This window comes from Symsagittifera roscoffensis, chromosome 3 (assembly GCF_963678635.1).
Source record: "Symsagittifera roscoffensis chromosome 3, txSymRosc1.1, whole genome shotgun sequence".
In the NCBI taxonomy this organism is placed as follows: domain Eukaryota; kingdom Metazoa; phylum Xenacoelomorpha; order Acoela; family Convolutidae; genus Symsagittifera; species Symsagittifera roscoffensis.
Genome location: NC_087064.1, coordinates 29,826,563 through 29,887,510, shown reverse-complemented (window position 1 = coordinate 29,887,510; position 60,948 = coordinate 29,826,563). Strand labels below are relative to the sequence as shown.

Here is a 60,948-nt window from a genome sequence, read left to right as displayed (position 1 = left end):
TCGAACAAAGTTCTTAGATGCATGGTTTCTCTGCCTGAATCCAATGATTGTTCATGGACAATGGTTTTATTTTGATCCTCATTTGTAGGGGTATGATCAGTCATTTGCTGATAACCATTGTTGATTACTGGCCAAAACTGGTATTGTAAATTTTCAACCGTCCTAATTTAAATTGATTTCGGAACATGTGGGCCTTATTAGTGATGCGGCGGCAATGTGTATAGGTGTTACTATAAATCAACTTAAAATCATTTCCCTTTTCAGTATTTCGGCGGAAATTTGATTTTTTAGAAATCTATCTATGGTCTCATTGTTTGACTTATGCTCGGTATGAGTATGATTTTCGAGACCAGCGCAAAATTCAGAGGTACATCTTTTGTTTTGGTCACGGTAGAGGCCTAATTTAAGGCTAAGACGAACTTGAGGTTTTATGCCAAAGACAATCTCATATGGAGTGTAACCTGTACTTGAATTAATTGCGGTGTTAGGTGCAAAAGCAAACTTATTTGTTAATTCAGACCAGTTTGAGCCTGAGGTACTCAAGAAATGTCGAAAGTACTGGGTTAAATGTTTATTCTGGACTTCAACTTTTTCGTTAGTCCAAGGCGAGTATGTAGTTCTTGGTCTTAGGGTTATTCCCAACTCAGAGGACCAATGAGCAAAGTCATTACTCATGAATGCGCTTCCATTATCATGAATAATTTGTTGTGGAATACCAAAGGTTGTGATGTATTTCTCTAGGAGCTTAATGGTCTCCTTAGAGTCTGCATGGGTACATGGATATACTTGAAGATATCTAGATAAGGCATCTATCACAACTAAGCAAAAGTTTTTGCCGTGACTTGATGGTCTGAGTGGACCTTTATGATCAATGTGGATCGTTTTCATTGGGATTGTTTCTAATTGTCCCCATTGTTGTAATGGAGCTTCATTCAGGTCTTTTCGTTTAGGCTTATTTTTCTGGCTTTCTAGACAATCATGAAGAAGCATGTTGACCCATTTATAGAGTCCGGGCCAATAGAAATATCTTTTGATTATTTCCAAAGTTTTTGTTTCGCCGTGATGACCGCTAAGAGGATGCTTATGAGCTAACTCAAAGCAGTTTAGCACTAGGGAGATGGGTAAGCAAATTTTTGGACTCTTAGTATAGTCATCATTATATTCATTAATACATAGAAGATCATGTTGGTCTTCAATGAATAATAATTCAAACTGCCTGATATAGGCTTTTAATCCTTTTTCTTCGCGATAAGGATTTTTTTGTTTCTTTCTGGCTTTTCGTTTTGCTTTATGCAATTTTTGATATCTATGATTACAGTATCGTTACACTGCTCTTGCATAATTGTTTCAACATCTAAATTTGCTTCTTTAGCAAAGTCCGTCATTTTTGCTATTAGTTCAAGCGAATCAGATTTATTCTCTTCAGACTGGAGACTTAGAGGTTCAATTAATTTCAAAGATCTTGTTTTGGTTGCAAAATCATTTTTTGCTTTAACCAGGTCGTTGAGAAGGTTGTTCTCAACATTGCCTTCATATAAGTCAAGCCATTCTGAATTTTCCAAAGGATCATCAAGTGCAGATACTTCATCTGGAATTTCTTCATAAATGTTTTCATTGTTTATATCTGGTATAGATAGTCGTTTGATTTGATTGATTTGTTTGCCAAATCGGAAGAAATCTGTTATATTCTGAATCGCACTACAAGATTCTTCAAAATACTCTGGAGCATCTTCAATGCTGAAGTCTCCTCTGTCACTTATGTTGATTAATTTCTATTTTCCGCCCTGCACTTGAGCAAAGACTGGATAGCAATCGTTTTGAAATATGTTATCATCTTTGTGGAGCACTGAATAACAAATTTGTTCTCCATTGTCCAGGATGAATTTTATATCATTCGGAATGGTTTTGTGTTCGAGTTGATATCTTTTGATATCAGCGATGGGCACATTTCGGTTCAATAAGTCAGGAAAGGCTAGGTTTGAACCTGGGGTATAGATTATTTTCAAATTGTCGACTTGATATTTGAAAAATCTATGAGAAAGCTGTCCTTTTCTGGACCATAAGAAGAGAATAGGTCTGTGGTCGCAATAAAGATATAGAGGAAAGGGTGAACCTATAATGTAAAGCAGATATTATTCCACATAGTTCACGATGTTGAGTAGACATTTTCTGCTCAGCTTTATCAAAGACTCTAGAATTGGCAGAAACAATTCTTTTCCCTTCAGGAAAGTCTTAGATAAGTATACACCTGGTTCCTACATTTGAGGAGTCGGCGTGAATGTGGAATGGGTAGTTTATATTAGGTATGGCATTCGAAATATCATGACAGAAATTGTCTTTCAGTTTTTGAAAAACTTCTTCATGGCATGGTAGCCATCGAAACTTATCCTTACTGTTTGCCAGTTCATATAGACATTTTGCGTCCACATGAAAATTGATGATGTATGTGCTGTAGAATCCCATGACACTCAATACACCTAGAACTTCTGTTTTTGATTCAGGTGATTTCAATTTTTTTATATCATCAATTCTTGAAGCGATTGGGGAAAGACCATCTTTAGAGACAACATGGCCTAGAAATTTAACTTTTCTCAGGAAGAAAAAAGTTTTATCAGGGGCAGCTTTTAAGCTAGCTTTCCGTAGAAGAGAATGATATTCTCGAATTGTGTCAAACATTTCATCTTTATTTTGACTCTGTAACAGAGTGTCGTCTATGTAAGTAATTGCTTTTTTTTCTTTAATGAGGGGTCCGAAGGCATATCTCATTAATTTACTGAAGAAATTTGGAAGTGGTTTCAAGCCATAGAAGCCAACTTGGTAGGTATATTGTCTACCACCTACAATAAAGCTTGTTAATTTCTGGGCCTCATCTGTTAGAGGTACTTGATGGTAGGCGCAAGAGAGATCACTACTTGTGAAGTATGATCCGTTTATTCTGGTCATGAGAACTTGTAGTGGTTCTAATGGCCAACTGCAACTGCTAGTATCTGTGATTGAGTTTAGATACCTAGCATCCAAAACCAGCTCAACGTAGTCTTTTTTTGGAAGAATGATGACTGGGTTTACGAACCATGAGTTCATATCATCTTTTTCATTTAGTTCTCTTGACTATGCCTGCTTGGATTAATTCATCCATCAATTTGTCCAATTTATCTCTTAGATGGACTGGGATTTTACTAGGCCGTTGCTTTTTGAACGTTGCGTCCTTTTTGAGTGGTATATGGAATTTATGCTTCGTTTTTCCAATATCATATTTGTGATGAGAATAAACATCTTGATCCTCTATCAGCATTTGAATTAGATCTGCAAATTCATCATCCGATATATCACTTTGTGTGAAATCGAAGGCAGATAAGAATTTAATAGTAGTTTCAATTTTTTCCAAAGTACTACTATTGTCCTTATCAATGGAGGAGTACTGGGTAAACGTTTCGTTGACTAGAAAGGCAATTAGCCGATCATAATGTTCTTTGTTTCGGTACTTTTTAAATTGTTCTTTCAAGGGAGGCCTGCAAAGGTTCTTTGCATCATTCGAAAAGTCGGTTGCTATTTCGTTTTCATTTTTGCATACTTTGACTATATCTGAACCAAAATGTTCAAATATCTCTGATACATTTTCTGTATCAAATAATTCAAGGGCAGGCATGTCCTTGATTTCTTGTCCTGAAACATAGACAAATATAGTAATTCCAGAATGTTGGAATACATCGACAATGATTTTGGAAACTTCTTCCCAATTCATTTTATCTAAGCCACAAGCAATTTTGGGCATAGCGATAGATCGAATGTTATTTGCTATAGCATGATCTTTCATTTCGGACAAGGTATTGAATATAGCGTCGTAAGTGGGTTTCTGAAAGTACCTCTGTTTGGTAATCAGGTTATATATGATTTGTCCAGATTTTGGATCAGTGAAGATGAGAATATCGTTAATGTTAGCATGTATTGAGTTACAAAAGTGTCGTAGCTCAGGATACCTTTTGCTAATTGATTCAGCAAACCCTTTTTTCATTGCTCTATCTGCAGAGATTGTATGGGCAATGGGCATATTCGATTCGAATATGGACCTTTTTTTGAAGTCTACATATTGTAGACAGGGACCGGATAATTGGGTATTGCTTTCCTGTGTTGTATTGACAACAGTGTTCAGCATGAAACAGCTATCGAATTCCGAACTTTCGTTCAAAATTCTCGTTGTGAACTCATCACAATCGTAGATAGCAAATATTTTATCCTCGTATCCCTGAATATCAGTTACTGCACAACCTAGTACACACTTGTTTAGTGTGACAGGATGATCTTTCTGATTCTCAATTAGAATAGGTAGGCTTTGCTCAGTTTGAGTACAAATTGTATTAATGAAAACCAATTCGGTTTTGGTTGTATTTTTATGAGGCAGGAATGTAGTCCCTTTTTCGAAGTATGAATTCGGTTCAGCCGAGTGTTTGTATAAGTATGTAGATCGTGCTGGAATGAACAGGGGTTCTTTCAAGTTAATTGAGACAATTTTTGAAACATTAGGATATTCTTTATCATTGTTCATCAACCCGTAGGATATTACACCTTCTTTTGATTTTAGCTCAACTGCGGGGATATCAAAGTAGAGAGCTTTTAAGAATAGATGACAAAAGTCTACTCCCAATAGATTAGCAGTCTTTTCTTCAGTTATCCACACTTTGTGGTTAGATGGATACTTTCCATCAGTGTCGAAACAAGATTCAATAGATGTATGGCCAAACATGCGTATACCAGATCCATTATAAGTCTTTGCTTTAATTTTGGATCGGTAAATTGTCATTTTTTGACCTAATTTTTCCAATTCCCGATAATTTGGGTAGTTTATGATACTACAAGTTGATCCTGGGTCAATCATGAATTCAATTTCGAGTCCACTATTATTATTTTTGTCTCCGGTGGCAAAATGATATAAGCTAAGATATATCCTTGATTTAGGATTACTATCATCGCTCGGTTTCGGAGACTTTAATAGTTTAAAGGAAATAAATCAGTGATCGCATCACAGTAATTGACTTCTTGCTCAACCCAGTGGGTAGTTTCAGACTCTATTTGATTCGATCTAAAATTTAGTGATTGAGATCGCGTCGAGTCTCGACTGTTATTGTTATTATAGCTTCCAGTGCTATATGGTCGACCTCTAGGGTTACTATTGAATTGCCTATTTTCTTGGTCGTAGAACTGTTAGCAACTTGTTCATTTTCTCTGAATTTGTTTTCTCTGGGATACCTATCATCATAGGTTTGGGGTCTTTTGGTATTGAAAGACGATTGTGCATTAGCCTTTTGGAAATTGTTTCCGTTGTAGTTATAATTATGGCGAATGCCATAGCTATTTTGGCTAGGGTTTGAATTGTTAGTAGATCTGTTTTGGTTATCTCAAAACCGGTTGCTTGGGTTAGGGTTACTCTGGTTAGGGAAGTTATTCGGTCTTCGATTTCGTTTATAATCAGTTTCAAATGAAACTCTTGGTTCATTTTTTGTTGTGAGCTCTTTTCGCAACTTATTTACTTCGTACTCAAATTGCTTTTTTGTACATCTAGATATAGAATGTCCATTCATTCTGCAATATTCGCAGAATTGTGTACTATTAGGTCTTCCCTTGATGTCAGGGTGACGTCGTTGAAATGAATTCTGATCAGTGATTGCACTAACTTCTTGATTCTTGATCAATTTAGTTAGTTCTTCAATTTGAGTTTCTAATGAAGTCATTTTATCCGTTGTTGACTTATTACCAGGATCAGTAGCAACAATGAATGTTAGATCCTTTGTGATTACATGATTTGTGAATTGATCCCAATTGGCATTTGGATGTTCTATCATGTATTCATGAGCTTTTTGTTTAAGGGCTAGAGGTCTTAGTCCCTTAATTGAGAAATCAATATACTTTTGACTCCTTTGTCTGGTTTGTATAGTTCTCTCAGCATTTTGAGCATCTTCATCAACATGAACTGTTACATCAATACTTTCGGGCCATCCTCTATCTACAGAAGATTTGATTCTGTGGAAGTAATTTTTTATTAATTCGCCATCTTGGCGAGATGCATTTTCAGCATCAATTCTATGTTTGAATTGATCTCGTCCGTCAGTGAATCTGTTTAGGAAGAGATCTTTGAGTTGTGCCGATGTGGTAGCATTGGTTACATTATCATTGAACCATTCAAGAGATGTATCAGTTAACAATGATCCGAATAGGGATCGTTGTCTGCTATCATAGCTGCGTCGTGCGTCGCCATCATTAGGTCTTTGATCTAATGAGAAAAGAATTTTGTTTTCAACTGAATTCCAAAATGCTGTAGCATTTTGGTTCGGATCGTTTCCCGAAAATGTCATTAAAGACAAGTTGGGATGGGATATTGGGGTATCAGCCATTTTATGTTTAGTTTAAAAATTTACAGAAAGATAGAAAAGTTTATAAATTTGCTTAGAAAACTTAAATTTCCGATTTGGAAATTTATTACTTCTCTTTATTTATAAGAGAAATCTCAACAATTCTCTAGTTTGAGAATTGGAATGTTTGCTTTTTATCTCTTTTTGAGACTTTAGCAATTTTAGCGAATTTTTAGAAGGTGTGCCTCACTGGTCGCACCAATTTATTCTGAGCTAGCAACACTATGTGCGCCGGACAAAACGCTTGCTAGGAATAGAGGGTCCTTTCTACTTTCTATCTTAGAAAGTAAATCTAAAATTCGCTGAGAAATATTTTATTAGAAAAGAAGTTAGTATGAATTTACAGCAAGTTGCCTTTTGACTCAACATATATTTTTTTACGCTGAGATAAGAGATCTTTTTTCTGAGATTGGATATTATTTTAGAGAATGGTTGGGGCGGTTGAAGAGAGTGGTGTTGGTGTTAGAAGAGATATTGTTGGGATATTAGAGAGGGAGGTTGTGGTGTTAGAAGAGAAATTGTTGGGAATGAATTCCCGTAGTTTTGAGCTTCTATTTATACTCAGATGGGAAATCGTACCACTTTTCGTATCAAATGAGAAGTTACTTCTTAACTTCGTATTTTCTATTGGTACATTCGTAGTTTACGAGAAGAAAGTTTCGTATGCTCGTACTTTACGAGAGGAATCGTTACTATTCGCATTGAATGAGATTAGTCGTTTCAATTCTCAATGCTTAAAACGTTATACGAATTATTCCAATAGCATTTCCCTTCCTTTTGCAAGGTAATAAAAACATATTTCTTGTGCTGGCGGCGGCGTCACATTTTGTGAACGCAATAAAATAATTCATGTTTCTGTTTCTATTTGAAATCAGAACAATAGGATACATTGGCAGCTTAAACACTCCCTGAAGCCGCAATGCAACCGATGGACTTTACCACCAAACAAGAGCAATAACTTACATGACCAAGGAAAAAGCATTTTCCTCAAAACTAGTTGTGGCAGATATTTCCCTAGAAGATCAAAATGTTCTGTACAAAATCAAGAAAAAAAAAACAAATAGAAAACATCGTTAAATTTGGCTCAAACAAAAAAAGAATTCATTTCGAAGGAATTACTGATTTTCCGTATCCTCAACCAGATTTTCAAGTTAGTATCCTTATGACCAAATTCGAAAATATGCACATCAGGGACCAGAAAAGTGAAAGCCCTAAAAGAGTTTAAAAATTTGAATTCTTTTAATATCAATTAGAGAGGAAACTGGAATGAAAAAAAAACTTGCATGATCGAAACAAAAGTAAGCATTGATAAGTTGCATGTTTTATGTTCGGAAAATTAACGATAAAAAACGGTGCAAATTTAAAAAAAATTACCCTGATCAAATTAATATTTGATTTTAATCTATAAAAACAATTAAAATTGAAGTCAATGACTTCCGAAGAAAGGATTGATGTAGAACAAAGCTGTTTGATGAAAAGATCAGCTGCACAGGTTTGAGTCAGCCTGATTTTTTTTGTTCGTCTCATTTTTTCAGTTGACAAACGGTTAAAATCAAGAGCTCAATTTTCAGTAAATTCTATATTCTTCGTTATTTTTCTTCTCCATAGACTTCAAAGTCCAAAAAATATGACATCTTGAGACAAATACAAAAAATTGCGATCCTAAAAAAAATCAAAAACCACAGAACAAAAAAGACTACCCTCCCAGGACACTCACAGAACGCAAGCAGAAACGGAAGCAGAATGATCAAAGTAGAGGTAACTCACGGGAACTCGAGACTTCTATTAGCTGAATTTCACTCGAGAATCGAGCTAGCGACTACAACTCGTGATTTCTCTACAACAGTCAGATGAAAAACAGTGAAGAGGCCTAAGATTAAAACAAGCAGCCATTAATAACACAGAGACAAAGCTTCGCCTCGCAAACACTAGTGAGAACACGACAAAAGCATCTCTATAAAGTGCAATAAGCAAAATTAGAATTAAGCTTTGAATTAGTATAACTTCTACTACGTCTGAGATTCGAACCTGTGACCTAGAGATTGAGAGTCTCACACACTAACCACTCAGCCACGGAAGCTCAATAGGTGCCAAACACTAGCCATAAATAAAGCAAGGAACATATTCCAAATAAGTGAACGCTTTTAATAAACCCTTCAATTTGAAGTAAGGTCAGAAAAAAAGTATGTCCGTAATGATACACTAAGCTGATCGCTAGCGTAAAAAGGATTAAGTTGTTCCATCTTTTTATATTAACAAAATTTATTTAACCACTGAGCAACCTCATTAATTTATACACTTTTCTAACTATTTTTTTTAAACTATAACTCTTGTCAAGAAACCCGAAGACCTCAGCTGAGACTTTTAGCTTTAGGCTAGACTACTAAGCAATCACCCAACATTGTACGCTTAGTAAAACAAAGTTAAATGAATTTGAGAAAACTGGAGCAATAGGTAAATCTTTAATTCAGCTGGGAGACTGAACATTAAAATCCGATTTCGAAACAAGAGGTCGATCACAATTTTCGTGACCTTTACACATTTGCTGTACGATTGAGGCATTTCACTTCCTTTTAACGAAGGAAATGAACTGAACTTAATAAGAAGAAAAAATTCAAACAGCAAAAACTCAAACAAAAAACACAAAAAAAAAACAAAAAAGACCTATATAAGAGTCTTCACTACGTTCATTACTTTTAAACAAGAAATCGAACAAGATAAGGCGCTATATGCTTAAGATACCAGCATTGAAATCAAAAACGTACCAAATTGAACACAATAAAGTAGCATTGAAATCAACAAACAATCTTTTTGACGAATATTTTGAGTTTTTTGTATGACTCAAAGTATGAGAAAATAATTAGAACTATTTCATCTCGTTTTTGATTAATTTGACAAAAGTAGTTCACACTAGTCAGCTGTTCCCATTTGCCCTGACACTGTTTTATTTACTGAACTACATCTTTCATACTGACAAAAGCAGCTTCTGGCATTCCTAGTGACGTCATCTCCTGCAAACAGGTGGCTGATTGGATTAACAATGTCTGTAACTGTGGATCTGCCGCCATGTTATGAGACTGAAGTATAGCCCCATTGAGCAAATTGCAAGCACGTTCTCTGTAACTAGGCTCTAGTACATGTTTTAAGGGACTTTCACCGGGTTTTTCATATGCTAAGAGGCCAAAAACTTCTAACAAATGCTGTTCTATGTTTTCCGAATTGCAATCACCGGATGCTATTGCTTTGTCTGCCAATTGCCTCAATTTCCTACCCTGTAAAATAGCTTCCATTATACGAGAATCTTCATTGCTCATTGCGTTAGCATTGGTATTAGTAGCATTACTTGAACTTGATGCAGCTTGAGAATCGAGATAACTATTCTGATTAGCTTCTGCGTTGTTTGCGTGGCAACTATTGCAATCCAGGTCCATTTCAGTCGGTCCTTCTGAAAGACGCGATTCTGGTCTCTGTGAAAGTTCTGCCTCCGGTAATACTACATCATTCGACATTACGGCGATTCCATTGCTTTCAGACCCATTCGAAACAGACGGAGGGATGCCAGTAGCACTTATCTGCAACCTCTCGCCATTTACATCAATCTGGTTTCGACTTTCGCTCTCAGGGGCTACGCTATTCTCCGAAGATCCATTTATGTCACCATTAGATTGGATTCTATTAGATTCCTGGCAATTATTGTTCGATCCGCTTGCAACAAGTTCGACAAACTGGCGGCATTTCAGAAGAAATTCAAGTTTGATGTTGTCACTGAGAAGACTCGGATAGCGCTTTTCTGTTTCAGTCAGAGCTTCGCTTATGTTTCCCTCAGTTATCAGCTTCTCAAGGAACCGTCTATTCTCAATCGATTGCATTCCTTCAGATACTGCCATTCCAGTCTCTAAAACAACTAAATTCGATAAACCAATAAAAAGCAGAAACCTCAAATAAAGACTGACAGAATGTTGCGTAGGTAGCACACTCAACAAAACATAAAATTAGAGTTCCATTTTTCATTACTTTTTTCTTAGAAACCTATGCTTTAATTCAAATCCTAGAACGCTTCTATAAAATAGCACACTCTCTCACCTTTTTGCAGTGCTTCAAATTGTATGAAAGTATTTGATGTACTTTAAAGTATCTAGGCCATAGTTCCTTCCCACTCCTTGAGTGGTCAGAACAAAAACTCAAACAGAATTGTACATCTTACGTTTTGCGAGTGCGTAGGCTGATTTGTTGTATCCTCTATGAATAAGATAAGACGAAACAAGCGAATGCAGATGATTGTGCTATCGCGCGGCTTGAAACGGTTTTGTTGATGAAATACTTCGCCTCAAATTTGAAATCGGAAAGGTCAAAGACAAACGGCTTCTGTCCAAAGTTGGCCTAGAATACACGCAGCTTTTAAAATAATATATTTCGCCCTTCGCAAAAAAAAATAAACCAACAAAATCTCAGATTGCCAACCTCGACTGTTTCTCCTGGCGTTTGTAGCCCCACAGTTGGATAGAAGGATCGTAGTGGTAGATCTGTTACTACTGGCCCTAGATTGATTCCATTTTTCGTGAAGAAGCAGGTCCGCTCCACGAAGTTAATACCACAGCCAACAGTATCCCCTAAAACGATAAACAGACAAATTTATCTGATTATTGTTCCGAGGACTACATGAAGTCAAGGTAAGGAACAAAGGCGTAGGGTGCTTCTTTCTCCCCTGATTTGAATAAACCTCAAGGAAAGCTTAAAAAGTTAGTTCAAGTGTGGTATTGTATTACAACCCTTTCAGCCGTAATATTTTTCTTAAGAAATTGTGTCGAGAAAATTGGTCTAAAATTTACCAATTTTTCGACCAGTTTCACGAAAATCGGCTAGAAAAGATGTTTTGAATTGTTTATTATTTTATACTTTTTTACTTCAATTTTGAATTTATTTACTTGAAAGATCGTAGTCGGAACATTCTGTGCTACTTGCATGACATCTAATATCCTTTGATAATTCTAATTTTTCTTATATGGACTGAAATTAATGCCTCCTAACGAAATAACCTGTGGTAAAAGTAGGACCATACGGTTGTCCACTTCCTTTGGAGCAAAAAGAGTTCCCATCGTCTCCGTGGTACCCATATGAGTCTTTGTCCCAGCCTGGCAGCCGGTTGAGATTACTCTGGCTGTGAGGAGAGATGCCAATGCCCATGTAGCCGTCTCTTCCTTTACTGTGGACAAATATCTCGAAGTAGTAAATGCCAACACCGGTCGGAATTGGATGTGCAGTTCGCACAGATCCAGCGTCCTTGTGATTTTTATCCACGCCTTGTCCTAGAACAAACACAATAAAAATTTGGGAAGCTGGATCAGTAGGTCATTTATTCCGCTATTAGATTTTTAAATTAAAATTTAATTTTTGAAACTAAAGCTTCATTCTTTGCGTAAATTGCTCTTTGTTATTCGAGAGCGTCAATAACCTTCCATTTGGCAGCTTCCAAAGTGCAGTAAGCTTAAAGAAATCAAAAGCCAAACTACCAAAACGTAAAATTAGGCTTCAACAGTTTTTACATATACGCAAAACAGCGTTACATATTTATTGACGATGATACCCATGCAAAAAATGACACTTCGGACACAGAGGCGAAGCAGAGCTTCGTAACAATTGCAACACATCACAGACAGCATGGCAAGCTCGCAAACATGAAAATCCACAGAACCCACCAAACAGGAAAAACTACTCGAACAAAAAATGGAAAAAACCCACTCAAACGTTTCTCGACAAATGAATTTCAATTTGAAGAAAACGACTTGAAACACACTTGCCAGTGTTAAATAAGCATTCAGGCAAAGTGTATCCACTTTTAATTAGGCCAAAAATACTAAGATGGGCGCCACAATATTTCACAGAACGTATATTGGAAGCTTCCAATTAAAAATTTAACTAATTGCAACTAGTGGTTCATCAATTAATTTGTCAAAAGCTCCTTACTAAGGGTGCAGAACAAAATATTGCAAAAATGTACCAAGTAAAGGAAGACATACGATTGAACACTTGACATACTCAAACGGCAATCACTCCCAGCATAATTAATCATATAACAGCTCCTTGTAAAAAGTTTTGCAGGGAAAAAAACCTCAAAGGTCATAAAGCAAAATTGATGTTCATTTTCCAGAGGTTTCTGCAAATTTTGAATACGAGAAGTAAGAATAAAACAAAAGTTTTAGAAGCAAAACCAGAGTTTTAAAATGAGGTTTGAAACATAAAGGCGATGCGGTGCTTCGCACCACTTACGATACCAAATTAACATATCATTGTAAGCCAGAGAAACTCTATCTATACTCCGATTTAGTAACAATTGCCTCTCGCGAGAATAATCACTTTAAGCTTTTGGATATATTCCACAATCGCTTTTCTTTGTATGTTTACGCCAGAAAAATCAAACACAGAGGCGAAGTTGAGCTTCGTACCACAAGTGAACAAAAAATTATAGGATTAAAACAGCATGACGCTCAAGGACTAGCAAATGAGACTTTGAATACTGTTACGGCAGAAAAAAAATTAAAAACAAAAAAAAAACACAAATTGAACACAGGCGAAGCAGAGAAAATGGAAGTGAAAAAATTGAGAAAACTTCTGTTTTGCGAATATTTTTCATCATCAAATAAAAAAATTAGCCAAGAGACAGTTGGAAAAAAGCCCATGAACGCAAGTAAACGGAAACAAATACTGAAATATTTCTTCCAAATATCTCAACTTTCGAATTTCAAAGAAAAGAAATAGAGGGCCTTGCATGATCGAAACAAAAGTAAGCATTGATAAGTTGCATGTTTTATGTTCGGAAAATTAACGATAAAAAACGGTGCAAATTTAAAAAAAATTACCCTGATCAAATTAATATTTGATTTTAATCTATAAAAACAATTAAAATTGAAGTCAATGACTTCCGAAGAAAGGATTGATGTAGAACAAAGCTGTTTGATGAAAAGATCAGCTGCACAGGTTTGAGTCAGCCTGATTTTTTTTGTTCGTCTCATTTTTTCAGTTGACAAACGGTTAAAATCAAGAGCTCAATTTTCAGTAAATTCTATATTCTTCGTTATTTTTCTTCTCCATAGACTTCAAAGTCCAAAAAATATGACATCTTGAGGCAAATACAAAAAATTGCGATCCTAAAAAAAATCAAAAACCACAGAACAAAAAAGACTACCCTCCCAGGACACTCACAGAACGCAAGCAGAAACGGAAGCAGAATGATCAAAGTAGAGGTAACTGACGGGAACTCGAGACTTCTATTAGCTGAATTTCACTCGAGAATCGAGCTAGCGACTACAACTCGTGATTTCTCTACAACAGTCAGATGAAAAACAGTGAAGAGGCCTAAGATTAAAACAAGCAGCCATTAATAACACAGAGACAAAGCTTCGCCTCGCAAACACTAGTGAGAACACGACAAAAGCATCTCTATAAAGTGCAATAAGCAAAATTAGAATTAAGCTTTGAATTAGTATAACTTCTACTACGTCTGAGATTCGAACCTGTGACCTAGAGATTGAGAGTCTCACACACTAACCACTCAGCCACGGAAGCTCAATAGGTGCCAAACACTAGCCATAAATAAAGCAAGGAACATATTCCAAATAAGTGAACGCTTTTAATAAACCCTTCAATTTGAAGTAAGGTCAGAAAAAAAGTATGTCCGTAATGATACACTAAGCTGATCGCTAGCGTAAAAAGGATTAAGTTGTTCCATCTTTTTATATTAACAAAATTTATTTAACCACTGAGCAACCTCATTAATTTATACACTTTTCTAACTATTTTTTTTAAACTATAACTCTTGTCAAGAAACCCGAAGACCTCAGCTGAGACTTTTAGCTTTAGGCTAGACTACTAAGCAATCACCCAACATTGTACGCTTAGTAAAACAAAGTTAAATGAATTTGAGAAAACTGGAGCAATAGGTAAATCTTTAATTCAGCTGGGAGACTGAACATTAAAATCCGATTTCGAAACAAGAGGTCGATCACAATTTTCGTGACCTTTACACATTTGCTGTACGATTGAGGCATTTCACTTCCTTTTAACGAAGGAAAGGAACTGAACTTAATAAGAAGAAAAAATTCAAACAGCAAAAACTCAAACAAAAAACACAAAAAAAAAAGAAAAGACCTATATAAGAGTCTTCACTACGTTCATTACTTTTAAACAAGAAATCGAACAAGATAAGGCGCTATATGCTTAAGATACCAGCATTGAAATCAAAAACGTACCAAATTGAACACAATAAAGTAGCATTGAAATCAACAAACAATCTTTTTGACGAATATTTTGAGTTTTTTGTATGACTCAAAGTATGAGAAAATAATTAGAACTATTTCATCTCGTTTTTGATTAATTTGACAAAAGTAGTTCACACTAGTCAGCTGTTCCCATTTGCCCTGACACTGTTTTATTTACTGAACTACATCTTTCATACTGACAAAAGCAGCTTCTGGCATTCCTAGTGACGTCATCTCCTGCAAACAGGTGGCTGATTGGATTAACAATGTCTGTAACTGTGGATCTGCCGCCATGTTATGAGACTGAAGTATAGCCCCATTGAGCAAATTGCAAGCACTTTCTCTGTAACTAGGCTCTAGTACATGTTTTAAGGGACTTTCACCGGGTTTTTCATATGCTAAGAGGCCAAAAACTTCTAACAAATGCTGTTCTATGTTTTCCGAATTGCAATCACCGGATGCTATTGCTTTGTCTGCCAATTGCCTCAATTTCCTACCCTGTAAAATAGCTTCCATTATACGAGAATCTTCATTGCTCATTGCGTTAGCATTGGTATTAGTAGCATTACTTGAACTTGATGCAGCTTGAGAATCGAGATAACTATTCTGATTAGCTTCTGCGTTGTTTGCGTGGCAACTATTGCAATCCAGGTCCATTTCAGTCGGTCCTTCTGAAAGACGCGATTCTGGTCTCTGTGAAAGTTCTGCCTCCGGTAATACTACATCATTCGACATTACGGCGATTCCATTGCTTTCAGACCCATTCGAAACAGACGGAGGGATGCCAGTAGCACTTATCTGCAACCTCTCGCCATTTACATCAATCTGGATTCGACTTTCGCTCTCAGGGGCTACGCTATTCTCCGAAGATCCATTTATGTCACCATTAGATTGGATTCTATTAGATTCCTGGCAATTATTGTTCGATCCGCTTGCAACAAGTTCGACAAACTGGCGGCATTTCAGAAGAAATTCAAGTTTGATGTTGTCACTGAGAAGACTCGGATAGCGCTTTTCTGTTTCAGTCAGAGCTTCGCTTATGTTTCCCTCAGTTATCAGCTTCTCAAGGAACCGTCTATTCTCAATCGATTGCATTCCTTCAGATACTGCCATTCCAGTCTCTAAAACAACTAAATTCGATAAACCAATAAAAAGCAGAAACCTCAAATAAAGACTGACAGAATGTTGCGTAGGTAGCACACTCAACAAAATATAAATTTAGAGTTCCATTTTTCATTACTTTTTTCTTAGAAACCTATGCTTTAATTCAAATCCTAGAGCGCTTCTATAAAATAGCACACTCTCTCACCTTTTTGCAGTGCTTCAAATTGTATGAAAGTATTTGATGTACTTTAGAGTATCTAGGCCATAGTTCCTTCCCACTCCTTGAGTGGTCGGAACAAAAACTCAAACAGAATTGTACATCTTACGTTTTGCGAGTGCGTAGGCTGATTTGTTGTATCCTCTATGAATAAGATAAGACGAAACAAGCGAATGCAGATGATTGCGCTCTATCGCGCGGCTTGAAACGGTTTTGTTGATGAAATACTTCGCCTCAAATTTGAAATCGGAAAGGTCAAAGACAAACGGCTTCTGTCCAAAGTTGGCCTAGAATACACGCAGCTTTTAAAATAATATATTTCGCCCTTCGCAAAAAAAAATAAACCAACAAAATCTCAGATTGCCAACCTCGACTGTTTCTCCTGGCGTTTGTAGCCCCACAGTTGGATAGAAGGATCGTAGTGGTAGATCTGTTACTACTGGCCCTAGATTGATTCCATTTTTCGTGAAGAAGCAGGTCCGCTCCACGAAGTTAATACCACAGCCAACAGTATCCCCTAAAACGATAAACAGACAAATTTATCTGATTATTGTTCCGAGGACTACATGAAGTCAAGGTAAGGAACAAAGGCGTAGGGTGCTTCTTTCTCCCCTGATTTGAATAAACCTCAAGGAAAGCTTAAAAAGTTAGTTCAAGTGTGGTATTGTATTACAACCCTTTCAGCCGTAATATTTTCCTTAAAAAATTGTGTCGAGAAAATTGGTCTAAAATTTACCGACTTTTCGACCAGTTTCACGAAAATCGGCTAGAAAAGATGTTTTGAATTGTTTATTATTTTATACTTTTTTACTTCATTTTTGAATTTATTTACTTGAAAGATCGTAGTCGGAACATTCTGTGCTACTTGCATGACATCTAATATCCTTTGATAATTCTAATTTTTCTTATATGGACTGAAATTAATGCCTCCTAACGAAATAACCTGTGGTAAAAGTAGGACCATACGGTTGTCCACTTCCTTTGGAGCAAAAAGAGTTCCCATCGTCTCCGTGGTACCCATATGAGTCTTTGTCCCAGCCTGGCAGCCGGTTGAGATTACTCTGGCTGTGAGGAGAGATGCCAATGCCCATGTAGCCGTCTCTTCCTTTACTGTGGACAAATATCTCGAAGTAGTAAATGCCAACACCGGTCGGAATTGGATGTGCAGTTCGCACAGATCCAGCGTCCTTGTGATTTTTATCCACACCTTGTCCTAGAACAAACACAATAAAAATTTGGGAAGCTGGATCAGTAGGTCATTTATTCCGCTATTAGATTTTTAAATTAAAATTTAATTTTTGAAACTAAAGCTTCATTCTTTGCGTAAATTGCTCTTTGTTATTCGAGAGCGTCAATAACCTTCCATTTGGCAGCTTCCAAAGTGCAGTAAGCTTAAAGAAATCAAAAGCCAAACTACCAAAACGTAAAATTAGGCTTCAACAGTTTTTACATATACGCAAAACAGCGTTACATATTTATTGACGATGATACCCATGCAAAAAATGACACTTCGGACACAGAGGCGAAGCAGAGCTTCGTAACAATTGCAACACATCACAGACAGCATGGCAAGCTCGCAAACATGAAAATCCACAGAACCCACCAAACAGGAAAAACTACTCGAACAAAAAATGGAAAAACCCACTCAAACGTTTCTCGACAAATGAATTTCAATTTGAAGAAAACGACTTGAAACACACTTGCCAGTGTTAAATAAGCATTCAGGCAAAGTGTATCCACTTTTAATTAGGCCAAAAATACTAAGATGGGCGCCACAATATTTCACAGAACGTATATTGGAAGCTTCCAATTAAAAATTTAACTAATTGCAACTAGTGGTTCATCAATTAATTTGTCAAAAGCTCCTTACTAAGGGTGCAGAACAAAATATTGCAAAAATGTACCAAGTAAAGGAAGACATACGATTGAACACTTGACATACTCAAACGGCAATCACTCCCAGCATAATTAATCATATAACAGCTCCTTGTAAAAAGTTTTGCAGGGAAAAAAACCTCAAAGGTCATAAAGCAAAATTGATGTTCATTTTCCAGAGGTTTCTGCAAATTTTGAATACGAGAAGTAAGAATAAAACAAAAGTTTTAGAAGCAAAACCAGAGTTTTAAAATGAGGTTTGAAACATAAAGGCGATGCGGTGCTTCGCACCACTTACGATACCAAATTAACATATCATTGTAAGCCAGAGAAACTCTATCTATACTCCGATTTAGTAACAATTGCCTCTCGCGAGAATAATCACTTTAAGCTTTTGGATATATTCCACAATCGCTTTTCTTTGTATGTTTACGCCAGAAAAATCAAACACAGAGGCGAAGTTGAGCTTCGTACCACAAGTGAACAAAAAATTATAGGATTAAAACAGCATGACGCTCAAGGACTAGCAAATGAGACTTTGAATACTGTTACGGCAGAAAAAAAATTAAAAACAAAAAAAAACACAAATTGAACACAGGCGAAGCAGAAAATGGAAGTGAAAAAATTGAGAAAACTTCTGTTTTGCGAATATTTTTCATCATCAAATAAAAAAATTAGCCAAGAGACAGTTGGAAAAAAGCCCATGAACGCAAGTAAACGGAAACAAATACTGAAATATTTCTTCCAAATATCTCAACTTTCGAATTTCAAAGAAAAGAAATAGAGGGCCTCGAAGAGGTGTAAATTTGAATTTTTAGACAAATGATTGACACTTCTATGATAAACAAAACATCCGACTTGAAAAAAAAAATGGTTCACTAAATAATTTTTTTATTCTGTTGCGAAATCTGAATATTTAATTCCACTTTCGAAACTATACGTCGATCACGTGTTTTGTGACCTTTGCATTATTGCTGTAAATTACCTTTCTTTTAACAAAGGAAATGAACTGAATTTCAACTTAACTCAAACCGCGAAAAAGCAAATTTGAGATTGAACATTTCAAGACTGTTCTTGAAATCATCACGACCTATATAAGTCATCGCCGACAACGATCGAAGACTCCAAAAAATCTACAACCATCAGTTTTAGCCTGGTGCATTAACTAACTTAGCTGCACTGCATCTAATTGCTCGTAAGACAAGCGATGAAACCATTTGTAGATCGCATAACAATGAAAAATCTTAAGCCAAGAAAACCTAAAAAAAATTAAAAAAGCTTCAAATATTTTGACAGCCAACAATTGAGTATACAAAAATTAACCTTTAAAAAACAAAAACCAAACAGTAAATTGAAAATAGCGAACTTTCCCAAAAACAAACTTCCCAAAAAGTCTAAATCAAGAATCAAAATCAAGAAAAAGTTTGAAAAAATAATAGATCAAAAAATGACGCTGCTATACTGCTTCAAAACATTTCAGCTATGCAAAATCATAGAAACAAAGTGAGTAACTTGGGAAAAACAGCACAAAACAAATCAGAATGACATTTCAAAACAAACTTTTGTCCAGAAACGTTATACAAAATATTTTAAAAAACTTTCTTTTTATGTTTTTGGGTTTAAAAGCACTTTATATAAATCTCAGACACATCCAACAAAACAGCTACCTTTACAGGCATTTAAGCTAGAAAGCAATTTTTAAAAAAATTTGAAAAATCAGTTGTTGAAGAAAAGCTGAAAAGTTAATACAAGCAAAACTTCAAAGGTTTCGACCTGAGTTTAGCAACACAATTTTTTTTAGGTTTAAAATTTAAATGAGGGTCTGTGAGGTTTGCTTACAATTTTTAAATTTCTTGTAAAGGTTCAATCATTAACATAACTTCAACGAAATTTAAAAAGACTTAGAAAACATAAGCGGAATATGTCGGAAATTAACCGAAACTTTTTTGCACCAAAAATTTACTTAACAACAACTCTCAATTTGCTCTCAAACAATATATGTTACCTACAACTACTCTGACCTATTAGCTCATCAGTCGAATATAAAAATTGAACCGTTGATACTGATGACCTACAACTACTCTGCCTATGAGCTCATCAGAGGAATATAAAAATTGAACCGTTGATACTGATGAATGACTCAGCGAACAAAGATACTTAAGCGAAAAAAAATCATATTGCAATACCTTAACCAATCGCAAGAGTAGAAATCGATTTTTTGTTTAAATTTGTTCAAGAGGCCAAAGTGGAGCTGAGCATGAGCGTTCGAAAATTTAGGGTTGGAGTTTAATCGATCACATAGCTAACAATAGATTTTTGTAGGAAACAAAATATTAGGTAACGATGCCGACAGAATTAAAGCCGACAGACAATATGCTAGAAACCAACCAATTTTTCGACAAAATATCATCAAAAATTTAGAATTAATGCCCACACAGAATCCATATTTGTGTGCCAGTCGGTCATATTTGGAAGTTTGACCTTGAGAAAAACAAGAACGCTTAATTTTGGAGTGAAATTTGATTTTTCAAAAATTCGAGTGGAGCCTGTCATGCACGATTTTCTCGCGATAACTGAAAACCGAAAAAGAGAAATCAGAACGATCGAGTTACAATCGCGTGAAAAGTTGCCAGATAAAGCAGTAGGAAATTGCCATTCGCAATTTCCGTCACAATAAAACTAGAGTAGAGCTGTCCTATCTGAAACAGAAGGAAGCGTATTCCCGAGAATTGGACTATTATTACTCGACTGGATTATCATTCAAACTGGACTAGAGTGAACCTTCGATGGAAAGGTGGACAGCTTGAGTGTCCCAATGGTTCACGAGAAACCATACTCTAGAGTTCAAACTTGGTCCTGTTATTGAAACTGATAAACATTAAACTCATTTAGTTACATTATTTAATTCTCGAGTTGATTACCGACTTAATTACTCCCAGTTCTTGAGCGTGCTACGATGTGAGTAATCAATTTAAATTTCTAGAGTGTGTTTTATGATTGTTATGTTGAGGTAAGGCGAGTTTTAGGTTGATCCATCTGAAATGGATCAAAGTTCCACTGTCTAATAAAAAGTAACTTAACGGATTGTTCCGACCCGGTTTTTAACGGCGTTCATGCATTTTGGGTATCTAGAGACCTAAGTATGGGGGACGTTCTTATTTCTAGAGTGGGGGGGATATTTTGGTAGTAGCCTTCAAGCTGTAACGGGTTGTAGTCTCATGTCACAAGCGAACCGAATTGGCTCCGACTGATTTGAGGTAGAAAAACACGAGAGATAGTGTCCCTGACTCTTGAGCCAATGGTTATAGGGCCTATTTTTCTTAAGCCTCATGTGTGACTACAGTAGACGAATGTTACATAGTGTTTTTATGGCGCTCCTGGGTGTTTACGACATCAAGACTACGGAGTCGAACCCACTTGAGACAGCTTCGGACTGCATGCCCATTCTAGAGTACCGGTGGTACGGTTCGGCAGGAACGTGCGAACCTTCCGGTTGTACCGTGATAGCTTTTTAAGAAAACTCGAGAAAACTTCCTGGCACGCTCTCCGAACGAGGCTTAGCTAACCGAGTAAAGGGGGGCAACTAGGGGGACAAAAACACGAGCAAAAAGACAAAAAGCGAAACAAAAACCAAAAAAAGAATAGAAAAAGGAACAAAAACCATAAAAAGAAAAAAGACAGTGACTTTGACACCAGATTAGTTGGATCAAACCTTTATATTAATTAAATAGTATACCCATACTGTTTTACAAGTTCGATCGTTTCGATCAACCTAGCAATTTAACCCAGTAACCTCAATAAGTGCCCGAGTGTGGGGCGTTGTCAAGGGTTTTCAGATAGCTTGGAACTTAGCTGGACAACAAGGAGACTTGACTGGAAGAGGTGATCAGCCGAGTGGGAAAGTGGTTCAGGGGCACTTGAACTGAACCAATAGGAGACTTGACTGGAAGAGGTGACCAGCCGAGTGGGAAAGTGGTTCAGGAGCACTTGAGCTGAACCAATAGGAGACTGGACTGGAAGAGGTGACCAGTCGAGTGGGAAAGTAGCCAAGAAGGATATGGTAGCCAAGAAGGTTAACTTGTTCTCGAGTTCTCAAGTTGGGCAGAACGGGTATCGTTAAAATCCACATTACATTGTAGGAGATAAGTGTAAAATTGGATAAGCGAAATCCCCCGGTTTTGAGGAACGTTTTTACTTGAGCAGGCCTGGAGACAGGTCTACGGTTTTCTCTTGAGAGGTTTAGCACCCGGCGCTTAAGGTAATTTTAGGCTTAAGAAGGGGGGCTAAAAAGGGGGGCTGGTTAAGTTAGAGGTTGGCGGTTATAATTTGTAAAAAGGGGGGACACATTAGAGTAACTAATTGCTCGGCATCGTCGACTTAGTTACATTAGATATTTACCCGCGTTGGTCATAAGAAGCGGATATCCAAAATTAGAATCAGGTTAAGGTAGGTACCCTGGTCGGATCGGTAGGGGGGAACGGACATAGACAGTTTTTGTGATACCCCATAAGATCGCTAGCAGGGGGGAGGAGAACGCGTGGCAATTAGGTACCAGACATTTTTTCGATAGAAGGTAGACATTTGTCACCTTTGAGTTTTAGGTGGGTTCATCTCTTTGTTTTTAATGTTTTATCTTGCTTAGATTTTTGTTGCATTTTGGTAAGGATTTGTGTTTGGTTTTTATACGAACAGGTGATCACAAGATACCTGCGCACAGGTTTTGGTTTCAAGTTGCTTGGAACATTGAAAAAGAGGTAACTAAAAAAGGGGGGTCAGCATTTGGCCACTAAGAGAGGGTTTTTGGGAAAATTTTTACTAGAGCTTGAGTGGTGGTGCAAGGTACAAAGAATCAAGAAGTCCCTAAAACGAAGAAGAAAGAGGTTTCACCGCTCAAACACTTGTTAATAGTCTTGGGACAGTGCCAAAGAAGTCTTGGGACAGTGCAGTCTGGGGACAGTCTTGGGACAGTGCAGTCCTGGGATAGTCTTGGACCAGAGCAGTCTTGGTACAGTCTTGGGACAGTACAGCCTTGAGACAATACAGTCTTGGGACAGTGGTCTTGGGATAGTGGTCTTGGGACAGTGGTCTTGGGAGACTAGTCTTGGGAGACTAGTCTTGGGACAGTGGTCTTGGGACAGTGGTCTTGGGATAGTGGTCTTAGGACAGTGGTCTTGGGACACTAGTCTTGGGACAGTGGTCTTGGGACAGTGGTCTTGAGACAGTGGTCTTGGGACAGTGGTCTTGGGATAGTGGTCTTGGGATAGTGGTCTTGGGACAGTGGTCTTGGGATAGTGGTCTTGGGACAGTGGTCTTGGGACAGTGATCTTGGGACAGTGGTCTTGGGACAGTGGTCTTGGGATAGTGGTCTTGGGACAGTGGTCTTGGGACACTAGCCTTGGGACACTAGTAGTGTGTCCAACTGTAACTGAATTGAAAACTGTAACTGAAACTGTTACTGCACAACTGAAATGGTTTTGATCAACTGAAACTGTAACTGAAACTGAAACAGCCGGATGTTTTGAACTGTAACTGAAACTGTAACTGAAACCAACTCCGGTCCTTGTTTCAGTTAGAGTTTCAGTTACAGTTACAGTTGCAGTTTCAGTTGCAGATAGCTTAGCATAAATACTTGACGCAATTCATACGTTTCCAGATCGAGATGGCAGCAACAACAACTGGTCGCAAGCGTAGCAACCCGGTGCATCAATACGTTGTTATAGATGAGAGCAAGACAGCGTACAGATGTACGGACGACGACTGCGAGTTCACAAGTCTGGTGAAGCATGGTCCTACCAACCTCAAACTGCACCTCAAAAAGAAGCACCCTGAATGGCAAAAGCAACTCGAAGTCAAAGAAACAGCAGAAAAGAAGGCGAAAACAGACTCTCAATCACGGAAAGTCACAACCATGGAGAGCTTCGTCAACATTGCAGGGAGCAGCTCAAGATCAGCAACTACTCCGCTCCCAGCAAGCGACTACCGCCAGCGACGTCTGAATGAATTGGACCAGAGCAGTCTTGGTACAGTCTTGGGACAGTACAGCCTTGAGACAATACAGTCTTGGGACAGTGGTCTTGGGATAGTGGTCTTGGGACAGTGGTCTTGGGAGACTAGTCTTGGGACAGTGGTCTTGGGACAGTGGTCTTGGGATAGTGGTCTTGGGACAGTGGTCTTGGGACAGTGGTCTTGGGATAGTGGTCTTGGGATAGTAGCCTTGGGACACTAGCCTTGGGACAGTAGTCTTGGGACAGTGGCCTTGGGACACTAGCCTTGGGACACTAGTCTTGGGACAGTAGTCTTGGGACACTAGCCTTGGGACACTAGTCTTGGGACAGTAGCCCTGGAACAGTAGTCTTGGGACACTTGGCTTGGGAAAGGGGTCTTGGGACACTGACAAAAAGGACTGGGACAGTACCGAACAGTCTTGGGACAGTAGAAAGAAAGCCTGGGACGGTACAAAGAAGAGTAGGGACAGTAACTGGAAGTCTTGGGACGGTATAAAAATTGGAGTAAAATCACAATAAGTGTTTTAAGACAGAATTAAAACAGAACAAGACTAGTCGGAACTCGGTACGGTTGTAACCACAAATAAAGAAAGTTTCTCGAAAAGTTTTGAAAGAGAACTGGGAACATCGTTTTTATCACGTTGTATATTTCCTTTTAAGAATTTTTCCACAAAAGATTTTATTCTTAGAATAGAATTGTGTATATAATAATATTGTAAATAAGAGCAATTGTAAATAGAAATAATGAGACGGAGTAGGGTACCGGTGCTCGAAAAAAGGTCAACTGGATCAAACACGAAATATAACTCGTCGCTGCGCGGAACGACATCAATGGGCCCAAAGAAGACAAAAGATAACTTTTCAGTTAGTATGGTCAGCACGAGGAGTGGTACTGAGAACAAGACGAGAGAAGGTGCTAAAGACAAACAGGTGGAGCCCACAATTGAGATCGATCTAGAGACAGCAGACCAGAGCGTAGATGAAGTGGAGAAGAAGACAACGGAATCCACACCGATGCCCCATATGGAAGATCAAAATCCAAAAACCGTGGAGTTTTCGCCGATAGACGCGTTGGAAGACACAACAGGCAATACCCGAGAAACTGTGAAAGAGGACTCTCAAGTAAAGAAGACATCTTTTACAGAAAAGTTGGCGATGATGGTCGGAATGAAATCGAGAGACAACACGGCCGAAGAATCAAAAACTGAAAGAGCACGAACATTTGGGACAGTGAGCACGAAGGCGACAGAAGCCGACCTAAAGGAAGAACAAGCCAGAACAGGAGCGACAGCCGAAAACAAGACAACTGCTGATCATGAAACAGCTACTCTTGAGCTTGGCGACCTGATGACAAAACTAAATCAGATCGACAAAAAACTAAAGTACAGTGAGGAAGATATAGGCTTAATAAGGAAAGAGTTGAAATACAACAAACACGAGTATCTGGATAGTTATTTTAACCTGGCTAAGGCGACAGACGAGAGACTCCAGCAGATGTCGGACAAGGTGGATGCCACCAATGAAGAACGAGATAAGAACATCAAAAAAGATATGCAACAGTTGAAAAACCGATATGATGATGTCAACAGCCAATTAGGTAGCCTGGAAAAGAGAATGGACACAATGAACAGGAATCAGGCCGAAAGTTCGTGTGCAATACAGGCGAAATTGGATGCAATCTTGAGAAATTCTACCTCACAAGAAAGACCGGCAGCGGATCGTACGCAAGGCACCAGAGTTGACTTTGTGGAACCACAAAGGAACAAACGGCAATCGACACCGTTGCCTTTAAACCGGGATGCGGTAAGCATAGCACCAACGGCTGCTAAAACAATCATGAAAAATGGAACATCAAACACAACGAGTGGTCCGGGGGACTCAACAGCTAGCAGCAACGCAGGTCCGGATGCCATGACGTGGGCAAGCACTTGGGAGATGATGAACAGGACTCAAGAGGCCTTCGCCACGAGGAACACTGACTCGAGCGATAGGAGAGACGGAAAATCAAGAAAAACTTTCAAGAAGCCAAAAGAATTCAAAGACGACTCCGATGGATGCATTGAAACCTGGGTGGAAGTGATGAGATTACACCTAGAGCAAGATAACTTAAATGATGAAAGGCAAGCATGCACAGCCATACTCAGCAACCTGGAAGGCACGGCATTAAAATGCGTGGTTGCAAAGAAAGAAGAAGCACGCGATACCGCGGACAAAATCTTCGAAATATTGCTGAATCGATTCGGGTCAGGCATGAAGGGTCACCAAGCGATGATGCGATTTGAAAAGAGAAGGCAGAGGGACGATGAGTCAATTGATCGGTTCCTAGATGACCTTGAGAGCTTGAGAAGAAGGAGTGACCCAGAGGAGTCGACAAACAGAAGAAACTTTAGCATTGCCTCGAAGTTCATTGATGGGGTAAAAAGTGATGACTTAAGAACAATGTTAGCAACATACTACACATTGTCGAAAGACAGCGCACCGACCCCAGAAGAAATGAGACAGAAATCGAGGGAATACATGCTGATGAAGCCCAAGAAATACTCATATTCAGAAAACAGGAACACGCAAGGAGGAAGTCAACCTCAGAGGTCGTCATGGTACAAGCCTAGAGATGACATGGACAAGCGCAGATCATGCGCGAACTGCCGGTCGGCGGATCACCACGTGGCTGACTGCACAACATACAAACAAGGCATGAAGAGTCTAGGATACGCACCGGATGAGGAGGACATGAGCCAGATGGAGGAACACGAGTACTATAGCGGCTTAATCATCAAGATAGGCGCGAGATGCTTCTTCTGTAACCAAGAAGGGCACTTCAGAATGGATTGCCCCCTGTTCTGGGAAGCGGTCAAGGACCAGAGTCACCCCAAACATAAGTTGGCATTAGCGGCGGTGCAGAATCAGCGGAACAGACAAAACGAGTTTGAACCTAGGAACTTAGGAGCACCGAGCACGGAATTGCCGACGAAAACAGTGAAAGCTGCAACACATGTTAAGGGTGCGATAGAATCCGCAGCCAGGAACTCTCTAGAGATAAATTATGAGAAAGCGGCGACGGAAGCAATTAACAAAGTGAAACAGGATCTGGCTGCGAAAGAAATAGAGCAACGACTAAAGCTGGAGATCGAAAGACAGAATTTCAACGAAGCATTAACTGGATCAAAGCCAACACCAGAGGCTATACCGGGCTCGACAAAGACCGGGAATTGTAACACTGTAAAAATGGTGACGGGAAAGCCATTCGGCATATCGAAAATCGGGGCTAGAATAATGTCGATAATCACAGTGGGCGGCCACGAGGTAACCAGAAACTTGAGCGAACCGAGCGACCAGACAATAATGCACATTGACGTGTACGCAGATTACTTGAGTTGTATAAGCCCACAAACGACTTCTAGAGCGTTGAGAGCACTACTCACGAGAGGGGGCAGCAAGTCGGTACGTGTTGATAACAGGTATACTGAAGCTTATGGTCCACACGAGGTGATGCTAAATATAGATGGAATCAACATCTATACCAAGACAATGATAACATGTGACGAAGACCTAATTGGGCAAATCTACGTAGGGAAAGAAGAGTTGAAAGTGAGATCGATTGGACACTGCGCCATGCTTGAAGAAGATGCGATGCACATCGGGACGGAGGCAGATGTGACAGGGCACGTGCTAGACATAAGTGGCAAAAAGACTCAGTTGCGTGGGTTACTTGATACGGGAGCAGTCTTGAGCGTCATACCAATCGAAACTTGGGAACGGATGGGCTTTGACAAAGGTGATTTGATAGACTCGAGAATACCGCTGTCAGCTGCAAACAAAGGGGCACTTCGGGTGCTGGGCAGGACGCCGATAATAGCCCTCAATTTGGGGGAACGTAACCTGTGGATGAGCTTTCTCGTGGTAGAAAACCTAGATGAATCTGACCAATTCATTTTGGGCAGAGACTTCATCAGGAATTTCGACGTAACGATTGATCTAAATAACGCAATGTTCAGGATACGGAACCCGGATAGGAGGTACGCAATCAAACCGGTAAATTTAATAATGGCAAATGAAACCAAAGCACCGGTATTCTTGAGTAGGAGGGTGAGGCTAAAGGCGAATGAAGCGGCAATCGTAGGCTTGAGGATGAAAAATTACAATGAACTAAGTGACAACAAGCAAGTGTGTATAGTTCCGAATCCTAATAGTCAAAGTGCTGCTGTTTTAGGAAGATCCTTCTCGACAACGAAGAGCGGCCTCTGCGTCAGTGTCTTGTTGAATACTCTTGATATACCGATCACGATACAGAGAGGGAGGAAACTGGGATATGCTTTACCGGTTAAAACCCGATATGAAACAACGGAGAACTCAAAACAAAATGAAGTTGTTGATTGTCCCAATCATAGGGACAAAATTTGTATCTTGAGACGATTGCAGAAAATAAAAGATTCTTCAGGTCTTGTTAAATCACTTAAGTCAGAGACAGACGATGGGCTGTCGAGCTGTTCGAACTTTCCAGAGCGGCCCACACTAGATGAAATGCAAACTGATAAACCGGTTCTGCCGGAGATTGAACATTTGAGGGGCAAACTGAAAGATGAACAGCTCGAAGCCATCAAGGACGTACTAGAGCGGAACGAAGAAGTTTTTTCGAGGCATAAAGCGGATATCGGGTGTTGTAATTTCGTTGAGCATGAAATTGAGCTAGAGGAGAACGCGGTGCCGCACAGGGAGGGGGCGAGGCGCATGACCCCACGCAAATCGGAGGCGTGTAGAAAAGAAATCGAGACGTTACTAGAGTATGACATGATAGAACCATCCAAGTCACCGTGGGCGTGTGGAGTAGTGATGGCCAAAAAGAAAGGCGACCAGTTGAGGTTTTGTTGTGACTTTCGATACCTGAACTCCGTCACGGTGAAGGATGCCTATCCCATACCTAGGATTGATGAGAGCCTCTCGAAGTTAGGTGATGCAAAATTTTTTACGACTCTTGATTTAGGCTCGGCCTTTTGGCAGGTACCACTAAGGAAGCAGGACAGGGACAAGACAGGGTTCGCCTGCGAGTTGGGTCTGTTCCAATGGAAACGGATGCCGTTTGGACTTTGCAACGCCACAGCCACGTTTCAGCGGTTGATGGCACACGCGCTGATAGGCGTGACGAAGAATCATGGCAATCTGGTAATGTGCTACGTGGATGACGTGGTAATAGCGACGCCCACATTGGAAGACCACATTGAGAGACTTGACGAAGTGTTCGCATGCATGAAAAGGTCGGGGCTAAAGTGTAAACCATCAAAGTGCGAGATACTCAAGGACTCGATAAAATACTTGGGCAGGATGGTAGACAAGCACGGCATTAGACCTGATTCGGACGCCGTGGAAGCAGTCCTAACCTGAAAATCACCAAAGACAGAACACCAGTTGATGAGCTTCCTGGGTTTCGCTAACTATTATAGAGAGTTCATCAAAGGCTATGCGGACAAGGTATACCCGATGCAACAATTAATGAGACACAAGGGCAAGAAGTTCACGTGGAACAACGCAGCAGAAGAGTCATTCCAGAGAATAAAGAAAGAGCTATGTGAGGCACCAGTACTGGGTATGCCGACTGAGAAAGGGATGTACGTGCTGGACACGGATGCGTCGGTAGTCGCGATTTCTGGAATTCTCCATCAAGAACAAGAATGGAATGGGAAGACAGTCTTGAGACCAATAGCGTACGGGAGCAAAGTCCTGAGTGACACGGAAATGAAGTACGGAGCACCGAAAGCAGAGATGTTCGCGGTGGTTACCTTTGTCGAGAAATACAGGGCATACCTGGGCAGTGAGCCATTCAAGTTGCGAGTCGACAATCGAGCACTGAGCTGGCTGAAAACGTACTCAATGGACCAAAGTTACATTGGGAGGTGGATAGTTCGCCTGGACGGATACAACATGATAATTGAGCATAGAACACGAGATAAACATCAGAATGCCGACAGCTTGAGTAAGAAGACGGAGTTCTATGAGAGACAAGAGCAAAGAGAGGCAGACAGACCTGAAATCAAAGATGGCTTCTCCTTCATGGACAAGGAAACGTACGACAGTCTTCCACTCACGAGATGGCTGGACAAATCAGGCAAACCGATTGAAGATCATCCTGAATTACCTAAAGAACCTCCAGAAAAGACCATCTTGAAGAAGAGCAGAAGGATTCCGATAGAAATAATACTAAAGTCGAAGATCGTGAGGGAGACGCTCAAGGCAAAAGGCTATGATCTTAACCAGGTAGAAGCAGGAACTGCACAGATAGATGATGACTTAATGAGGTTGCTCGAGAAACTATCAGATGAGAAGCCCGTGATCCGAGAGAAGGGTCAAGAGGAACTGGAAGTCACTATACTTCGGAGAAAAGAAACAGTGAACAATACTGACTCCTCAAGAGGAAGCGTCACTGACAACAAAGATGTCGTGCGGTCACTAGTTGACAAAATCCCCGAAAACATTCTGGAGCAGACCAAGGTTAGGAAAAAGAAAGTGACGTTCAAAGAAGATACTGAACACCTGGGACTAGGTCAAGAGTCCGGGGAGTGTTCCATGTTCACTGAAGAAGAAACCGGAGAAGGAAAATTGTCCGGGGAGCGTGAAGAATGGGATGAAGACTCGGATGAGAGCAGCGAAAACCAAGACAGTCTGTGCATGATATTGGTGGAAGAGAAGACAAGGCACCACGACAGGGAGTTACAGACGGATCCATCTTCAGGAAAGTACAATCTGGACGTACAGGAGATACGAGGTGGTGAAGAACTTGAGAAAATTGCGGTTTCAAGGAAGCCATTCAGGGAATTATCATGCAACTCAAACGTCAGAACGAATCTGGTGCCAGAAGATGATATGAAAATCGTGAAAAAGATGATATGCGTGAAGCTGAGTGATGACATCCACAACCCTGGTGAGATGAATGGACAGATCATGGCGCTAAAGGAGCATGTCAAGGCAAGATATAGGCTGTCAGACCTAATAAGAGCCCAAAAGAATGACAAAATGACAAGTAACCTCTCCAAATGGATCCAGTCGGGGGTCAAGGAGAAGGGGGAACTCGAGGAAGACAGCTACAAGATCTTGAGCCAGTTCTACAAAGAGAAGAAAGACTTACTCTACCACACAGCTGATAGGGTGGTAGCATGCAAGAGGAAAGATGAGGAGAAGGTATTACACAAACACAACCTCATCATACTGCCACAATTGTATCAAACGGAGGTGCTTTTCAGATCGCACGACCAGATGGGGCACCAGGGGATATATAAAGTACAGCAAAGGATACTTCACAGGTTTGATTGGCCAGGAATGAGAAAAGCTTGCGAGAGATGGGTGAATGCCTGCTTGGCATGCCTCCAGGTAAAAGACCCAAGGAAGATGAAGTTTCCCCTCAAGTCCGTCGAGAGCTCAGAGTTCAATGAAGTGGTGCAGATAGACCATCAAAAAATCTGCATGACGGAGTCGGGATATAACCAGATACTGGTTATAATAGATCACTTCACAAAGTTGGCGGAAGCGGTTCCGTGCCAGACAGCCTCGGCCGAGGAGACATGTGATCATCTGATAACGCATTGGATATCGCGGTATGGTTGTCCAATGACTTTCCAGTCGGACAACGGCAAAGCTTTTGTGGGGGACTTGACAAAAGAATTGATGAGGAGATCGCACATTGCTCAAGCACACTCGACAACCTACCATCCACAGACCAACGGGTTGGTAGAGAGACAGAACAGGACACTGGTCAACATGTTAAGGGTGTACTGCTCAAGATACATGACGGACTGGGATAAATACCTGCCACAGGTAGTAGGGGCCTACAACAGTACACAGCACTCAACGACGGGCATCAGTCCCTTCATGATGTTGACGGGCAGGGAGAGAGCAATGCCTCTGAAATTCTTTTACCCGGAATACGAGGGGAAAAGGACGTCGCCTCAGGCATACGTGAAAGAAGCGATCAAAAGACAACAAGAGCTAAACGAGCTATGCAGGAGGAACACGGCGCAAGCGCAAATGAGGCAACGCAGAAAATCTGACGAAAAAATATTACAAGCAAGGCCATATGAGGTGGGCCAATACGTGTGGGTCTTTCAAAATGTCATACCGCCCAAGGGAATGAAGAAACTACTCAAGAAGTGGAGGGGACCATTCATGATAACGGAAGTTCATCAACAAGGACGGTTCTACCGCTTGAGCACTGGGCGAGCAGCACATAATGAAAATCTGAAGCCTCACGTTCCGTCCCCGGAGGACTGGTGCATATCGAAAGACATGGAGGGTCTCGAGTACCTGGTGGTAGAGCCAGCGTGTGAAGTGAATGAAAAAGGCACCAGAGAGAAAAATGATGGTAATGAGAACTTGAGTTTGGACGACAATGAAAAGATAGAGGTGGGGTCTGAAGCAGGATCGTTTGTAGAAGAAGACTGGAACGACCCGGAGCAAGATGAGGTGCCGAAGTGGATGGAGCCAGATCGACCAATACCACCGGGGACCAGGACTGGCAATCGTAAACGGACCAGCATGAGGTACAACAGATACGGGGATGACTTCTTGATCGATAAGATACAGCCAGACAAATTGGGCGAGGAACTACTGAGTGCAGGCGAACTGGAAGCCGAAGAGGAATGGCAGGTCATTGACGATGGTGGACACTATCCGCAGGAAGACTACTCGACACCAGAATTGGAGACGGATCTCGAACAGAGTGAGATAGAGAGGAGGGAGAACACGAACTTGAGGATACTGGAGTGGATGCGCGATATCAAAGACGAGAGCCACGAAGGACAAAGCATTCAACAAGTCGACGTGTCATCGGCAAATTATACGAAGACAGAGGACCCTCTTTTCGCATGGACGGCAACAGACAGGCCACTGGACATCCCTCCGGACAATTCAGACCCGACAACATCGACGGGGACGTCGATAAATATTTTTGTCCGGGGAGTGGGGGTAGGACTTACCCACACCGAAAATTTGATGATAAAGAAGCTCAAGGAAGTGAGAGAAACAAGCGAATTGGAACTGGAAGAAGAGCCAGAGCCTACCATAGGTCGGAATTTCAAAACGAAGTTTGAAATACCCAATGAGTACTCGGAAAACATCATGATAACGGATAGCGACTTCATCCTGTCAAACAGGACTAGCGCGATCTGCGTCACGGCGGACATGAGTTTCAAATCAAGATTGGAAGCTGACTTCAAAAGGGAGTACCAGAATGTGGAGTTTCTGTTCAGACAGAGACCAGGACTGGGAGGGATGGCAGCGCTTCCACCATCAGTAGCACAAGTCCCGGGCAAATATCTGTGCTTCCTAGTGACGAGGGTCAATGACAGGAACACAATTGATCCCGAACACGTGATGTTGGCAATAACAAGACTACGAGACTTCATGATTGAAAGAGGAATAACGGAGGTCTCAATGCCGGTGTATGACCCAAACAGGGGCAAACTGAGCTCAAGGGAATTGTACGCTATCCTACACGTAGTCTTCGCGGAAACTGAGATAATGGTGTATCTTCACAAGAAATACTACTTGAGCATCGCCTGAGTTGGGCACACGGGGGTCTCGAGTTGGGCGTGAGGGAGGAGTCTTGAGTTAGGTACTGGGGTGCGGCACAGGTAAAGGGATCTTAAGACGCGATTGGCATGACAATTGATTTTAGAAGGATTAACGGTGCTCGAACATAAAATGAATCTGCATGCTTTTAAGGAAATTCCAATTGAATTGTTTTTAGTGGAATGAAAATGATAAGATTTTAACCATAATGGTAAAAGGGGGGTTTCTAGGTTAGGAACATGACATATTAAGTCTTAACATGGTTTCTGTTTTCAGATCAAGTTTGATAAACAAAGTTGAAAATCCAACTATACTCAAGCGAGAGACAGAAAGGGAAATCTTGATTGAACTTGCGATAATCGACACCTGCAGCAAGTATTTGCAAGGAGACATTTCTAGAGAATTCTTAAGTTGGTCAATTCTTGAGTCGGTAAGGTAATTCTTGAGTCGGTAAGGTAATTCTTGAGTCGGTAAGGTAATTCTTGAGCTGGTTAATACTCGAACACATCCCGAAGTCACAGAAAATGGCAGACAGGTTCTGGAAATCCATGCCCGCGGCCCTGAAGAAGCCCACTCTGTACAGACGCCGATGAGCTGTACAGACGCCTGAGGGACCGGGAGTATACCCAGATAGACGAGAGAATGGCGGTAATGCTGAATGACATCCTCCTGTTGGAAGAACAGGGTGAGTGCAGGGAGTCTGCGACGGAGGCTGTCTTGATGGTCGGCTACACCACCGAGGGAATATCAAATCGGGAACAGACCCGATGGTTGTCTTGGAATGTGGATGGAGGAGTAAGGGGCTTTGACTTGGCAAGGAATCCTGGCCTGAGTAACAATACCGAATATGGCGCAGGAGAATTCCCACTACCAACTAGGCCATCAGCAAGATCGACGGGCCAGAGCTCGAGTAAGGTGCCATCGATGACGCGAGCGCAACAGACGACTGAGGCATATCCGGATCTTGGTGTTCTAAAGAAAGAGCTCGAGAAGACCCAGAGGGAAAGGAACAAGGCGAACCTCGCTCTGGATCAGGCAAAGCTGGATCGGGAAAAGGCTCAGCTGGAAAGGGACCAGGCGGTCATCGAACGAGATCAGACTCTGAGGTTGCTTGAGATGCTGCGGGCTGAACAACAGCAGGAACTAAGGGTGCGGGAGAATGCCGCGAATTGTGAGCAACTGAAGTCGGAGATGGAGAGGATAGAACAACGACAACGTGAACTTGATGCACAGAAGGGAGCCAGGCCAAAGGAGCGAGTGGTTCCCAGCTCGAGGCCAGAGTCACGCATGGAAGTGGATGAAGCCCCCAGGGCAAGAGGACGGTTCAACCTTGACCGCGAGAACACATGAGTGAAGGGTTGGAAGTCTGGATACCGAATGAAGCAACGTCCTCCTTGCGTAGCTTGGAAACGCAACCCATACGCCCGCTGATGGATGTGGTACTGCCGGGATATACCCCAACCTCGAGCGGCAGTCAGGTGAGCGGCAGCTCATCGCGTCTGAAGGAGCTGAGCGAGAGATTCCGGCAGAGAAGTCGTGAAAGTTCGGCAAGGGCGGAGCTTCCTCCAACATGGAGGGAACAGCCGGTCAGGAGCGTCATGATCTCGAGTTATAAGAAGAACACCGAAAAGAGGTACCACAGGCACAATCGGCTGGATTGGAATGCGGAACAGAAGGCCAGGAGGGATTGCTTTCATGATGCAGCCTGGGTGGAATATCTTGCGCCACCCCGTGTGTCAGAAGGCGCGGTCCACCTGATTATAGGGGACAGCCTAGTGCGGGTATTGACCCGGATCCAATCGCACTGGCAGACAGGAATCTTGAGTTTCGCTGGAGCTGCCACGCCACAGATATTGGCAACGCTTGAGATGCTAGGAATGACAAAAGTATACACGGTGACCCTGATGATCGGAACGAATGATGTATCAAGGGGAGAAGCGAGGAAAGTAAAGAGGCTGCACGACAAGATGAGCTGTCTTCTTGAGGAACTGAGGATCCAGATGGATCCCATCCTGTTGACAGTATGTACTGTCCCTTATAACATGAAGTTCGATCAGCACGCATTGGAAATGAACGAGAAGGTGCGGAACCTAAACGGGGTGATCCGAGAAGTCCACAGGAAGAGTGTGCTCCCCATCAGATTGTTGGACGTGTCGGAGCGCATGGAGCAAGCGGGATTCCCTGAAGACACCTCCAGTGATGGAATCCACTTCGACAGACCGAGGGGAGCAGAGTGGCTGAATGACGTCTTTCAAGGACACATAAATGCGCTAGAGGCGGATCTGCTAGAGACGGCCCAATTCACATTGGGGCCACCTCCGAACCCACCATTCCTTGCCTCGAGGGCCTTGTCTAGTCGTTTGGGACCGAGGGTCGACACTAGAGACGGAGAGAGGCCAGATTGTCGAGTGCCACGCCAATGGAGTCTGAGGAGGTGACGTCATCAACGCCTCCAGGTTCGGCAATATCCTCAGTGGTAGTGGCAGAGAGCAAGCGGGTGGAGAGGCCTATGGAGACCGCTCGCTTGAGATATCTAGAGAAGGTGAAAGGGCTGGACCTAGAAGGTTTGGAATGTAGGCGAGAATTGGCGGAGACTCTGGGTATTGAACGAGTGTCGCACGAAGACTTGAGCAGACACCATTGCGTGGACTGGTTGAAGGCTCATGAGACGCACTCCTCGAGAGTAAAACTGATGGAGACCGCGGACCTGACCGGAATTCCCACGAAAGCGATCATGGGACCCATCAACTATTGACCTCTCAAGCTGCTGGGGAGTCCTGGACTCATAGCAGAACCCCCCAAACACCGAACGAGCATCGCCAGGATCAGATTGGCGACCCCGGCACAATTGAGGGTGGTGGACAAGCTGCTGAATCCGGGGGAAATGGAATTGCCAGATGCCGCGTACGAAGGCTCGAAATTGGCGGAAGATCCCAGGTACGGGAAGCCCTGTGGGAGCACCCAGCTGGCCAAGACTTTGGCAGTTTACGATAGAGCAGATCCAGCTGCTGCAAGGGTAGTCATTGTGGCGGGATCAGACTTCGAAGGAACGTCTCCTAAGCTGTTTTGGCCGGAGACTCTGATATACTCTTTGCCAGGAGCCGAACTAAACCAGATGTTAACTCTAGTGGTGGCAATAAAGTCGGAGATGCCCTGTGAGCATGAGCTGCTATTGTTTGCAGGAATGAATGATCATCTGCACGCGGTGGGACTTCTTGAGCAGCTGAAGGGCAATGAACCAACACCGAGGAAGACATGGGAAGCCATTCAGACGTTGTTTGCGGCGATGAATGAGGTGCAAGAGAATGTTGTCTCGAGATTCGGCTCCAAGACGAAGGTGGTGTTCACTACATCCCCTGGATACGCGAACATGCCACCCGCCCTATAATTCGTGTACGCGGTCTCGATCCTGATAGCAGAGGGAAACGAATGGCGAATTCTAATGGCAGCCCCCAATCGGGAATTGGAGCCATCGAACCTGAGGCTCCGCAAGTCAGAGTTGGCAGCGGCATGGGCGGACATATCTCATGCACTGAGGGGCTTTTATGGATTAGCCGACATCCTGATCGTATTGGACGAGGTGCTCTTGCTAGAGATATCGAACTTTGCCAGGCAACTTAAGTTCAGCCCAGTCATCGGGGACGATCACCCGGCGATAAACCAATTGACGGCCAGCTTGTGGTTTCGGAGCATGGAGGTGACGATCACAGGTTCCACCGGCAAGTCTAGAGGCCCGAGCAACGAGAGAAAAAATGTGGCCGGAACGGAGAAACAATTAGAGTCGATGGCATATCGTTTGACGCAAGAGAATGGCTGGTGGCCATTTTTGACACCAAGGCTGGAGAACGCCACGAATAGGACGAGGGAGGAAGCACCACCCCTCGTGAAACAAGTCTGGAGTTTTCTGGAGAAACAACTGGAGCTGGCCGAAGGAAGAGAGATGACGGTGGCTAGATTTGTCTCGGCAGCCAATGAAGTGACGATTGGAGGGTTCTGGAGAGAGCACGCAGAGGGTGAGCTGAGGACTAGAAGGGATCATGAGATTCTTAAGTTCTTGAGTCCTTGCTGGGGGAAAGAATTCATGGCGGAAATGTTCGGCACCAAAGCGACTATCTTTGGAGCCTTCGTGCAGGAGATACTGGGCATGCCCATCAGCCTGCTCTTGGCTTTATATCTGGTCTACCCCAGATACTTGTTCAACATGGGCCCAGCGTACATGTTTAGTCGAGGAAGTGAGACACTTCGCGTTGATGGGTATCTGGCACTAGTGCTCTTAACCCATGGGGAACTGGTGTCATTTCATCGATTGATGAAATATGGGGAGCCCCTGTCAATGGGGAAGGTACACTCGAGTATCAACACCTATTCCTACAAGTGTGCCGCGGGGTTGAAGACGCTGTTAGTGCAATACCTCATGATGCAGAATCGGCACATGACGGGTGAAGAAAAGAACCCAAAATCGAGAGAAGAGTGGAAGAAGATGAATGGAGGTATGCCTCTGTTGACGGACCTGTGCCTGGCAATGAGGTCGGACCCGATGGGGATAATCCGGGGTCTAGAGGAGGTGGTAACCTGCATTTACGGTCCAGCAGTGACGTACGCATTTCCAGATCCCCTGGTGACAACGTATCGTTACTCTGTAACGCACTTGAGTCTTATCAGCGTACTGGATGGGACGGCGCTCAATTGGTGTCGGCAGGAGGTGCTCAGGGCACAAATGAGCAATACGGTATTCTTTGGAAAAGTGAAAGATGCCGAGTTGATAGTGTACAACTTCAGGGGACAGCTGCAATGTAGAATGGGAGGCAAACGCGAGGGCCCCATCGAGACATATCGCAAGTTCTGGAACTTGAACCCACTGGCAGCAGACGGACGGGAGATCTTGAGGATTCCGGCTTGGAAGGACAGCTTTGCACTGGTTAAGAGGGAGCTGGAGGCCATAATGGAGAAAGAGATCCTGCCAGCCACCATGCCTGAGTTCCCGATAGTCAGGAGGATGACCTTAGGGATGAACAGTCCCTTAGTAGTTCCATCCATAATTGCGAGGATGACAACGGAGGAAATGCAGAAAGACTTCACTGATGGCTGGGACCCCCTGTTCGTCGGCTATACGGCGGCGGTTTATTTCCACACTAGCGAGGCGAAGATAAATTCGTGGACGACGCAAGCAAAAAAGATGAGAGGCTCGCAGCCCCCGGATATGAGGTACGAAAGGTCTTGAGAGCTCTTAAGCAGGAGGGACTTGAGAACATGCTACCAATATGGGATGATGGCAGGATGATCATGATGGAGGGGCATGTTGCATTGGTGGACGACATGAAATTCGCGACACGAAAGTATAGGGCACCCTATGGCTTAGAACAGGTGGAAATGAGACAGGAGGGAAAATAACTGGATGCAGCAGGTCAACTGTATGTGGCCCTGACGGAGTAAAAGAGATTGGACCCGGCGACACCATCACCACTGTCAGTAGATACACCTGGAGACAAGAGGAGTGGACCCGTGGAAGACCGGTTCAAAAGAATTCTCGAGAGAAGAAGAGCTGAGTCAGAAGAAGAGAGTATGGATGAAACTCTCAGCGAAGCCGGCGAGGACATGGAAGTGGGGAATACGCCTGAACCAAGACCATCAGGTGAGGAGCTCACCACTCAAGAGCTGTTGAAAGACTTGAGTGAGGAGAATTGGGCAGATACTGCCACTCCACCTCTGACCCCGTCTCCCCGGAAGAATCTGGAATTGCCATTGGCGAGCGAGACCTCCAATATGGGGATGACACTCTTGAGTTCGGAGGAAAGGGAGAAGAATACATTCGAAGGAAATAAGGACATGTTCCTGGGGACTCTGGAGGACGACGCTTGGCAAAAGTTCTTGATGGAATTCAATCAAGAAGTGGGCAGCGAGACGACGCTGGACAAATTCAAGGATGAACTGTGGGACACAGTCGTGAAGTTTGGAGAACCGCTTCTGATGGGGACGGGCCTGGATGAGAAGGCGAGAAAGGAGCTGCTGAACAAGCTGATAGAGCTGAGGAATTCACGATCAAAGACTAGAGAAGAAAAATGTGAAGACAGCTCTACTCTGAAACAAAAAACTGTAGATAAAATAGTTGATGATATAAAAGGGGATAAGGTTGGGACTAGTAATATGATTAAAAGTACTAATATCCTTAAGGCTCGAGAAGGGGGAGGCAAGAGTTGGAAGGGTTGGAGGAAGACAGTGAGGTCGAATCAGTGATGATAACCACGACACCCTCAAGCAGAGATGTGAAGACTCGCAAGAGGAAGAGAGAAGTAGAGGGATTGAGTAGTCCTTCAGTGGATGCTGTCTCGGTAGGAAACTTGAGAGAGACGGCGCCCATGGTTTTGGCGCGATGCAAGACAGCGGCATACAAGAGCAACACGGAGCTCAGAAGACCACTCGAAGTAGAGAGGGAAATAGAGGCTTCCATCAGTTCGACATCGGAGGAAGACTTCAAGCCCCAGAAGATAAACGTGAAAAGAGGTTCAACGGACGGACAGACAGGGGAAGTGGATGTCGGCAAGGAATGGGTCTCGAAGGGACACCAGGCCACGGGGAAGCAAGTGACGAGTGATCCACTGGAGAGGAGCAAGACGAGGAACACCTCCCGGCCATGGTGGGTGGCCCTCGAGACATTGAAGGAAATGGAAGACTGCTTGAAGAAGTTGGACAGTGGAGTAGCTCGCAAACGACGCAATTGGGCCACCCAGCAAAAGGCCGAGGTTAACAAGATAGAATTGGCAAACCAGCTGAAGAGGTCCTGGCAGAACTTATTGAAGGATCATTTTGAAGAGGCAATGAGGACCCCCTCATCAGCACCGCCATTGATGGCGAATCCCTTCGTTAGAACCGCAGGACAATTGATGTTCACCTGGAGTCTGGTGGGAATAGAGTTGGAGACACTGACCTCGTATGACAGGTTGAAATTAGGAAGCAAGAAGCTAGACGTGTATCAAGCACTGATGCAGCACGTGGCCAGGGATAATTCAGGCTTGAGCCTGGCTAGGAGGAAGGACGCCACATGTTTCTTGAGATGGATAATGTCAATGATGTCTGATAGCACCATCTTGGCGTGCTACCAAAGAGCAAGCGGAAGTAGAACCGTGGAGAAGAGAGTCTCAACGATCATCTTAAACGTATATCAGAGTACTGGAATAGAAAAGGAAGATGGTTCCAGACTATCCCTAGAGAACCACAGAAAGCTGGACGAGGTACGGAGGTTTTACAATAAGAAATTCGAAGAACATGATGTTCACCGTAACCTGGCCTCGCCAGAGCAGTACTCGAGACTCAGTGAGAAGGGGGAATACCAATACGTGTCAGGAGTGATGGGGATAGCCTACAACCCCTTCTTAGACTCAGAAACTGGAGGCGCTCACAAGAACCACGAGGTAGCGGAGCTGCTGAAGTTTTGGACAGAAAAAATAGTGGAAATAGACGCGGTGGAGAAAGAGAGGCCGAGCCTGGGCCTGATTCTTGAGAAAACACCGGAGGAGGTGAGCATACCGCGCTCGAACAAGAGAGTTGAAGTGAACATGGGTGATGGCAATGGCTTGTTGATCACGAACTTGGGAGTGGTATGGAAGTTACTAAGACCCTCCTGGTGCCCACATCCCCACGCGAGTCTGATCGAGGAGACCACCGAGCGGGTGAGGTTAGCACCAACGGAAGATGAAGATTTGGCAAAGTTGAGTGTGGTGCACAAACTGATCTTACCTCAGATGAAGGAGTCAGGCGAAAAGACGAACAATCTCGAGTCTGCAAAGAAGATGGAGCCGGGTAGCTGTCTGGATTCTACGTGTGGGAGTGGAGAGCACACCTGCGACGGACGATCATGTGTCAGGATACTGTCCTTTCAAAAAGAAGATCTGGAGACAGCTCAAGGAGCAACCAGGCCAGATTGTCGAGTGCCACGCCAATGGAGTCTGAGGAGGTGACGTCATCAACGCCTCCAGGATCGGCAATATCCTCAGTGGTAGTGGCAGAGAGCAAGCGGGTGGAGAGGCCTATGGAGACCGCTCGCTTGAGATATCTAGAGAAGGTGAAAGGGCTGGACCTAGAAGGTTTGGAATGTAGGCGAGAATTGGCGGAGACTCTGGGTATTGAACGAGTGTCGCACGAAGACTTGAGCAGACACCATTGCGTGGACTGGTTGAAGGCTCATGAGACGCACTCCTCGAGAGTAAAACTGATGGAGACCGCGGACCTGACCGGAATTCCCACGAAAGCGATCATGGGACCCATCAACTATAGACCTCTCAAGCTGCTGGGGAGTCCTGGACTCATAGCAGAACCCCCCAAACACCGAACGAGCATCGCCAGGATCAGATTGGCGACCCCGGCACAATTGAGGGTGGTGGACAAGCTGCTGAATCCGGGGGAAATCGAATTGCCAGATGCCGCGTACGAAGGCTCGAAATTGGCGGAAGATCCCAGGTACGGGAAGCCCTGTGGGAGCACCCAGCTGGCCAAGACTTTGGCAGTTTACGATAGAGCAGATCCAGCTGCTGCAAGGGTAGTCATTGTGGCGGGATCAGACTTCGAAGGAACGTCTCCTAAGCTGTTTTGGCCGGAGACTCTGATATACTCTTTGCCAGGAGCCGAACTAAACCAGATGTTAACTCTAGTGGTGGCAATAAAGTCGGAGATGCCCTGTGAGCCTGAGCTGCTATTGTTTGCAGGAATGAATGATCATCTGCACGCGGCGGGACTTCTTGAGCAGCTGAAGGGCAATGAACCAACAACGAGGAAGATATGGGAAGCCATTCAGACGTTGTTTGCGGCGATGAATGAGGTGCAAGAGAATGTTGTCTCGAGATTCGGCTCCAAGACGAAAGTGGTGTTCACTACATCCCCTGGATACGCGAACATGCCACCCGCCCTACAATTCGTGTACGCGGTCTTGATCCTGATAGCAGAGGGAAACGAATGGCGAATTCTAAGGGCAGCCCCCAATCGGGAATTGGAGCCATCGAACCTGAGGCTCCGCAAGTCAGAGTTGGCAGCGGCATGGGCGGACATATCTCATGCACTGAGGGGCTTTTATGGATTAGCCGACATCCTGATCGTATTGGACGAGGTGCTCTTGCTAGAGATATCGAACTTTACCAGGCAACTTAAGTTCAGCCCAGTCATCGGGGACGATCACCCGGCGATAAACCAATTGAAGACCAGCTTGTGGTTTCGGAGCATGGAGGTGACGATCACAGGTTCCACCGGCAAGTCTAGAGGCCCGAGCAACGAGAGAAAAAATGTGGCCGGAACGGAGAAACAATTAGAGTCGATGGCATATCGTCTGACGCAAGAGAATGGCTGGTGGCCATTTTTGACACCAAGGCTGGAGAACGCCACGAATAGGACGAGGGAGGAAGCACCACCCCTCGTGAAACAAGTCTGGAGTTTTCTGGAGAAACAACTGGAGCTGGCCGAAGGAAGAGAGATGACGGTGGCTAGATTTGTCTCGGCAGCCAATGAAGTGACGATTGGAGGGTTCTGGAGAGAGCACGCAGAGGGTGAGCTGAGGACTAGAAGGGATCATGAGAGTCTTAAGTTCTTGAGTCCTTGCTGGGGGAAAGAATTCATGGCGGAAATGTTCGGCACCAAAGCGACTATCTTTGGAGCCTTCGTGCAGGAGATACTGGGCATGCCCATCAGCCTGCTCTTGGCTTTATATCTGGTCTACCCCAGATACTTGTTCAACATGGGCCCAGCGTACATGTTTAGTCGAGGAGTGGAGACACTTCGGGTTGATGGGTATCTGGCACTAGTGCTCTTAACCCATGGGGAACTGGTGTCTTCCCCCTGTCAATGGGGAAGGTACACTCGAGTATCGACACCTATTCCTACAAGTGTGCCGCGGGGTTGAAGACGCTGTTAGTGCAATACCTCATGATGCAGAATTGGCACATGACGGGTGAAGAGAAGAACCCAAAATCGAGAGAAGAGTGGAAGAAGATGAATGGAGGTATGCCTCTGTTGACGGACCTGTGCCTGGCAATGAGGTCGGACCCCATGGGGATAATCCGGGGTCTAGAGGAGGTGGTAACCTGCATTTACGGTCCAGCAGTGACGTACGCATTTCCAGATCCCCTGGTGACAACGTATCGTTACTCTGTAACGCACTTGAGTCTTATCAGCGTACTGGATGGGACGGCGCTCAATTGGTGTCGGCAGGAGGTGCTCAGGGCACAAATGAGCAATACGGTACTCTTTGGAAAAGTGAAAGATGCCGAGTTGATAGTGTACAACTTCAGGGGACAGCTGCAATGTAGAATGGGAGGCAAACGCGAGGGCCCCATCGAGACATATCCCAAGTTCTGGAACTTGAACCCACTGGCAGCAGACGGACGGGAGATCTTGAGGATTCCTGCTTGGAAGGACAGCTTTGCACTGGTTAAGAGGGAGCTGGAGGCCATAATGGAGAAAGAGATCCTGCCAGCCACCATGCCTGAGTTCCCGATAGTCAGGAGGATGACCTTAGGGATGAACAGTCCCTTAGTAGTTCCATCCATAATTGCGAGGATGACAACGGAGGAAATGCAGAAAGACTTCACTGATGGCTGGGACCCCCTGTTCGTCGGCTATACGGCGGCGGTTTATTTCCACACTAGCGAGGCGAAGATAAATTCGTGGACGACGCAAGCAAAAAAGATGAGAGGCTCGCAGCCCCCCGGATATGAGGTGCGAAAGGTCTTGAGAGCTCTTAAGCAGGAGGGACTTGAGAACATGCTACCAATATGGGATGATGGCAGGATGATCATGATGGAGGGGCATGTTGCATTGGTGGACGACATGAAATTCGCGACACGAAAGTATAGGGCACCCTATGGCTTAGAACAGGTGGAAATGAGACAGGAGGGAAAAGAACTGGATGCAGCAGGTCAACTGTATGTGGCCCTGACGGAGTACAAGAGATTGGACCCGGCGACACCATCACCACTGTCAGTAGATACACCTGGAGACAAGAGGAGTGGACCCGTGGAAGACCGGTTCAAAAGAATTCTCGAGAGAAGAGCTGAGTCAGAAGAAGAGAGTATGGATGAAACTCTCAGCGAAGCCGGCGAGGACATGGAAGTGGGGAATACGCCTGAACTAAGACCATCAGGTGAGGAGCTCACCACTCAAGAGCTGTTGAAAGACTTGAGTGAGGAGAATTGGGCAGATACTGCCACTCCACCTCTGACCCCGTCTCCCCGGAAGAATCTGGAATTGCCATTGGCGAGCGAGACCTCCAATATGGGGATGACACTCTTGAGTTCGGAGGAAAGGGAGAAGAATACATTCGAAGGAAATAAGGACATGTTCCTGGGGACTCTGGAGGACGACGCTTGGCAAAAGTTCTTGAAGGAATTCAATCAAGAAGTGGGCAGCGAGACGACGCTGGACAAATTCAAGGATGAACTGTGGGACACAGTCGTGAAGTTTGGAGAACCGCTTCTGATGGGGACGGGCCTGGATGAGAAGGCGAGAAAGGAGCTGCTGAACAAGCTGATAGAGCTGAGGAATTCACGATCAAAGACTAGAGAAGAAAAATGTGAAGACAGCTTTACTCTGAAACAAAAAACTGTAGATAAAATAGTTGATGATATAAAAGGGGATAAGGTTGGGACTAGTAATATGATTAAAAGTACTAATATCCTTAAGGCTCGAGAAGGGGGGAGGCAAGAGTTGGAAGGGTTGGAGGTAGACAGAGAGGTCGAATCAGTGATGATAACCACGACACCCTCAAGCAGAGATGTGAAGACTCGCAAGAGGAAGAGAGAAGTAGAGGGATTGAGTAGTCCTTCAGTGGATGCTGTCTCGGTAGGAAACTTGAGAGAGACGGCTCCCATGGTTTTGGCGCGATGCAAGACAGCGGCATACAAGAGCAACACGGAGCTCAGAAGACCACTCGAAGTAGAGAGGGAAATAGAGGCTTCCATCAGTTCGACATCGGAGGAAGACTTCAAGCCCCAGAAGATAAACGTGAAAAGAGGTTCAACGGACGGACAGACAGGGGAAGTGGATGTCGGCAAGGAATGGGTCTCGAAGGGACACCAGGCCACGGGGAAGCAAGTGACGAGTGATCCACTGGAGAGGAGCAAGACGAGGAACACCTCCCGGCCATGGTGGGTGGCCCTCGAGACATTGAAGGAAATGGAAGACTGCTTGAAGAAGTTGGACAGTGGAGTAGCTCGCAAACGACGCAATTGGGCCACCCAGCAAAAGGCCGAGGTTAACAAGATAGAATTGGCAAACCAGCTGAAGAGGTCCTGGCAGAACTTATTGAAGGATCATTTTGAAGAGACAATGAGGACCCCCTCATCAGCACCGCCATTGATGGCGAATCCCTTCGTTAGAACCGCAGGACAATTGATGTTCACCTGGAGTCTGGTGGGAATAGAGTTGGAGACACTGACCTCGTATGACAGGTTGAAATTAGGAAGCAAGAAGCTAGACGTGTATCAAGCACTGATGCAGCACGTGGCCAGGGATAATTCAGGCTTGAGCCTGGCTAGGAGGAAGGACGCCACATGTTTCTTGAGATGGATAATGTCAATGATGTCTGATAGCACCATCTTGGCGTGCTACCAAAGAGCAAGCGGAAGTAGAACCGTGGAGAAGAGAGTCTCAACGATCATCTTAAACGTATATCAGAGTACTGGAATAGAAAAGGAAGATGGTTCCAGACTATCCCTAGAGAACCACAGAAAGCTGGACGCGGTACGGAGGTTTTACAATAAGAAGTTCGAAGAACATGATGTTCACCGTAACCTGGCCTCGCCAGAGCAGTACTCGAGACTCAGTGAGAAGGGGGAATACCAATACGTGTCAGGAGTGATGGGGATAGCCTACAACCCCTTCTTAGACTCAGAAACTGGAGGCGCTCACAAGAACCACGAGGTAGCGGAGCTGCTGAAGTTTTGGACAGAAAAAATAGTGGAAATAGACGCGGTGGAGAAAGAGAGGCCGAGCCTGGGCCTGATTCTTGAGAAAACACCGGAGGAGGTGAGCATACCGCGCTCGAACAAGAGAGTTGAAGTGAACATGGGTGATGGCAATGGCTTGTTGATCACGAACTTGGGAGTGGTATGGAAGTTACTAAGACCCTCCTGGTGCCCACATCCCCACGCGAGTCTGATCGAGGAGACCACCGAGCGGGTGAGGTTAGCACCAACGGAAGATGAAGATTTGGCAAAGTTGAGTGTGGTGCACAAACTGATCTTACCTCAGATGAAGGAGTCAGGCGAAAAGACGAACAGTCTCGAGTCTGCAAAGAAGATGGAGCCGGGTAGCTGTCTGGATTCTACGTGTGGGAGTGGAGAGCACACCTGCGACGGACGATCATGTGTCAGGATACTGTCCTTTCAAAAAGAAGATCTGGTTACTTGGTTTGAAGACATCACGGAAAGGGAGAAAAGTGAAGTACAAATAGTGGCGGAGTGTTACGCGAGAACTACGGTGAACATAGCGACAGCTCTCGGATTCTTCTCGAGAATGTGTAGTCTGCAGTCACTGGAGAGGCTAGAGTCTGAACACCATTTAGTGACGGCGTTGAGCGTGGAATCATGGCCTGGGGTGTTGCAGGTGACTCAAAAACATATCCGGAGCTGGAAGGTTGGTCTCGAGGCGGAAATGGGGTTTCCCATGAGCGAAGCTTATGGCCTGCCATTGAACGCAAAATCCCTGATAGGGTCAATGATGGCCAATTTGTTCGGAAGCCACTACCCACTGCACATGGCGATGGTGGAAGCATCCAGCCAGAGAATATTGGTGGACAAGGCCTTCTCAGTGCCCAAGTGCGTGAGGTTGGCTCGGGTATCGCATCACTCGCACAAGTTGTTGAGGAAAATCAGAGGGACAGTACCGAAAGAGTTGAGAGATGACTTGAGTGAAATCTGGGGAGAAGAGCTTTTGAAGTTGGAAAGTGAGAACACAAGCGATCACGAGAGACAAAACGTGATCGGAAAACCTGTGGGGGGTACTCCAAACATGGGAGAGAACGACACAATGCATGAGAAAATGATGGAGCTTGAGCCTCTCTTGGAAGCCTCGGGGGAGCGTAACCTCAGGAGCATTGAGATCACCCATGGAGAATGCCCATGCCACTGTTTGGCACAAACGGTGTGGTATCCAGATCACAAGAACCTCTGCCTGGTGTGGGATATGGAAGAAATTCGGTCGATTGGATTACCGGATCACCGGCAGAAGGTGACGCTCTTAGTAGTGAGTACGATGCTGGCTCTGAGATGGATAGAAGAGAATATAACGAAGTATCGGGAAGCGAAGACGCCAACGGCTGAGTCAATATATGCGATAGACTACAGCAGGAGACTCGAGTTGTTTGAGACTGCATGCAAAGTATTCGCCATACCAATGGAAGTCAGACACGTATGGAGCCGCTTGAGGTACTTTCCATGGTTTCGAGCGACACTGACGTCTTGGTTATACAGGACAACGAAAGATCACATGAGAAAGCATCAAAAGGAGTATCGACAGTTCCAGGCCGAGATTGGGCCGGAAGCTTTCAAGAGACCCCTGTTAACCCATCGAAATGCGATCACGACAGGATGGAAAAGAGTGGGTAAAATGTCTAGAGACAATACCAAAGCGAGGGAATCTATACTAGAGGAGGACTTGGCGAAGAACGTGAGCCTGAGCCTGCACAACTCCTTTTGTTTGAACCGGGAATCTAGGGTGAAGGCACTACCCAACCAGGCAAAGAGGTTGCAGGAGCAAAGGGAATGGATGCGATCCTATGAACAGCTGAAGGCTTGGGAGGAGATCGTGATTAGCTCCGATGATGAAGAAGAACTGTTGAGACAGTTTGCCGTATCCAGTACTTCAGGGGACGGCACCTCCAAGGCGAAGAGTGCGAAATGAGCGGATGGTTCGAAGAGATCTTGAGTCTTGAGAGGGAAGGGGGGCTTGAGTGTGAATCCAGATGAAACTTGGGTTCACGAAAAAGAAATTTTAATGAATCAGATATTGTTATTAATATGTTATATTTACTATATAAATCAAAATGCTGCATGACAATTTCCTGACTGAATGGGACAAAAGAAATTTTAAATAATTGGCTTGAAAAGCGAGAATTCAAGGGTGCAGGTGTGTGCAGATTTTGATTGCTGTTTAGCGATAGTGTGAAAATTTTACATGGCCATGAATTTTGGGGTGTAGATAAGCTTAAGTCTGCTGCAAACTTCTGTAAATGACCACTGGCACTGTACCTTGAGCAACACTCGGTTTTCTGGGACTCACTGGTAGACGACAGCACGCGATGAGGACATCGATCTTGAGTCCGGGGAGTATGTGCCAGTCGGTCATATTTGGAAGTTTGACCTTGAGAAAAACAAGAACGCTTAATTTTGGAGTGAAATTTGATTTTTCAAAAATTCGAGTGGAGCCTGTCATGCACGATTTTCTCGCGATAACTGAAAACCGAAAAAGAGAAATCAGAACGATCGAGTTACAATCGCGTGAAAAGTTGCCAGATAAAGCAGTAGGAAATTGCCATTTGCAATTTCCGTCACAATAAAACTAGAGTAGAGCTGTCCTATCTGAAACAGAAGGAAGCGTATTCCCGAGAATTGGACTATTATTACTCGACTGGATTATCATTCAAACTGGACTAGAGTGAACCTTCGATGGAAAGGTGGACAGCTTGAGTGTCCCAATGGTTCACGAGAAACCATACTCTAGAGTTCAAACTTGGTCCTGTTATTGAAACTGATAAACATTAAACTCATTTAGTTACATTATTTAATTCTCGAGTTGATTACCGACTTAATTACTCCCAGTTCTTGAGCGTGCTACGATGTGAGTACTCAATTTAAATTTCTAGAGTGTGTTTTATGATTGTTATGTTGAGGTAAGGCGAGTTTTAGGTTGATCCATCTGAAATGGATCAAAGTTCCACTGTCTAATAAAAAGTAACTTAACGGATTGTTCCGACCCGGTTTTTAACGGCGTTTATGTATTTTGGGTATCTAGAGACCTAAGTATGGGGACGTTTTTATTTCTAGAGTGGGGGGATTTTTTGGTAGTAGCCTTCAAGCTGTAACGGGTTGTAGTCTCATGTCACAAGCGAACCGAATTGGCTCCGACTGATTTGAGGTAGAAAAACACGAGAGATAGTGTCCCTGACTCTTGAGCCAATGGTTATAGGGCCTATTTTTCTTAAGCCTCATGTGTGACTACAGTAGACGAATGTTACATTGCCATTTATGTCCTGAATGCAAGGTAGTATAGACAATTAGGAAACTAAACCGAGAGCTTAAACGACAACCATAGAGCCGAAAAATCATCAGAAAAAATGTATAGCTTAAGATTCTTTAAAATGTTACATACAGCTTGATGTATCAAAATGAAAAAAGATAGTTTTGAAAAATTAAAAGCCCGGACAATGTAAATCAAAATTAAGTGATCAAACAAACCTTTGTAAGTGACAATTAAATTACGATTTGACAGGCCCAAATGTTCGCATTTATCCTCGTGCGACCAATATCTTGGCAACGGTGTCCGTTTTTCATTAATATGAGGGTAGATGTTACTAATAGAGTCTTTCGTTTTCGTGTCTTCAGAAATTGGTCGCTTGCGGGGACCCATTTTTCAAACTAAAAAATTAAAAAGGTCAATTATGAGATGATCATCCGCATAAATTACGTTTTGTGCGCATTTTGATACAGAGGCACAGTAAAAACTCCCCCCACTTGCGATACATCAAAACAATCACAGAAAAAATTTTGGAAAAATTTACCTGAAAACCAATCAACCTTTGCCAAACCAAAATACCTATTATAAATGAGTTTTTAAAGAAGGTCAACTAAAATGGGCCTTAGCGTCATGCGACGGTCCGTGCACAGGTTGGAAAGGGCCATACCAACGCTATATAAATACATCGGCAACATTTTCTAAATAAATCAAGTCGACTTTAAAGCATCCAGAAAATTGTTAATTATAAATGAATTGACATTTTAAAAAGATCAAACAGGAACTAGCTTTCGTACCTGATCCCTTGACAGAACTATTAAAACATGATTGCTCCCCCTACTTTCTATTTTGATGAGAAATCAAACCAAAACAATTTTAAGTAAGTGATCTGCTCCTTTTGGAATCAACAGCATCCATACTCGTAATCAAATGACGAACTCGAAACGTTTATCAGCACAGACCGCATGCATATTGTACCGCATCATTTTGTAAATAATGGCTTAGAATTTTAAAACTTGAGATGCACAACAATTTGCGATGTTATTTTTTTAGGGGGTAATCAGAAGGTCAAAAGTATGTGACATTCGACCAGAATAGACGAAAATGCAGATTCGAAATTTTAGCAGCTAGCCTTCCGAATTAGCAGTTTTGAAGGATTAGCAGTGTTATTGGAACGATTAGCCAAACTGTGAAGGCTAGAATATTCTGGTGTTTCAAATTTTTAAATTTTCGAAGTATGACGTCATATTTCTGAGAAACGTCAGAAACGGCCATTTTGGCAGAAAAGCCGAAATAAAACACAACAACAACAGTAGTTGCGACGATAACAACGAAAAAACTTAGAATCGGAATTAGAGACGAGCAGAAATAGCAGAGACCGTTCCGAGTTGCAACTATTGTGTCGCTACAATAGTTGCAAGGCAGTTGCGAACAACGGCGAAGGGTAGAAGGCAGCCTTCCGGAAGGAAAATAGAGGTCTTATTTCCCCGGATTCAAGAATCCGGAGGGGTCTCGGGACTGAAACTCTCAGCTTTTTATATAAACTTTTAGCTTCCCTATTATGTCCTGAATTGAATTTAATTAACATCTGAATTCATTTTGCTAGGATGAGAAGCTAGGAGTTGGGGTAAAAGGGTTAATCCATCTTCGATGGAGATGATGATTTTTATCTACTGAGCAAAAACAATAATAATTCAATAAATAGTAGTAGCCCTGTTTTTAGGAGTGACCTCGTGGTCTGGGGATACTGAGATCCAGCCATGAGCTCACTATTTCTGCATGTAATTAAGCTAATTTGAGCGTTCTGGTCGAAGCCGAAGAACGGTAACGTTTTTCTCGACCCGATGTTGAAAAGACCACCAAAAGAACTGGCTTGTTAGAGACGGTGAAAAGCATGTAAAGCTCTGTTTAGACGTTAGCCAGTCGTCTTAGGACCTAGCTTTAATTTCCGTCGATATGTATCTTCCGGGCGAATGTTACATAGATGTTTTTATGGCGCTCCTGGGTGTTATTCTTTTTTAACATCATGACCGGCAGAACCGTTAACGAGCACTCCGCGCCGAGCGGATGCTCACATTAACGCCCTTAATAGGCCAAAACCGCCGGCGCGAAGGGTAGTTCGGAACGCGGAAGCCTTCCGAATTACCGTGAATAGCTTTTTAACCTAGTTAAGACCGAAAATTCACGAATCAGGAAGGGTGGGGTGATCGGCCATCCCCTCGTTCCCTGAGAGGTCTGTGACCAAAAAAATTTAAAGATATACAGGAAACCAAACAAAATGTAGTATACTACTGTGCCATTCTGCCAGACTGACACAGCGCAACCTTCCGGCGACACGAAAAAAAAACGAATAAAGGCCTTAGGAACGAAAAAGTATTGCGAAGGAGGGTAGGGATTTTCTAGAATTTTATTTTTAAAATTTCGATTGATGAGTGAATATTTCTTAGAAATAGAAAAAGACGGCCATTTTGACGAAAAACGACAAAAAAAAACAGAACAACGACAAATATTGTGCAAAACGGTCGCACAAGGGACGAAAAATACGAAGCTTCTTATCGTGGCAACAACACACGATAAGACTCTTAGCAGTGGAGATTGGTGGAGAAGGAAGCTTCAGTGGGGAAGAAATATTCCACGGAACCCTCCCGTGCCACAAATTGGAAGAGATAAGAACGTTATCTCAGGAAGATTACGGGAGCGGAGGCTTGGTACCCCAAAGACTGTTTTATGTGAAGGGACTAAATAAGACTAACTTTGTAGCTACTTGGATGTCGTAGAAAACTGAATTAACACCGGTATAATTTGATATTTTAGAATATGAGTAGCTAGAAAGAGGAAAGGGGGCCGGAGGGTTAGGTGGGAAATCTAGAGCCCGCTTGCCCCGAGGTCCCAGGACCAAAAACATTTAAAGAGAAAGCGTAAAACCAAACAAAATAAATGTATAACCAAGAAAAAGCCAAAAACAAATTTTTTAGAAAACAAAAAAAGTACAAAAAACAGTAAAAAATCCAAAAAAGACCAAAAACAGTAAAAAACGTAAAGTGACAGTTTATATGTTATTTCCGGACGAGATGTGATCTGACCTTCCTATTTGTTGTTGTTTCAGATTGATTTATATCGTTTCTGATCGAATGATTGTGTGTTTTGGTGAAGGGTTGGATACCCTCCCTTGAGTGTAATATAAGTATTTAAGCACGTTAATGGTGATTTTGCCGGTGACCGGAGGGTAGAGCGGCAAGCTGACCGACGTGTTCCACACTCAACAGGGACATAAGGACAACATCCACAACAACTGTTGGGTATCGTTGAAACAATTTTAGTATCGTTCGGGTACTATTTCATTAAAACTTAAGTGGTGGGGAGCACGATTGGCGCGGTCCGATTGTACCCTCCATCGATTACAAATTTCCGAGTTAAGGGTCTTAATTCGGGTATTTTGGTGCAAAGGAGGGTATAGTACTATTCATTAACGACTACTAATAGGTTATTATCCTAATTACATATTACTTATCTCCTAATTAGACCCAAGAAACACCCAAATTTTGTCGAAAATTATCGATTTTCGACCAAACTGTAGACCCCCAAATTTTTGGATATCCGAGCTTTTCCGAACAGCAAAAAGCTTTTATATAGGGAGTAGCTACGTAGTTTGATCCCCCTAACTAAAGAAACCGCGTGAGAAAAGACTCAGCAAAAGTTGGAAAAAACCAAAATTTTTCGGTCAAAATTTCGATAATTTTCTGAATTTTGTCAATCTGTTTTGGGGATCGAGTTTTTGAGTTTTTAGAGTTAGAGCAATAAAATTTTTTGAATTAGGAGCGTGCTAGCATAACGTGCTCGGCTGCCAGAAAAATTCTTGAGTAACCCTCCGATTAGCTCCGTGGATACAGCTAACGACTTAAGGATTGGAAAAGGAAGGAATCGGAGGGTCCAAATTTGATAGTTATTGGCCAAATTTTTGTCTCCAAACCAATTTTGGTCCGGTTTATTGCATTATTCCAGTGCTGTACAGGGCTACTACGCTCGTTTCAATTGTTTTTAGGCACTTTCAATAGGAATTGTGGAAAAAGTTTCTCAGAACCTATATAGGTGGTGAAAAAAGGCCATTTGGACAAACACGTTTTTGGCAATTTATCAAAGACTAGCCAACCGATCGGGATAATTTTGGTACCATAAGTCGACGTTTTGAACCACTTTTCCGGACCGCAACCGTTTTTGGGTTGATAATCTCGGAAACGAAAAATTTTTTAGAATTTGTTGGTTCGGAGGGTCCAAATCACAGGTAACCCTCCGAGCGGCAGAAAATTTTATCAAAACACCTTTTTATCCAACTGGGAAGGTTGACCTTGTCAGCCAACCTAGTTTTAAGTCAGGCGGACCGCTTTTGGAGACTTTATCGCGGTAACATAACCTTTTTTCTTGATTTTTGGGGAACCCTCCGAAGTAACCCTCCGGAGTCAGCTAAACCCCTTAGCAACCCTCCTTAGTGGAAAATTTCCACGAGATAATCCAAAGAAGTTAAAACAACCCCCATAGAGAATTTAGCTTGTTTTGACGCTTCCTGAAGTTAATTGAAGGCCCTTCTAAGTGAGGTTCAGAAATTTGAAAATTTTGGAGGTACCCTCCGAAGTAACCCTCCGGAGCATATTAAGCATCTTATTGACCCTCCTTAGTTAATTTAAGGGGACCCTCCGAAGTAACTTGGGTGATTAAGGTACCCTCCGAAGTAACCCTCCGAGGCAGGCTAAGTGTCTTAACAACCCTCCGAAGTAACCAACCGGAGTGACTTAAACATCTTAGCAACCCTCATTGTTAGAAACCTGAGGAAACCTTCTGTGGCAATTTGGGAGACGGGAAATATCCATTTAATAAAGATCATATTAGACATTAGGCGTGCTTATTAGGATCACAGGAGCCCATTTTGACCCGGAAATTTGTGATCAACTTTGGATTCTAGATCGGGTGTATCAGAAGTACCCGAACAAAGTTTTTTTTTATTGTGATTTTGGTTGTGTGGTTGCCTTGAGCTACTTAATAGGAAAGTTCGGGCAATCCGGGAACAAATAAAGGAAGACCTCGGTGAGTGTATTAAACAAATACACACTCACTTGAGAATAAATGTTGTTCCCTACTCTCGTGGACTTGGAGCAGTCTGGGTGTGGGGGACTTTTTCTTAGACTATAGAAATTTTCGATCAGAGGTTGCCTTGAGCTACTTAGTAGGACAGCTCGGGCAATCGCAGGGCACCTAAAAGAAGACCTCGGTGGGTGTATTAGGCAAATACACACCCACTTGAGAAGACTGTGTCCTGGGCTTTGTTCTTTCGGATCGTTCCGATTGAGGGAAGTCTTTTTCTTTAAGACTAAGTTTTATTGATCTGTTTCTGAATCATCACTGCTTTTTATCAAAGATTGTTTAATTTTAACAAAGCAGTGACTTGATAAATTGTGTGGCGATAAATTGATACTGACAAAAGGTCGCTGTCACCTGTAGGATATTCTTATCTGATTATCCATTGTGTTTTGTGTGTTGATTATATCTTGTGAAAATTTTGTGATACTGTTATACTCTACAACAGGGTTGAGTTAGCATTATATCAATACTGAGCAGGCCCTGTGTGTGTAACTCTAGCTGAGTCACTAAGATTGTCATTGAGAAACCTAAGAGACATTCTTGATACTTACGAGATCGATGAGGCAGCGTTAAGTAATTTAACTTGAACCTGTTTGCGGTACGTGTGCATCGCCATTAAATCATACGAATATTGTTTTTTGTCACAAAACATGCAGCGCAGGGACTCGTTAGGATCGACTACTAAGATTCCCAGGCTGAGCAAGGGCAGCACGCGAAAATTTAAAACTAGGCGTAGCCAGTCCTCGTTTAGCAGCGCCTCCGACGTGTTTGCCGAAACCGAATCGACTAAAGGTCAACCTGATCTTTCAGTGAGCGAAATGAAATTAAGGAGCGAGAAAAACCTGATGGCGATCAAAGGCGGAGCGCCGAAGCCGGAACCGCGAGCGAAACGCTTGTGGACCCCTTTGGCGAAGGAGAACGGACGCTTATTCGACCCGACGTTGAGCCAAGCGAGGAGCTCGAGCGGGAGGAAGTCGAGAGGACGGACGAGACCTCGGAGCGTTCCGAGGTCGAGCCGCGAGAGGAAGTGTTATTCAAGGGAATGTCCAAATCGGAGACCAAGAGTCATAGGTGGAGGAGAGAATATTCACATTCGGCTAATACCCACTCATCTCTGGCCAATCAGAGCAACAACGCGATGATGTCGAGTATAAGCCCGAGTGAAGAACAACCGGGTTCGAAGGCCAAGAAGAGTTGGAAATCTTTGTACGATGAGCGCATGGCGTCACTACGAACTGAAGGTTTAGCTTCCAGTTATGACTACCCGGAGATAACCATCCGGATGTGAACTTCACACCGTGCCCAAGGAATGACATGAGCAGGAAGGCGTCGTCCGCCTCGCCGACCAGGCTCATGTCAGATGGGATAACGATGGGAGCGTCATCAACGTTCGACAGATTGATGACGTCGATGAGCAAGCAAAAAGGCGGTGCGTCATCAAGCACCAGGCTGCAGCCGCAGTTGACCTCATCTTCTTTGGGACTAACCCCTCATTTGGGGCCACTGGCGACATAAGTGACATGTTCGCTAGCGTAATGAATGGTCTGGATAAACTGAGACGGGACATGACTAAGAGAATAGATCAGGTTGACGAGAGAGCTCACCAGGGTCGAGAGAATCTGAGAGATGAACTAACGCACGCGAAGTCGCAGGCGAGGGTTGATCAGGCTCAATTGATTCGCAACACCGATCAATGCCTGGCGGAGAGCCTGGCACAGTCAAACAAGGAGTCACAGGAAAGAGAGGCTAGGATGACGAAAGAGATCGAGCGATTGTTGAACGATCATGATAGTACCTACGCCCACACGATGACTAGCCTGGAGAAAAGGTTAGATGCCAAGTCTGACTTGATGATGCGGAAGCTTGACGCGATCCTGAATGGGAGCAATTGGCAGGAGCGTTCCAACCAAAGGGAGCGCTCACGCCATGCGAATGATGGAGATGGCACGGGCAGCAATGCCAGAGCCCAGCAAAGCTCGAGAACGAACCGAGAAGGAGCGGCCAAGGGCAGCCCCGTCGAGGCCTGGCTGGACGAATCCAATCCCGCCGGAGGCAGATGCTACCCCGGAGACGAGGTTGCCAACTGTGCCACAAGTCAGTTCAGTGCCAGATCTGACTGCAGTCTCACAGGACACGACGATGTATGCTTCGATGTTTGAGCCTCTGAACAGATCTCTGGAAACATTCATCACCAAACTCTCGAAGTCAACCGAGAGAGGAGAAAGGTCAAGAAGGGCACTGAAAAAGCCGAAGTCATACAAAGACGAGTCCGACGGCTGCATTGATACTTGGATAGAGGTGATGAAGTTACACTTTGAGGAAGAGAGCCTCTCCAAGAAACAAGAGTGCAGCGCGCCAACGAGCAACCTGGAGGGTACGGCACTAAATTGCGTAATGGCGAAAAGAGCCAATGAGAGAGACAGCGCTCGCACGATATTCGACATCCTGCTAAATTGTTTCGGCTCTGGAGTACAAGGGCACCAGGCTATGGTGAAGTTCGAAAAGAGGCGTCAAAGAGATGACGAATCCATAGATAAATTTTTGGACGACCTTGAATTGCTTAGGAGGAGAAGCAATCCCGATGAGAGAATATCCGAGCGAAACTTGACGATTGCTTCGAAGTTCATGGACGGAGTAAGGAGTGAGGAGTTGAAGACGATGTTGGCCACACACTTCACCCTGTCACTTGACCAGGTACCCATGCCATGAAGTCACGCGAGTATTTACTCATAAAACCGAGGGCGCAAAACCGTTACAGCAATTATGGTAACTATAGCGGGACAAACACTGGTGCGAATTCCAGTTGGTACAAACCTCGCGATGACATGGATAAGAGGAGATTGTGTGCGAATTGTGGTTCGATGGACCATCACGTTTCGGCGTGTTCTGCATACAAACAGAACATGAAGGCGATAGGCTACTTTCTCGAGGACGCCGACGCGACCGACGAGGATCAGGAAGAGTACGTCAGAGGGCTCATCATGAAATATGGTCCGAGGTGTTTCTTCTGTAATTTGGAGGGACACTTCAAGTCGGATTGTACTCAATTTTGGGATGCAGTGGCGGACGCGAAACATCCCCGCCACGAAGAGGCACTTTCGGGTGTCAAGGCCAGTCGAGAACGTCTGATGAACGAGGCTGAGTCTCGGAGAAAGGAGACGACACCGAGCACCTTTACGACTAAGAAGGTAAAGACACTGCCTGACGAGGTGGTAGCCTCGAACCTGGAGGCAGAGTCGTCTAGCCCACTCAAGGTGGATTACGGCCTGGCGGCAAGGACAGCGCTGCAGAATGTCAAACAGGACCTAGCCACGAAAGAAGTGGAGCAATGGGTAAGGTCGGAGCTGGAGAGCACATATTTTCGGGAAAGTTTTAATATTCTGGGTAAAACGACGAAAGTAGAAGACAAAGAGGAGCTCAGGAAACAGGGACTAAAACTGAACGTTATATCTGGGAGAACCTTCGGCATGACGAAGGAGGGGACGAGAATAATGTCCATTATCTCAGTAGCAGGGCACCAGGTGGTCAAGAACTTGAGTGAACCATCTGAGATTACACTAGTCCACCTGTACATCTATGCCGACTACCTGAAGGAGAAAGATCCCAAACTGGACTCCAGGGCAGTGCGAGCGCTGCTCACAACAGGAGGCCCGAGGCTGATGAAAGTGGATGGACATTATATCGATGTCCATGGCCCTTACCCGATCCTAATGAATGTGGATGGCATCAATATCTACACAAAAGCTCACATAACTGATGCGAACGATCAGATTGGCCGGATATACATTGGTCAAGAGGAGCTGAAGGTTAGACGAATCGGACTCAACGCGATGCTCGAACAAGATGCGGTGCACATAGGTTGCGAGGCCGATCTGGCCGCACACGTGCTGGACGTGCAAGGCAGACAACTTTCAGTAAAGGGACTGCTAGACACGGGAGCAGTGGTTAGTGTCATTCCAGTCAAAACTTGGACCGACATGGGTTTCGAAAGGTCGGATCTCATACCGACAAACATCAGGTTGGCAGCTGCCAATCAGGAAGCGATCTATGTGACTGGAAGAACCCCGATCATTTCACTGCAGCTCGGAGGAAGACATCTTTGGATGAGCTTCCTAGTAGTGGAGAATTTGAACGAATCCGATCAATTCATCTTAGGAAGGGATTTCGTGCGCAACTTTGATGTCACGATCGATCTCAATGACGGGTTGATTAGGATCAAGGATCCTGAGAGAAAAAATGAAAAGAGACCCTTAATAAGATCTTAATTAACCAGGCCAAGGTGCCAATTTTTCTGGATCGAAAAGTTAGATTAAAACCAAACCAAGCCGTAGTAGCGACGTTTAGGATGAGGAACTTGAATGAACTCAGCAATGACAGACAGGTGTGTCTGGTACCAACTGCAAACAGTAAAAGCTCGGCAATTTTAGGAAGAAGCGTCTCACTCACTCAGAGCAGACTGTGTGTGAGTGTGTTATTGAACACAGAAGCAACAACAGTGACAATACAGAGGGGAAAGAAACTTGGCTATGCTTTGCCTCTGAACACAGACTTTCAGAGTGTGGAGAACTTGAAAAAGTTTGATGTAACTAAATGTCCATTGCATGCGAACCAAGAATGTATATTGAGAAGAGTGAATGAATTGAAATCTTCTAAGAAATTGTTTTCAATGAAATCGGAAACAGATGATGGGCTGTTTAGTTGCTCCAACTTTCCTGAGAGGCCGACAGAAGCAGAGTTAGCAGCGATTAAACCAGTCCTACCTGAGATAGAACATTTGTAGGGTAAAATATCAGACAAGGAACTAGACTCGCTCGAAACATAAGGCCGACATAGGTTGCTGTAATTTTGTAGAACACGAAATTGAGATAGAAGAGGGCTCGGTACCTCATAGGGAAGGGGCGAGAAGAATGACCCCAAACAAGTCAGAAGCGTGTAGGAAGGAAATCGAGATGTTAATGGAGTACGACATGATCGAGCCGTCGAAGTCCCCGTGGGCTTGTGGCGTGGTCGTGGCGAAAAAGAAAGGGGAAGACTCAGATTTTGTTGTGATTTCCGTTATCTGAACGCAGTGACTATAAAGGACGCATACCCGATTCCCCGCATAGATGAGAGCCTATCCAAGCTGGGAGACGCGAAGTTCTTCACGACGTTGGATCTGGGCTCTGCGTTCTGGCAAGTGCCACTCAGAAAGCAAGATCGAGAGAAAACAGGCTTTGCGTGCGAGCTGGGATTGTTCCAGTGGAAGAGGATGCCGTTCGGATTGTGCAACGCGACGGCCACATTCCAGCGACTGATGGCCCAGGCACTCACGAGCGTCACTAAAAAATACGTGAATCTCATCATGTGTTATGTTGATGATGTCGTGATTGCAACACCAACCTTAGAAGACCACATAGAGAGGTTGGAGGAGGTGTTTTCTTGCATGAAGCAGGCGGGTCTGAAATGTAAACCCTCTAGGTGTGAAATCCTCAGGGATTCCATAAAGTATCTCGGCCGCCTGGTGGACAAACATGGAGTGAGACCAGATCCTGAAGCGGTTGAAGCGGTGCTGACCTGGAAGGCACCTAAAACAGATATACAGCTGATGAGTTTTTTGGGATTCGCTAATTATTATCGAGAGTTCATCAAGGGGTATGCTGACAAAATATACCCCATGCAGCGGTTGATGAGAAACAAGGGCAAAAAATTCACTTGGACTGATGAGGCACAAGTTTCATTTGAAAACATCAAACGTGAACTTTGCGAGGCAAAGGTCCTCGGCATGCCAACAGAGAAGGGGATGTTCGTGCTGGACACGGATGCATCAGTGGTTGCGATATCGGGCATACTTCACCAGGAGCAGGAGTGGAACGGGAGAACGGTTCTTTGTCCGATAGCCTACGGGAGTAAAGTCCTGAGTGATACTGAAATGAAGTACGGCGCACCAAAAGCGGAGATGTTTGCGTTGATCACTTTCGTGGAAAAGTACAGGGCCTACTTGGGGAGTGCTCCCTTCAAGTTACGTGTGGATAATCGTGCCCTTGCCTGGCTGAAAACCTATTCGATGGACCAAAATTATATTGGTCGTTGGATCGTGCGCCTGGATGGATACCACATGATCATAGAGCACCGTACCCGTGACAAGCACCAGAACGCAGATAGCCTCAGTAAAAAGACAGAATTTTATGAGCGCCTCGAGGAGAAGCAGGCTA

The 60,948-nt window shown here is 43.5% G+C and overlaps 1 protein-coding gene across 1 annotated transcript; it reads right to left on the bottom strand.

Moving 5' to 3' along the window:
* Positions 1–9,151: 9,151 nt before the first annotated feature.
* LOC134842062 (ran-binding protein 10-like) lies at positions 9,152–50,025 on the bottom strand. Its single transcript, XM_063858217.1, is given in 6 exon segments — positions 9,152–10,299; positions 10,609–10,679; positions 10,681–10,784; positions 10,866–11,014; positions 11,441–11,710; positions 49,849–50,025. Coding segments are annotated over 6 exon segments (1,713 nt in total). The 5' UTR covers positions 50,021–50,025; the 3' UTR covers positions 9,152–9,352.
* Between the last annotated feature and the right edge of the window lie 10,923 nt (positions 50,026–60,948).